This window comes from Eulemur rufifrons, chromosome 16, assembly GCF_041146395.1.
Source record: "Eulemur rufifrons isolate Redbay chromosome 16, OSU_ERuf_1, whole genome shotgun sequence".
Taxonomy (NCBI): Eukaryota; Metazoa; Chordata; class Mammalia; order Primates; family Lemuridae; genus Eulemur; species Eulemur rufifrons.
In genome coordinates, this window is record NC_090998.1 from 10,805,614 (window position 1) to 10,877,702 (window position 72,089).

The 72,089-nt window shown below is 40.1% G+C and overlaps 1 protein-coding gene and 1 pseudogene across 1 annotated transcript; both read right to left on the minus strand.

The window, feature by feature from the left end:
- Nucleotides 1-3,030: 3,030 nt before the first annotated feature.
- Nucleotides 3,031-3,920, minus strand: LOC138396845 (taste receptor type 2 member 50-like; annotated as a pseudogene).
- Nucleotides 3,921-25,856: 21,936 nt separating this feature from the next.
- On the minus strand, nucleotides 25,857-44,725 carry LOC138396846 (liprin-beta-1-like). The gene is given in 13 exon segments (XM_069490533.1): nucleotides 25,857-25,964; nucleotides 26,106-26,171; nucleotides 26,852-27,003; nucleotides 27,985-27,995; nucleotides 28,305-28,452; nucleotides 29,314-29,479; nucleotides 31,320-31,412; nucleotides 35,473-35,604; nucleotides 36,557-36,670; nucleotides 37,767-37,853; nucleotides 40,456-40,628; nucleotides 40,631-40,660; nucleotides 44,662-44,725. Coding segments are annotated over 13 exon segments (1,344 nt in total).
- Nucleotides 44,726-72,089: the final 27,364 nt, after the last annotated feature.

The following is a 72,089-nucleotide window of genomic DNA, read 5'->3' on the forward strand; positions in this document are numbered from 1 at the left end:
CAGTCAGAAATCCAAGTAAACGATCATTTGCCATTTTACCAGTTCTGTGAAGATCTTACAAGAACTCCCATAGCAATGGATCAGTGTTACCATCAAGAAATGCGTTTGGGAGATAAGCTGGTGAGAATGACTGAAGTGATGGAAGTCGATACCCTGTTCTTTCCTCAGCCAACACAGTGGTGAATCCCACAGTTAGTACTACCATGAAAACGGCCTCCTCTGACTAGGCTTCTCTTCAGATAGAAAAATCCACAATTTTATCATAATGTCTCATTTTTAATTAAGGGATTGATATAATAAGGGGTTAATAATTTTTATTGTTTCAGTACTTCTCTGTTAATATTTCTTTTAATGCCATTAAGAAATCAGTTCTACTGTAGGACAGGGCCATATTGGTCTTTATGAAATCATAACTATCATTATTCAAACGATTTAGCTAGCAATTTCCATACTAACATGTATTTTCTTTCTTATATAAGAGCCACAGGTGATAATTTTCCATATTCAAAATAGCACCCAAACAATGAAGTCTAGTGTTCTCAGATGCAAATATGGACGGTTTTTCTCTCACTGTTCTCACTGTTTGGTTCACCCTTAAATGCGACTTATGAACACACTACAGTCCTCAATTTGGAGACTAGCAGGAGATTAAAGAATGAAATTGACAGATTTCTGAATTAAGAGATGGCAATCAGCATCACCATCACTATCAGCAGCATCATTTACTAGATTTTAAATCATTTACTAGCAGGAATAAACTCAAAACCAGCACTTTGGATTCAAAATCAGACCCCTTATACCATTAATCATAAATACCTCTGTAGCCATTAAGTTTTAATTCTCACAGAGGTACTATATTCACACTCAGAAAACATACTGATAGGCTAAAAGACAAAAATAAATACCATGAATATTTATTCCACTGTTTTAGCCATTTTAATATATTCTATTTCATCTAAACAAAGCTTAAATGCATGTTCATATGAGTATGCATACACAAACACCCACAAGTATGCTATAAAAAACTTATTCCATATCAATAAATCATAAACATTAGTCATTCAAGTTGTTTTATGAGGGGGAAAAAGTTTCTATGATCAAAGAAATTTGGACAGCACATAGTATATCCTTCTCTTGGATTTTAACAAAATACCTTAGCATATTAAGTGCTCAGAGAGATTCTGCAGCACAGAACATTGTGTAATGTGCTTCATCTGGTATTTACCAAATTTATTTTGAAAATGAGAACTGTTTCTACGCAACATTTATCACATCATGTTAACAAAGGATCCTCAGGAAACCCACTGAGCAGTACTGCTTTGTAACATCTTTCTTAATAATTACATAGTGGGACATAGACCTATGTATTACTCATTTATTTAAAAAATATTCTTTTTTTAATTCTTTTAAAATATTGTTTTGGATGTTTCACAGTATTTCATATAATAAACCTGCTATCATTTGAGTTTGTCCTCACCCAAAATCATGTTGAAATTTGACCTCCAGTGTGGTGGTGGTGGGAGGTTGGCCCTATTGGGAGATGTTGGAATCATGGGAAAAAATCCCTCATGAATGGCTTGGTGCTGTTCTTGCGGCAGTGGGTGAATTGTCTTTCTGGAGAGACTGAATTAGTTCTCCTGTGAATGTTCCTGCAAGCGTTTGTTTTTATAAAGCCAGGGTTGTTCCTGAAAGTTCAGCACTTGTCCCCGAGGCCGCAGCAGAAGAACAAGGACAAATAGTTTCATGAGAAGGAAAGAGGAGTTTATAAATTTGGTGGCAAATGAGGAGGATGGAGACTCCTGTCTAAAAATGTCATCATCTTCCTAATAAGCAGAAATACAAAGTTTTTAAGGGAGAGTTCTCAGCTTCAGGCTATATTCTGATCTGTCCCATCTCCTGGGAAGAAGATCTCATGACCTCCACCCATCTGGGAGGCCCACTGGGACCTGCACACCCAGGGACAGTTCTGCCAGACATCCCCTGTAATATAAAGAACAAAGGACTCTCCCCTGTTCCTCCTGACCACTGGCCTGAGGCAGGCATACAGGTTTTTGTTCCCAAAAAGAGTGAGAATGTTTTAAAGAGACAGAAAATGTTTTTATCATTTTTTAGGTGATTTTCTCTGTTACAAGGTGCCTCTCCCGTTTTGCCTCTTTGCACTGTCTCCTTCCCCTTTGACTTTCTGCCATGTTGTGATGCAGCAGAAAAGCCCTCACCAGAGGCTGAGCGATGCCAGCACCATGCTTCTTGAAATTCCCAGCCTGCAGAACCATGAGCTAAATAAACCTCTTTATTTTATAAATTACTCAGCTTCAGGTATTCTGTTACGGCAACACAAAATAGACTAAGACAGAAACAGACTAAGGAATGGGGTGTTGCTATAAAGACAGGTGAAAACATGGAAGCAGCTTTGGAACTGGATGAAGGGCAGTGGTTGGAAGGGTTTGGGGAAGCAGGTCAGAAAAAGACTGTATTGCTGAGGGCGCAGCATTAGGGTGATTCTGGTGAGGGCTCAAAAGAAGACAAAAAGAGGAGGGAAGTTTGGAACTTCTTAGAGGTTGGTTAAGTAGCTGTGACCAAACTGCTGATAGAAATATGGAAAGTAAAGGCCGTTCAGATGAGGTTTCAGATGGAAATGAGGAGGAACTCACTGGGAACTGGAGCAAATGCACCCATGCTACACTGAAAGGAAGAACCTGGCTGCCTGGTGTCCATGCCCGAGGGCTCTGTGGAAGGCCAAACTTAGGAGTGATGACCTGGGGAGTCTGGTGGAAGAAATTTCTAACCAGCAAAGTGCTCAAGAAGTAGTTTGGTTATTTTTAATAGCTTTTTCTCAGTTACTACAGCAAAAGAATTACCTAAATCCAAATTTTTAATTAAAAGGAAAGAAGAGTGTAAAAACTTGGAAAATTCACCATCTGGCTATGTAGAATAGAAAGAAAGAACATTTTCAGGAGAGGCACCTAGAATGTAAAGAGAGACCTTTTGATAAAGAGATGAGCAGGATAAAAGGGAGCCAGGGGCTAATAGTCAGAACAAAGGGAAAAAGTCCCTGAAGGCCTTTCCAAGCTCTTCAAGGTTGCCCCTCCCAACACAGGCCCAGAGGCCTAGGAGGACAGACTGGTTTTGAGGTACAGGCCTCAGGCCACTGCCCTCCACCACCTCCAGGCGCTGCTCCCCACATTTTATCCTCTTGAAGCAGCCCTGGCTGAAGCAGCACCAGGGGCAGCTGCAGTTCCAGTTGCTGCTGCTGCTCCAGAGAGCATCAATGGAGAGCCTGGGTGGTATCCATGTGCGTGTGGCATTAATTCTGCAGGCCCACACATCACAACCATAAAGCTGCATCTTCTTGAAATGTTTGCGCAGGGAAGAGATTAATAGCAGAAACCTATCAGGGACATAGTAAAAGAGTATGAAGTTTGCTAGAGTAAATATAGTCCTATTGGAAAGGTATACAGTGCTCCTCAATTTCATCTTTCAAGTCAACGTTTCTTTCATATTCTTTTGTCTTCATACTCTTATCCATGTTTACCACTACAAGATGACAAGACAAAAAGACCAAAGTCCCCAACAGTATCACGAAAACTACACTCTTAACTCTCCTTTTTAGGTAAAGAAAAATGTGGTTGGAGAAATTGTCAATCTCGACCAAATAAAGTATACTAAGGCTAGTTGCAAGTCAGATGCCAAAATAGTTGGTTACTGCCCAGGTGATATGAGCAATAATTCTTACTTCTAGACCATATAACGCTGATTATACACAGTTGAATACCAATTTAATAACATTATTCAGAGAAAACCAAATCTGGAGACCACGAGAGCAGTGAGAATTTGATTAGCTCAGAAGATCTTTCATCTCTTGACCCAGTAATGAAGTTCACCAGTGCTATGAAGCCACTGGCAAATGTCCAAGAACACATTCTGCATTGCTACAGTGGAAATGTTGCTCAGTAGTAAACTTATTGTGTCTGGAAGCAAAAAAAAAAAGACAAACCTAGCTGGCGCGGTGGCTCACGCCTGTAATCTTAGCACTCTGGGAGGCTGAGGCAGGTGGATCGCTCAAGGTCAGGAGTTCGAGATCAGCCTGAGCAAGAGCAAGACCTCGTCTCTACTAAAAATAGAAAAAAATTATCTGGCCAACTGAAACATATATATAGAAAAAATTAGCCGGGTATGGTGGTGCATGCCTGTAGTCCCAGCTACTCGGGAGGCTGAGGCAGTAGGATCGCTTAAGCCCAGGAGTTTGAGGTTGCTGTGAGCTAGGCTGACGCCACGGCACTCACTCTAGTCCCGGCAACAAAGCGAGACTCTGTCTCAAAAAAAAAAAAAAAAAAAAAAGACAAACCTATTATTAGTGGTTGTGATCCCTTAATATATTAACCTTAAGTTCTACTGGCACCTGGTTTTGATTGTGCAGTAAAGTGTTTGTTTTCTTTTAAATTCTGTTACCAACCTCAAGCAGGAAAGCACCAGAGTATACTATTTGCTACGTTCAGTGCTGTCTTTATGGAAAACATTCTTATTCCCAAAGCAGCTCAAAATAACTACTATTCATATGCTTTGTGTCCTTACCACACAGGCTGGAATCTTTCATAGCTGATGTTGGCATGAAAGCTGAACTGTCATTTGCTAGCATGCAAATAAAGGTGTATTGTAGAGCAGGAAGGAAAACAGGAGTAACTCCATGACAGACTGGACCTCTTAGGAAAGGCCTAAGTTTTGGTTTCCCCAACGCAGGCCCTCCCCCTCCCCGGAATGCCGCTGGTAACAACTGAGGGCCCTGGCTTGGAAACTGGCCAATTAGGAGCCAAAGCCCCGGCTTGGAAACTGGCCAATCAGGAGCCAAAGCTATCGGCCACTTTTGAGGGAACAAATGAACTAAAAGGGGGGTGGGGGGGGGTGTGCCCGATACATGTAACCTATCAATAAGTATAAAAGCTTTGTTTCCACCCCAGGGCGAGGTCCGAGCTCGTGGAGAGACCACTGGCTGGTGCTCTGAGCCTTGGACCCTAGCCTGGGCTAGAAAATAAACTCCTTTGTCTGTTGCAGCCTTGGTGACTCTGCCTATCTGTTCCTGGGACTGAGGGAAACCGGTTCTTACAGTATTCGCTTTCATTGTTTTGCAGTTTTTTGCCTTGTCTAATCTCTACATAATTTGGGTTCATGAAGTTTAGATGTTAGCTATTAAAATTTTTAAACTTAATACATAGAATGTGTAGGAAATGGCTAAATTGGTAGACGGAGATTAGTAATCCAGAGATGACCTTAATGGCTCATTACCATTAAGGGTTTATTTTACAAAAACATTAGATCCATGTAGAAAGGCTTAAAGGAACTCATCTGTAGGTTTTTCAAATTTTTACTATCAAAAGCTTCCCAGTTTCCCTAGGAATCCCCAGGAAAACTAATATTCCCTCACATTGGGAGCTGATAACTACTTACTTATATTTAGCTTTATTGCTTACAAGCTCATTGACACACACCAACCACCACCCATACATTTCATGTAGTTTACAGAAAATTCTAAGGAGCCATAAGACATAAATTATTGCCCTGTAATTTCTAAAATAAAAAATGAGTCTCCGAGGGCTCATTTAGATTTAAATCCTTTTCTTTCACGCTCAGCTTTTTAGTCCAGAGCCTGGTACTTCAGAAACTGCCCATGCTACCAAGCCAAGAAATTAAAGACAATTTTTAAAAAGTGTATTTATATACCTTTTTCTTACTATGTACTACTATTATGTTTCTAACATTGTCTATTAATATATCTGCTTTTGTCTGTTTATTGATTTTTACAAAGAATCCTTTAGTGTGCCCTCATCTATATATTTTATTTTAGTTTTCTATGTCATCAATTTCTTCTCTATTGTATGCAAATTATAAAATAGTTAAAAATACAAGCTTGGAAACCAAATTGCTTGTGCTGACATTTCAATTTTCCCATTTTCTAGCTGTGTAACCTTGTGCAAGGTATTTTGTTAGATCCGGTTCCCCTTGGCCCCAGGAACAGAGAGGCAGAGTCACTGAGGCTGCAAAAAGGCAAAGGAGTTTATTGACTAGCCCCGGGCCAGGGTCCAAATTCCAGAGCACCAAGACAGTGGCCTCTCCAGGAACTAGGACCCCGCCTTGGGGTAAAGGTTAAGCTTTTATACTCTTCTGTATGCTAGTTTTCACACGACAGGTTAGTCTGCACACGACACGTTATTCTGCACACAACACGTTAGTCTGCACATGACATACTAGTCTGTACACGACACACTGGTCTGCACACGACACACTAGTCTGCACTTCATCCCCCTTCAGTTTATTTGTTCTTTTTTTAGAAGTGGCTGATCGCGTTGGCTTCAGGTTTGTTGACTGTAAGCTTTCGGCTTTTCGCACTGGCGCCAGTTGTAGTTAAGGTCATCCAGGGAAGGAGGAGGGTCTCCAACGGGGGAGAGGGGCTGTTGTTGCATACCTTCTAGTTTTGGGTTACAAGGGATACTGGGAACACACGCCCTGCACAAGCCGTTCATGCGCTGATCATGTGTTGCTCTTTTTATCTACTTAGTTGGTTGGAAGGCACCTGGACTCTCCAGCCCTTTATCAGGAAATAGCTTGCAGTTACCTCCCCGGGGCTTTGTTTTCCCTTACTTTAGTGAAGCCTGCCATATGCTAAGCACCAAGCCAGCAAACCATATATACAGAAGAACTAGGCTTCTCACATCCAGGAAGCCTAGCCTATCATGGAGTTACCTTTGTTCTTATCTCTGTTTTTCATTCTGATTAACTATATTTGTTAAACAACTAAAAGCAAGCATAGTCACAGAAGCGAATAGCATCAGTTAGAATCAAAGAGAGCACACATTTTCCTACTATCAATTTCTGTTCTTCATTCCGCCCCCCCCCTTTTTTTTTTAGCTATGAGCACTCTTGCTCATACATGGGGTCTCACACCTCCTCTATTTTTAAGCAGGTATCACGGCTCAGCTCTTGGTATTGCTGCCGCAATACCATCAATTGTATGGTATTGACCCGCTCTTTCACAAAGGCAGCTAATCTATTTAGAATATAGGGTCCGAAAGTGAGGATGAGCAGGAGCACAATTAGGGGTCCTAATATAGTGGAAAGCAAAGTAGTCAGCCAAGGGGAGCTACTGAACCATGACTTAAACCATCCTTTTTATTATTTATGCTCCCGTTTTTGTTTTGCTAGTCCTTCTCTGACTTTAGCCATGGTGTCTTTAACTATCCCAGTATGGTCAGCGTAGAAACAGCACTCTTCCCCAAGGGCCGCACATAGCCCTCTCTGTTGGAGAAATATGAGGTCCAGTCCCCTCCGGTTCTGTAGCACCACCTTAGACAGTGAGGTTAGGGACTTTTTTTAAAAGAGAGATGGATTTTTTAATTCTGGCTATGTCTTTATCTACGGCGGCCCTCAACCTATCAAACCCCCTATGTTGTGTCACCCCCTATGTTGTATCGCTAAGGATGAGATTCCTGTCCCAGTTCCTATTGCGCCTAGGCTGAAAAGGGTGGCTAAGGTTATTGCTGAAAAGGGCTCTCTCTTTTTTTTTTTTAGCCAATCCGGCTCTTTCTGTGTCCTTTGTCCACGCATCGTATATTTTATCTTTTTGATGGTAAATAACCTTAGGGAACACTAGCACCTGGATGCAGAATTCTTTAGATTCATTAAAGACAGACAGGCTGAGACACGGAGTCAGGCCTATTTTAGAACAAATCCACCACCCATCGAGTGCCGGAACGATCCATTTTGTTTTTCCAGTCCAGTTCACGACCGGGTGGACTTTGGCACAAAGCTGTGCATGGCTAGGCAGCACCTTCCCTATGCAGTCTCCACTCCTAGTGACTACCTGAAGTGTTAACCCTGGACCCTTGCGGTCCCACTTGCAGGACCCAGGGGTCTCCTCTCCTGAATAATGGAAGGGGGCAGCCAATCCCACTGCTTTATAGAAAGGGGGTCTAATATCATAGCATAACAAGTAAGCTGCCATAGCGTTGGGGTCGGAGCGGTTCAAGGCCTCATATGCTGCTGTCAGCATTTTCCATAGGGGATCTCCCAGCTCCTCTGCTCTGGGGGCCGCTTGTGTTTTTACTTTTGTTACCAGAGTTTTTGAAGGTGAGAGTGGGGCGCTAGTTGGGCTTGGGGTCGTCGGGCGTGGGGTGTTCTGTTTCTTTATTAGCACTGTATTGGGTCCCACAATACCCCGCGATGGGAAAAACCTTTAGCTTAATCTGTATTAGGGCCCTAAATTGTGAGTGCTGATAGAGAAACCGCCCCCAAGAAAGTCCCGAGGTCCACCGTCTGTCCTTTTTTTCCTTTCTCTGTAAATCTTATACGTATTAGGTTACAGTCATGGGCATATAGTTTTCGTGTGCATGGCTGGACAAAAGACATCTCGATAAAAAGGGGAGTTACCTGCCATTTGTTCTCTCCATCATTGGTGGTTACACACTCCCAGGCTGCACAGAAATGAGAAAGGACTCCCCCACACTTGTGTCTCATCTCTCCTGTTCTAAATCCAGGACATGCATAAAACCCATTTATGCTCATGGACACTCGCCTTTGGTACTGCCTCCACTTTCTCCCTTCCATGTCTTCTAGAGGGCTAATTTTTTTTTTTTTTTCAAATTAAAGTATAGGTCTGGCCACCAGGTGTCTAGTGGGGCCGTTCCTGAAGTCGTGTTAAAGACTTCATGGGTTTCTGGACTACTGATCTCCCAGGTGAGGCTATGGGGCATATGGGGATTTGGGTCAGTCAGTATTTTCTCTATAAGTGTTTTGATTATAACAGTCACCACAAGCATCTTCACTCCGGGTGTGTCTATCATTGGTCTGGCAGCAGTCTGGTTGCCACGAGAGTCAGTCTGGTCATTAGTGGATTCTCTGGGTCCAAGGAGGCCCGCCAGTGACTTTGTTGCTGCTCTTGTTTGTCCTTGTTGGCAGGTCTCACGTGAGAGTGGTGTATCCAGGTCGCCACTCTGTCAACCTTTAGGGCAGTGGGGGTGACAAGAATAATCTTAAAAGGTCCCTTCCACCTGGGCTCTAGGGTTTTGTTATTATGCCGTTTTACCCATACCCAATCTCCCGGCTGGTAGGGATGCCCGTCAACCTCTTCTCTCTCCTGCCGAGCTGCCTGATAAAAGGCTCGGAGGGCAGGCCAGATCTGGCTCTGAACTCATTGCAGGGCCTGTACAGCCTGCAGCACTTCTTTAGGGTTTTCAGGCAGAGTCCCAGAGATCATTTTTGGTATTACAGGTGGAGGAGTGCCATATACAATCTCAAAGGGGGTTAGGCCTAAATGATAGGGGGTGTTCCGAGCTCGGAACAGGGCGAAGGGAAGGAGGGTCACCCAGTCCCGCCAGTCTCCAGGACCAATTTAGTCAAAGTCTCCTTTAGGGTTCTGTTTATTCTTTCTACCTGCCCCGAGCTCTGGGGATTATATGCACAATGTAATTTCCAATCTGTCCCCAGAGCCTGGGCCAGCCCCTGACTTATTTGACTTGTGAAGGCTGGCCCATTGTCAGATCCTATGTTCTCCGGCAGCCCGTGCCTGGGAACTATTTTTTTAAATATTTTCTTTGCCACTATTAAAGCAGTTTCTCCTTTAGTAGGAAAAGTCTCTACTCACCCTGAGAAGGTGTCTACCATGACCAGTAAGTATTTGTACCCATATTTTCCTGGTCTTACCTCTATAAAATCTATTTCCCAAAATAATCTTGGTTGCCTCCCCCGTCCCCTGGTACCTGTATGGGTCCCCCTGGTCCTCCCTGGCTGCATAACCTGGCAGACACGGCAGTTTTTGACAATGTCTTCTGCTGTCTTCTCTTGTGATTTGAATCTTAGTTGTGCAATGGCCAGCAGCTGTAACATCTTTTTCTTGCCAAGATGCGTTGTCCGGTGCAAGTGTCCTAATAGCTGGTTCCCCAAGGTCTCAGGGACTGTCAGGCGATGTTCTCCGTCTTGGAACCAGCCATCCTTGTTCGGCATCACCTGCAGTTTTTTCTGTGGCCCACTTTATGTCCGTGCTGGAATAGTCTGGTTGGGGGGGCATCTTCCCCATCCCAGGAGGGGGCAAGCTCAAGTGCAGAACATCGGTTAGTACCGGTCCCTCCGCAGCCCTTCTTGCCTCAGCATCCGCGGACCGGTTGCCCATGGCCTCAAGGGAGTCCCCCTTCTGGTGTCCCAGGGTATGGACTATGGCCACTGCCTTGGGTAACAGGATGGCTTCTAGTAGTTGGAGTATCTCTGGCTTGTGCTTAATCTCTTTGCCTTCTGCTGTAATGAAGCCCCTTTCTCTATAGAGGGCTCCGTGTATGTGCACTGTCCCGTAGGCATAGCGGCTGTCAGTATACACCGTCAGCCTCTTCCCCTGGGCCCGGCGAAGGGCTTCTGTCAATGCAACTAGTTCAGCCTTCTGGGCCGAGGTCCCCTGTGGAAAGCGCGTGGCCCAGATAAGCCTGCCTTGCTCATCTACTATGGCCACCCCTGCATACCTGTGTCCGTCCCTGACGAAGCTGCTCCCATCCGTGAACCAGGTCAGGTCGCTGTTTGTGAGGGGGTGGTCTTGCAGGTCATTCCTGGCCATCTGGGTCTCAGCCAAGATCTCGAGGCAGCTATGTTCAGGCATTGCTAGCACCGGATCTGGCAGAAGCGTGGCTGGGTTCAGGATGGCAGGAGTCCAGAACTCGATGTGAGGGGCGTCTAACAGAAGCCCCTGGTAGTGAGTCAGCCTCGTGTTCATCATCTTGCCATTCAAAGGCAAATATTTCCTGGCTGCGCAGGGCTACCGCCAAACTGAAGAAAGCATCCTTTAAATCCAAAACAGTATACCAGGTTTGTGTCAAGGGAAGGGTTGGGAACCGTAGGGTGGATGTCTAGGACTCACGCGTTGACCTCCCTGAGGTCCTGCACAGGCCGATAATCTTTCCCACCCGGTTTTCTCACTGGCAACAAAGGCGTGTTCCAAGCTGACTGGCACTTTCGGAGGATTTTGGCATCTAGAAGCCTTTGAATGTGGGGCGTTATGCCCATTTTGGCCTCTTGGGGCATGGGATACTGCCTGACCCGGGCTGGTTCGGCTCCTGGTTTCAGTTCAATATAGAGAGGCAGCCGATGCTTTGTCCATCCTGCTCCCCGTGTCTCAGCCCAGGCTTCAGGAAACTTGTGAAGCCAGTACCCCATTTCCCCTTCCTGGTTGATCTTCATGGGCTGATACAGTCGGTACTCGTCTGCCTGAGTCAAGGTCAGGACTTAAGTAACCTGGGGGCTACTGATAAGGTTGCCTTTGTCATCAGTTATTATTATTCCTTTTTCTTTAAAGTAGATACGGGCCTTTAATTTTGTGAGTATGTCTCTTCCTAATAACGGGGTGGTGGGGCATTCTGGAATGACCACGAAAGCATGACTCACTTGCCCTGAGCTTAAGTCTAACTTTCGTTGAGTGGTCCATTGGTAGGGCTTAGTTCCAGTCGTCCCCTGCACCCAGCTAGTCTTATTGGATAGTTTTCCAGTAGTTTTGGTAATTACCGAGTATTCTGCCCCTGTGTCCACCAGGAAGCTAACTGGGTTCCCCTCCGCTTGCAAAGTTACCCTGGGCTCGGGGAGGGGCACCGAACCCCATCTCCCCTATTTGTCTTCATCCTGCCCCAGCACCATAACCTTTCCAGAGGGTCCAACCCCATGTCCCCCTTTCTTTTGGGGGCAGTTCCTAGCCCAATGTCCATGCTCCTTGCAGTGGACGCACTGATCCTTGCCTAGCCTCTCCCTCTGAGGTCGTTCTCAGTCGTTTGCCCCTAACTGACCCCCTCCCGTGGCTGCAACTAGGATCTTGGCCATCTCCTTATTTGCCTTACGTGCCTCGTCCGCCTGGAACTTTTTATCTTCCTGTCTCATTCTCTCTAACTTTTCTTCCGGTGTTTCCCTATTGTTATAGACTTTTTCTGCCACTTCCAGCAGGTCCCTCAGAATTTTCTCACTTAACCTCTCTATTTTCTGCACCTTATGCCTAATGTCTGGGGCTGCCTGGTTAACAAAAAGCCATCATTACTGCCGCCTTGCTCTCTTCTGCCGTAGGATCTATGGGAGTGTACTGTCTGAAAGCCTCCATAATCCTCTCTAGATATGTCGCTGGACTTTCCTCGGGCCTCTGCCGAACATCCCCTACCTTAGCCAAATTGGTCGGCCTCCGTGCCACCACCCGGAGACCGGCCATTAGAGTCTGGCGGTAGACCCGGAGACACTCCCTACCTTCAGCCTCATTGTAATCCCAGGGCGGCCGTTCAAGGGGAAAGGTCTGGTCGATGACTGGAGGGTTGATGGTGGGTCTGCCGTCCTCTCCAGGGACTAACTTTCGTGCCTCTCCCTGGATTCACTCCCTCTCCTCTGTGGTAAAAAGAACCTTAAGCAACTGTTGACAGTCGTCCCATGTGGGCTGATGAGTGAAAAGGACCGAATCTAAAAGGTTAATTAGATCTCTTGGATTTTCAGAAAAATTCGCATTTTGAGATTTTCAATTATAAAGATCACTGGTGGAGAAGGGCCAGTACTGATAAGCCTGCTCCCCGTCCACTCTGGGGGGTCCCACGGCCCTCAAGGGAAGCACCCTCATGGGTTCCAGACCTGGAGTTTGTCCAATCCGCTGTCTAGTGCCATAAGCTGGGCCCCCCCCGGCCCCCCCCCCATTGGAGGTCCCGTCCTCCCCTGGGCTGCGGGAGCTGCGGGAGCCGCCTGGGCCGCTTGGGCCACTCTAGGATTATAAGGTGGGGGTTATGCCACTCTAGGTCTATTAAAGCTGGATATAGATTAGAGTCTGGCAGCACAGGTGATCCCGTGGGCTGTGGGTCCTGAATCCACTTTTTTTTTACCTCTTTGGTAATTAGGGCTTGTGTCTTTTTTTTTCTCGATGCTGGCAGGAGGGTCTTTAGCCAAGGTGGCGGATCCTGGACCAAGTCCTGCCAGACTATAATATAGGGGGCTTGGTCCGGATGACCATGATGACCAAAGACTACTACTTTTATCTCTTCAATAAGCTCAGCATCAAATGCCCCTTCCCGTGGCCATCCCACCCCAAAGGTCAGCCACTCTGCCTCGAAAGGGGTGATTAATTTTTTTTTTTTTTCTTTTAGGGAAAGGCTGTGTGCCCTTTCCCTAACATCCTTAAAATAGCCCACAAAAATGGACAGGGGAGTCGATGGTGTCAGTCCCATACCTGCCCAGCACTCCTATAAGGAAACAGACACCGTTAGTTGGTCTGACTTGGTGCCACCAGCTGATCTGGCGTCACCGGCGAGTTCCTGCTGCCCGCCCTTGTTGCCGACTGGTTTTTCTGGTTCCTTGCACAAAATGGGCAGCAGGTCTTGGCCTTCGTCAGACCCTGTTTTATTTTTATTTTTTTTTTTTTTTGAGACAGAGTCTCACTCTGTTGCCCAGGCTAGAGTGAGTGCCGTGGCGTCAGCCTAGCTCACAGCAACCTCAAACTCCTGGGCTCAAGCGATCCTCCTGTCTCAACCTCCCGAGTAGCTGGGACTACAGGCATGCACCACCATGCCCGGCTAATTTTTTCTATATATATTTTTAGCTGTCCATATAATTCTTTCTATTTTTTAGTAGAGATGGGGTCTCGCTCTTGCTCAGGCTGGTCTCAAACTCCTGAGCTCAAACGATCCGCCCACCTCGGCCTCCCAGAGAGCTAGGATTACAGGCGTGAGCCACCGCGCCCGGCCCAGACCCTGTTTTAGACTTATTTCTTTCCGCGGTGGGGCCTCAGAAGACGCCTCGACCTCCTGAGTCCTGTGAGGAGAAAAAGGGTTATTAATAAAAAGGGGGCAATAAAGACATTCAAAAGACAAATGAAGATGTTCAAAAGACACCAAACGAATGACATAAAGCCACTAGAAAAGGGGGGGGGCAGTTCGCAGCCACACAAGGAGTCCCACCAAGAGCCAGTAGAGAAGTGTGAAGGCAGGCTTTTTTTAGAGGTTCCCAAGATTGAGGGGTCACAACGTACAAGCCAATACCAAGCAGTAGTGCCAACAGGGAAGGAAGCCCCCAAAGGACAACCTGTAACCAGGAGATTGCAAATCCAGAGATTGAGAGGGCCATAGAAAAAGGACAAGCTATTGGGCTGTTCCATTCAGCAGCACCTCGGCTCAGCAGACTCACCCACAAATCTCATTCACCATTAGTTGCACTTACAGACACTCCACACAGTAAACATTAATTCCAATCACACACCTGACCTAAGAGTCCGGACTCGTTTCTTGGTTTTTCTCCCAAACAAAATTGGCCAATATCACTCGAAAGAAATCCACAAAGGCACAAACAGACAATACTAGACCGGTCCTGTGTTAACCATCTAAAACTCAGACAAATAGAACTAGAATTTTCGCTGAGTGACCCCAGACTTACCCCTCTCGGGTGCCTCCCACTCTTTGGAAAACAAAAGAGAAAAAAAGGAACAACAGAAATCAACAGAAATTTTAGCCGGCTACTCCGCTTGGACTTCCACTTCAAATGGATCCACTTGGTTTCCCTTTCCCAAATAGAATTTCCTCTGAGTGGCCCCGGACTTACCCCTCTTGGGTGCCTCCCACTCTTCGGAAACCAAAAGAGAAACGGAAAACCTACCAGAGGGGAAGGACGTCTCCCTTCACCCCCGACCGGCGACCCACCAGCGTGTCCCCCTAGGCCTTCTGCCAGTCACTTCCGAGGGCCCATTTACCTGCACCGTACGGATTTTCAGAGCTCCAACTCCTCCTCGGATCTGGATTCTGTTCCGGGGGTTTCAGGATCCCGGATGAGCCCCCAAAATGTTAGATCCGGTTCCCCGTGGCCCCAGGAACAGAGAGGCAGAGTCACTGAGGCTGCAAAAGGCATATCTATGAATGTATTTATTAAAACCATTCTGTCCTCCTAGGCCTCTGGGCCTGTGTTGGGCGGGGCAACCTTGAAGAGCTTGGAAAGGCCTTCAGGGCCTTTTTCCCTTTGTTCTGACTATTAGCGCCTGGCTCCCTTTTATCCTGCTCATCTCTTTATCAAAAGGCCTCTCTTTGCATTCTAGGAGCCTCTCCTGAAAGTGTTCTTTCTTTCTATTCTACATAGCCAGATGGTGAATTTTCCAAGTTTTTACACTCTTCTTCTCCTTTAATTAGAAATTTGGCTTTTAGATAATTCTTTTGCTGTAGTAACTGAGAAAAAGCTATTAAAAATAACCAAACCACTTCTTGAGCACTTTGCTGATTAGAAATTTCTTCCACCAGGCACCCCAGGTCATCACTCCTAAGTGATAGTACTTACCCAGAACTCAAGTTGACAGACTTGAAATCCAAGATGAAGGATATGAGCTAAAAATAAAATCCTAAGCCCTCTGCTAACTGAATGGACCCTTCTTAGTCCTAGGAGTCCCCGAACACCTTAAAAGTGAGTTCCCAGCCATGACAGGCTGGGAGCTATAAAGCACAATTACATATGCACATGATTTCTCTTTTCATAAATACAACTCCTCCTGTAGCTTGTTAAACATGGATATTTAGCCACCCTGCTCAGTATAAAATCCTGTTCCTTTTTTCTCTCCCTTTAAGCATGTGTACCTGGCTTGTGCCTAAGAGCTGTGTTTCCAGGCTTGCCAGACTGGCTGCTGCAAGCTGTAAAAAGACCTTTTTATGGGAAATAATGCTCTCCTTTTTCCAAAGTATAACCCTCATTATATTTTTAGTTAACAGAGGGCTGCAGGGTTGGTTTCTGATGAGGCCTCTCTTGCTGGCTTATAGACAGGCCACCGTCTCATTGTGTCCTCACCTGCTCTTTCCTCTGTGCCCACGGACTCCTGGTGTCTTCCAGTACCCTTGAATTAGGGGCCCATCATCATGACCTCATTTAACCTTTGAATACCTCCTTAAAGGACTTATCTCCAGATACAGTCACACTGGAGATGAGGGCTTCAAAATGGAAAATTAAGAACATTTACTATAACCACCAAAATTATATATTCTTTTATGTGCTTTTTCCACCAAACTGAAACAAAATACATATGGATTTTGGGGGCATGTAAGTCAGCCCATGGTAGTCTTTCTGAAGTAGATCCGTTAGTAGCATTTTCTGTGAGGAGGTATTTTTAGTAAATAGCCCCAGTCTTTTTTATTTAGAAATATTATCTAATTCAATCCCACATTTTAGCCAAGAATTCAGGGTTATAGTTACATTCCTTAGCACACTGAAAATATGAATCAATTATCTTCTGGCATATAATTTTTTTGATAAGGTTTCTCTTGTTATTCAAATTAGGTTTTCCTCCTCCTTTAGAGATTATCTCATTACTTTGCAGTTACTTTCCGAATTCCAGTTTGCCTCTGACAGTGAAATTTTGTTACAATATATCTAAATGTGAATGTGTATATGGTGTTTCATTAAATCCAGAATGCATAGAGTAGAAAAATATACCTTTCTTTTAGGTGCCACTGTAAACAAGTATCATTATTTTAATTGGTCACAGATCACCTTAGTAAATAACAAAATACATTTGATGCTTTTTAGCACAGATTTTATTAGAGTGCCACATGCAGAAAAATAAGACAAGATTCTCTCTGAAAAAGATTTTAAAAAGTATGTATCTCAAAGCCAAAGTCAGTATGTTTATTGTTGAAACACTAAGAAACACTCCATCTACAAAGATATCAGTTATCATCACAATTACTTAACATTTTGAATGTTCAAGTCAGTTCATTATACAAACCAACACCAACAAATTAAATTATAAATAATTAAAAGGAAGAAGTAAAAATAATCATCATAATCAACCAGATGATGTAATTTTCTATCTGCAAAAGACAAACGGAGTGAGCTGAAAACATTAAGCACGTGTAAAGGTTTAGCAAAGAAGGTGGCTTCTAACTCAATAAACAAACAAAAACAATCACTTTTGTTTGTAGTGTTGGTGAATAAAAGAAGATTGAAAAATTGTACAAAGTTACTTGAATTGGAAACATATTAATTAGGTACCAAATATTATAGAAAAAAAATAAGAACATTTAATATAACCACCAACATTATATATTCTTTTATGTGATTTTTCCACCAAATTGAGATGTGGTTATGAGCAGCCTGTTGCTGCTGATGCGTCATCTGAATTTGGGGGAGAGCCTCACTCTGCTGGGAACTGTTCCTCTGCCCTGAGCTTGTGTCTCCATGCACTACTGGGTAACACAGAACCTCAACTTCTTCATGTGAAAAATGTTATTGCTCATATGTGAGTGTTAAAAAATTATGAAGTATACAGATTACAGATTTATTTGCCTCATACATATTATATCTTCCCTTTTTAGTGGCTACCTATGACATAGGCCCACTTTTTAATTTATAGCATATGTTTCTTATTAAAATACCTTTAAAAAACACATACAAAAGATGTTCAGCACAGATATGTTCAATGAATAAATGATAGATGAACTACATTAGGAGAACAAGAAAATCCATTCCAAACACAGAGCCTGCATGTGAAGGGATTTCTTTGTGAACATAGGCTAGGAGCAAATTCATAACTTCCAAAAATGTATAGGATTCTCTCATATGGAAGATTTAACAATATTAAACACCGGGCACATAGCCATGATTCCCTCCCTTTTATCTGACACCTTTAACTTGTTTTATGTTTTTCACCTATTAATTTTTATTTCTACCATAAAACCAACATTAATAACACATGCATAAAATCAAATTACTGCTAATTATGCATTTGTTGATCACTCATGAGTTGCTTTAAATTTCTGTCCCTATGAAAACCTGGTTGCATTCTTATTTTAAAAATCTCAAAAAGGTTAATGATTGATACAACATTGATATGTTACTCTAAAGACTTCTTCTATTTAAGTGGTCCATATTCATATCCTTCTATGTATGAGTATGTTAATATACATTCTTGTATATATTCGTCCAAGTTGTAATATGTTTCAATAGTGTTTATTTTAAGCATACTTTTATAAAACTCATGATTTATACATAATGGGAGAATATTGGGAAAGTATAAATTTATATAACATACAAGAATTTCTTATAAACTGATTTTCCTCTCTAATACTCAAGAGGATTCCCTAAATAGTGTATGGCCTGAGGGCTCCCGATCTTTGAACCTACACCTCAGCCACCATAGCACCCAAAGAGAGGCCTGTCTCAGCTTACTGTTATGCAGAATCAGGACACATGAGTGGCCTGAAGGATAAGCAATTCTAAAAGCCTGGCAAAATATCATGATCTGACTTTTCTCCAGCGAGTCAGAGCTCCAAATTGGTATTAAATAAGACAGAAAGAAAATGGCATATAGTAGGAGGAAGGCCATCAGAGCTTGCATGGCTCTTATGTGGACCGTGGTGCTGGCATCTGCAGATCCTTTGGCACCATGCTGCATCTTCTTAACATGTTTCCACAAGGAAGAGATTAGCAGGATAAAAGTTGTCAGGGACAAAGTAAAGGGTATGACAGTGAATGTAGTGTTGGTGAATAAAAGAAGAGTGGAAAATTGTACAAAGTTACTTGAAATGGAAATGGAAGTCCTGTTTCTTTCAAATCCATTAATCCAGGAATTAACATGGATGTTTATCAGTGCAATATTAAAAAACAAGAGGACCAACGTCACCAGAAGTATCACTGAAACCACCTTTTTAACTCTCCTCTTTAGGTAGAGAAAAATCGAGTTGGAAAAATTGGCTATCTTGAGAAAATAAAAGATGCTGAGGCTTGTAGCAAACCAGATGCTAAAATGATTGGCCACTGTCCAGGTGACAGTAAGTGTTCTAGAGAATTTTTCAGACATAAATAAAGCTGGATTAAACATAGATACATACCAACTTAAGAATATTAACCAGAGCAGAGCAGTTCTGGAGATTGCCAAAGCAGTGAGGATTTGATCAGCCAAAGAGACCTTTCTTCTCTTCACCCAGTCAACACAGTTCACCAGTGCTATGAATCCATTTCCCAAATTTCCAATTATGAATTCCACAATGAAAATGAATGTAAATGTGCTATTTATGACCCTATCCATTGTCTGCAAGAGAATGCTCCAATGGCTAATATCACTGCTGAAGATTTCTTAATGCATTCATCTCAAAATATTACGTTTATCTGAGTCTTGAAAATTTAATAATAAACTCCCTTTAAAAAACTTGTGTACACAATATTAAATCAGCAACCATCAAGACTAGCTAATGACTGGATTGATAGTTTTCTTCATAAAAATGTTTGTAGTTCCCCAGACAGCTCAGCTGAGCTTCATCCAGATACTGTGTGCCTTACATACAGTAGGTTGAAGTCCCTTGTAGTGGGTGATGAAGGAAATGCTGAATTCTCATTTGATAATATGCAAATAAAGAGTTATTTATTTTCATTGATTTGCTTGCTTTCTTTTTATTTATTTATTTATTTATTGCCTCATCTATATATTTGAGTCTGTCAACTTGAGTTCTGGGTAAGTACTATTACAAAATTCTAACACACATAGCAAGCAACAAGAATCTAAAGTGGTATATGTGGCTTCCTAAGCACTGAGGTTTTGTAAACACTTTAAAGTTAAGGGTAGGGAAAATGGGAAGATGGCAGTGAAAGGGTACAAAGCCTCAGAGAGGAATAAGCCTTGTTTTCTCTGAGATCTATTGCACACTACGGTTAAAATAGTTAATAATACTGTATTGGATATTTCAAAATCTCTGAGAGAGTATATTTCAAATGTTCTCACCAAAAAAAAAAAAACTTAGGTATTTGAGGTGATAAATATGTTAATTAGTTTGATTTAATTATTCCACATTATACTCATAAATCATAACATCACTTGATTCTCCATAAATATATACAAGTATATAATTTGTCAATTTACAGTAAATTTTTTTTAAGAGATTTGATTTTTTAAAAAAAGTTAGTTCTGTAAAAGAACTTATCCATAGTTATCCAAAGCTCTTCCTACAAAGTAACAGTTTTCTAATTTCATAGAAGTCATCATTCCTAGAATGCTGGGTACCAAGAATAATATTTATTTATTGTTTACCTTTTACAAGTGCACGGATACACACAGATTTATTTATTGATTTATTTGGATCTAAATCCCCTTCTCTTTCCAATAATTCAGGCTTTTTACTTCTTCAACATTTATTATGCATCTTGTTCATGCTTAGTATTGTGATAGTTAAGACATTGTTTTAAAAAGGTTTACAGGTTTATATTACATAATATTAAATGTAAATATTCAGTAAAGTTTGGTAATATCTTTTCTATGCATTTGAAAAGAGATAGAAATCTTTCTGTAGTCCCATATAGCAATCACTCGGTTTGAATGAGTTCAAACCCTCCTCGGAGACCCTCCTCTTCCGTTAAGTATAACTGGCGCTGGCGCGAAAAGCCCGAAGCTTAGAGTCAACCAATCAGGAGCCAACGTGATCAGCCACTTCTAAAAGAACAAATAAAGGGGGATGGAGTGCAGACCAGTATGTCGTGTGCAGACTAGTGTGTCGTGTACAGACTAACGTGTCGTGTGAAAACTAGCATACAGAAAAGTATAAAAGCTTAACCTTTACCCCAGGGCGGGGTCCTAGTTCATGGAGAGGCCACTGCGTTGGTGCTCTGGGACTTGGACCCTAGCTCGAGCTAGCCAATACACTCCTTTGCCTTTTTGCAGCCTCAATGACTCTGCCTCTCCATTCCTGGGGCCAAGGGGAACCGGCTCTAACAATACTTACCAGCCAACTTGGGAGAACTGCCAGCAGCTGCCCCAAACCCTCTTCCCTTCTGAAGAGAGCGAGCAGATAAGGATGGAGGCGGTCAAAACCATTCCTGGCCCGGATGGGCAACCCACGACTGACCCAGTCCAAGTAAAATTTCTCTTCCTTGCCAGGCACCCGGCCTGGGACCCAAATGAGAAACAAGATAAGGGGCCTCTCAATGGGTATCACCAGACTCTACTAGGAGGCATACAGGCTGCAAAAGGCCGACTAATTTGTTTAAGATAAACAAAACCATACAGGGACCTAAGGAGCCCCTGGCCGCGTTCTTAAAATGCCTCTTTAAAGCTTACTGCCTGTATACTCCCATAGACCCAGAGTCACCAAAAAATAAACGTGCCGTTAATATTGCCTTTGCCACTCTGTCGGCCCCAGATAGTAGAAAAAAACTATAGAAATTGAAAAGATATTTTAAAAAATGCTGTCTAAGTTAATAAAAATTGCCCAGAAGATCTACAACAACAGAGAAGACCCTGAGACTGCACAGTCTAAAGGGATGGCCAAAATTCTCATATCTACAATGATAAAACAAAAAAAATATAAAACTAAGAGACAAGGAGCCTAAAAGACCAAATCGAGATACAAAGAAAAAAAAAAAAAGACCAGCTTAGTCTGTGACCAGTGTGCCTATTACAAAAAACAGGGTCACTGGAAAAATAAATGTTCCCACAAAAAACATGAGGGAACCAAGCCCACGCCGGTCCTTATAAAAGACACAGGCTGACGGGGCCGGGGCTCCATCCCAATAAGCCCCCAAGACCCCAAGGTAACTTTAAATGTCAGAGGCAAACTTTAGAGTTTTAGGTAGACACAAGAACAACATATTCCGTTGTCTAACAAGCTAAAGGGCCCCCTTTCTAAAAAAAAAAAAAAGCCTCTAGTTTAGACTAAAACTAAAACCCAGACTTTTTAGACTCTCAAACAAGCTCTCACAAATGCTCCTACATTGGCTTTGCCTAATCTAACTAAACCTTTCCAATTACATGTTGCTGAGAACCAGGCATAGTAAAGGGAATATTAACCTAGACGCCGGGACCCTAAAAAAGACCACTGGCTTACTTATCTAAAAGACTAGACCCTGTGACTTCCGGTTGGCCAAACTGCCTGCGAGCCATTGGCACAACTGCCATCCTGGTCAAAAAAGCCTCTAAACTAAACTTGAGGCAGGACTTACATACTCTAGCCCCACACTCCCAAAAGGTGGTTTTCAAACCCCTACATAAGCCAATATCAGGTGCTGTTGCTAGACCCCCACCCCCAACACACACACACAAGATTCACTTCCTAAAAACAGCCTCCCTCAACCCTGCCATATCTCAGAGGGAGTCAGGTATACAGGGATGGCTGCTGTGACTGCTGACCAGGTTATCTGGGCACAGGCTCTTGGACATAAAACCCCAGCCCAAAAGGCTAAACTCATGCCCCTGACCCAGGCCCTCAGGCAGGAGAGGGCCTTTACAACAACACATGTACAGGGGATATTTTACCAAAAATGAGGACTGACTCCCCAGTGATGAGAGATGATGCTTTCACCGACACGACAACAAAAAAAGTCACCCAAAAACCAGTGGGGCCTCTCCTAACTCTCCCTGCTCTGCCAAAACAGCTCTTGCCAAAGTCTCCAAACTACACAGAAAAAAAAAAAGTTAAAATAAAAAACGCCCTAAAGACTAAAACTAATTCAAGAGGTCGGATATTCCTCGACTATACCACCAAGCCCAGCAAACTTCAACAAGGTACCACGTCTACACTCAAGTAAATCCAGTCAAGTACAGATACCGGTAATTACTTATATTCATTAATACTTTCTCTAGATGAACAAAAGCTTTTCCTACAAAGTCAGAGACAACACAAATAGCTATAAAAAAACTAGTTACTGAGATTGTTCCCCGATTTGGCCTCCCATTTGCACTGGGGTCTGATCATGGCCTGGCGTTCATCACCCAAACAATTCAATTATTAACTAAGACATTAAAGATTAATTAAAAATTACACTATGCTTATAAGCCTCAGAGTTCAAGACAAATAAAAAAATAAAACTTTAAAAAACATTAAACAAGTTAAAGCTAGAGACTGGCATAGACTGAGTAAGCCTCCTCCCCTTTACTCTACTAAGGGCTAAATACATTCCTTATCTTAAAAGCTTAACCCCCTATAAAATCATGTTCAGCTGACCGCCCCTACTTGTCCCCAAGCTGGGGGAGGACAAAATAACAGAGTTAAATAACCATTCCTTTCTTAAGTCATTATAGGCCTTACACTCTGATGTCCAACAGACCAGACACCTTATAAAGGCCACTCATTCTAGACCAATTAATCTTCCCCTTGAAAAAGGCTTCATTTCAGGTACAGCCCCGAAATCTCGTCTAGATAAAAAAACTCCACCCCACTACCTTGGAGGCAAGGTAGACTAGACCCCTGCCAGTAACTCTCACCACGCCAACAGCCATAAAAGTTGCCGGAAAGCACCACAAGATCCATCAAACCCAGATTAAAAAGACATCTTCAGATCAACTCCTGGAAAATAAATTATCCAACCAACTGAAGACCGGCTGAAAATAAGACTTTCCAAAGACTCCTCTAGTTCCTCCTAATTACTTACTTTAAACTTTCCAAAGGCACCCCCATCAACCTATAAACTACACTTAGGTACTTACAAAGACAATAAATGACACTGTCATAACATTAAATTCCACTCTGTACTTAAAAGATAAATCCTTAGACATAAACTAAACACCTTATTTACTTAAGACATTTGTGTGGGAGACAGAGTGATACAAATAGCCAAAAAAAAGTTAAAATAAATTATTTTTAAAAAATGTTCTAAATTATAAATTTAAAAAATATTTCAAAATCTTAATAAAATACACAATAACTCAACTCTATCTTTCCAAAATTTAAAACTTATAACAAAAAATCAATGATTTAATTCCCCCTAAAAACCAGTGGGGAATTTTAAGGAACAAAAACTTCAAGACTACTGACTGTTATAACTTTTGACCATATAATGTTAAAAGGCTAAAATTTTAACATTGTCAAAGCTATTTCTATAATGTCATAATATAATTTTCGTGCCAAAAAATCATTAACCTACTATCTCACTTCTTTAAAACTACTTACTAAAGACAGTGCCCAAAGTGTTCCACATGACCAAGCCCTAAACTGCCCAGGTCCTGTTACACCAAGACATGAAAGTAATGTAATGCTACTTTTTGCCCCTATAATCAGACTTGCTCTGCCCCAGTGATTTTTCACTCACAATAAAAACTTTCTACTTCAAAAGCTCAAAACTGCTCTCTGTGCCGCCGCCTTTGGCAGTACAGGGAGTAGTCGCTGGCCAGCTAATAAAGCCTCCTGATTTGGCTCAATTTGGTCTTTAAGTGGTCATTTCTCATGTCTCAGACCATAACAAATATCAGCAGTGCATGATATTTGTAGATAAAATACATCAAAAATTTTTCAACCTTATTATGTATCATCAATTAGTTATGTTATATTGTCCTGAATAAAGAATTTTTGGCATCTGTAACCGTCTTCTGGTATTCTCAATCGGGTTCTGTTAATAACAACAAATTGAGTTTTTCAAGTGGTGACACATAGTCATATTAAAATAAAACCCAGGCTGGGCACGGTGGCTCACGCCTGTAATCCTAGCACTCTGGGAGGCTGAGGCGGGTGGATCGCTTGAGCTCAGGAGTTGGAGACCAGCCTGAGAAAGAGCGAGACCCCCATTTCTACTAAAAATAGAAAGAAATTATCTGGCCAACTAAAAATATATATAGAAAAAAATTAGCCAGGCATGCTGGCGCAGGCCTGTAGTCCCAGCTACTCAGGAGGCTGAGACAGAAGTATAGCTTGGGCCCAGGAGTTGGAGGTTGCTGTGAGCTAGGCTGATGCCACGGCATTCACTCTAGCCCGGGTAACAGAACGAGACTGTGTTTCAAAACAATAAAATAAAACCCAACTACAGTAAGAGGCCAATACAGGTACCAAGTAATGAATGGTAGGCTACCATGAGGAATTACGTAGCACTGAATAAAAAATAGAATATTTTTTCTAATATTCCTAAAAAAATAAATACAATGGGAGATTTTTGTTGCAGCTTTCTATTTTCCTTACAAAGAATATTGGGGCCCATTGCTAGCTACAGAAAAACATGAACTCCATTTTATCGTCACCAAATAGCCATTATAAAACTCATTTTGCAGCCTCAATTTTTTGAACTCTGATTGAAACATAATATTCAGAAAAATATTCAGATTTTTAAAAAGCTCCATTCACTGATAGCCCAAGAAATGTACACTTAATATGTTTAGGCAGATTATTATTATTTTGATGTAATCATGTATTTTAAAAGACAAAAATAAGAAACTTAACACTGTAAAGATTTTTGTTTTGTTTTTGGATTATTCAGAAATTATTTCTACAAATTTTTTGGAAGAAGGAGCTTATAGATATAGTCAAGTTAATAGTATACTAATGTCCCTCGAGTTCTTCCTTATGAGATAAAAGGATTACACGATTATGGCTGAAATTCTTTAACTGCTCAACAATTTTGTGGTGTTTCATCAAAAGAGGAGTTTTTCCTATATATTAATTTAGCCCCAATGATCAACATTGTTAAAATTCAGTTGTGGTGAAAGAAAGATCATTCTGACCTCTTCAGGAACCAGCTGGTATAAGAAATTTTGATCACCGTATTTTTTTTAAAATGTGATCTTTTCACCAACTTCCTTATGTCACAAAAAAAGTGCTCTATTTTCTCCACACTGTCTATACACATATATTTAGAAAAATACATAAAAAGACAAGAAGAGGCAAGTAGAGGCGTGGCTGGCATTTAGTGGTACACTGAATGCTTTTTAAAGGAATCCCACATACCGATTTTGAAAGCACAAAATGTCATACTTACGCAGCTGCAGTGAACCCAGATGTGACAAAATCATTCACACACTGGTTCCTGCTCCCCAAATGCTCCATACTGTGGATGTGAATCAAAAAACTGTGATAAAAGCCTCATCTTAAACGCAACACTTTATTAAACAGAATATATTACAGATTTGTACATTAAATAGGGAAAAACAATTACACTCTCATTCACAAGTGTCCAGGTGCTGGGGTCAAACATCTGAGTCTGTCTGTGATGCTGGCACTGGGGGAGTGGGCAGCAAAGTCTTTAAACATGTCGTCTTCTTTTAACAGGGGCTGGAAAACAAGGACATGGGGAGTCACACACTGAAAGCCCGGAGCTCAGAACTGTGCATTCCCCAAAATGCGTGCCGTCCTTTGGGGTTATTCTGAAAGACATTTTTAAAATAATATTTTCAATTCATTTTACCAACTTACTGTCAGATTGTCGATGCCTTCAGAGAACGCATCCATTTGTCTCACTGTCCCTTCTGAATTTTCCATCTGCAAACAAACCACAACATGACATACTCATTTTCATAATTTCAAGGAATGTGCAGCAAAATGAACAAAACTCTAAGAAGAGATAATGCAAATGGTATTGAATGGGGTAGGAGCAACGGGACACTTTTCATGATCATCTCCTCTCAGCGCTATTAGAAGTGAAAAATTAGAAGCAACATTTGACTGACACATCTAGTCTAATGACTTTGGTAACAGTACCAAAAGGAGTTCTGGGTAAGAGAGCTATATGCAGTCTCGCGAGTTTAATATAAAAGGTTAGGATGACCTGTCCATTTCTGACTTGTTTTAATACATAGATTTCCCTAATACTGAGAGGGTAGAAGACAGCTAAATAACACAGGCTTTGGAGCCGGCCTGACAGGTTGGAGACCCTGGGCAAGTCATGCACACTCTCCACGCCTCAGATTTCTTATCTTTAAAATGAGGATAACAACACTCTCTATGTCTTAAGATTTCCATGAACATTACTATCCAGTAAGTGCTTAGGATAGTACCTGGAATGTAGCAAGTGATCTGAAAGTACTTACTATTACTTTATTATCTTTATTTTTAGTTATCTGAGGAGATAATCCCTGATTAGCAGGCGCAGTGTACAAAGTTTCCACTTAGTGTTTGAGTGCTGGAAGCACATTCAAAGAGATATATAGGATTATATTTACGGGCTCTAACCAGTCCAAATCACCTTTGTCACACAGGTGCATGTCCAAACCAGTTCCAGAGGCTTTCTTAGATGCACTTCCTGATGCCTGTCTCAATTCCACTGCACAAACATATTCTTTACCATCGTCTTGTTTCAGTGGCACAATCATAGCTCACTGCAGCCTCAAACTCCTGGGCTCAAGTGATCCTCCTACCTCAGTCTCCTGAGTAGCTGGGACTACAGGCAAGGACCACCACAACCTAACTTTTCCATTTTTTGTAGAGACAGAGTCTGGCTATGTTGCTCAGGCTGGTCTTGAACTCCTGGCCTCAAGTGATCCTCTCGCCTTTGCCTCCCAAAGTGCTGGGATTACAGGTATGAGCCACCATGCCCAACCATTCTTAATACATAAAACATTATGTAGTCTTGATAAATCTAAGAATTCTGGTAGAATTTATTTCTTTAAGTGCTTTCAGAGTCTCCATGAATTACTAATGCTTGTTGAGTAGTTATTGTCTGCCAGACACTTAACACATACTAAGTCATTTAATCTTCACAATCCCCTTTTCGAGTAGGTACTAATTACTATGATGAGAAAACTAAGGCACAGAGCACGGAAGTCATTGCTCAAGGTCACTCAACTGGTAGAAAGTCGTAAGGCCAGAAATCAAATCCTAGTTGTCTCATTTTAGAGCCTACTCTTAACCACCATGCCATCCCATCTTTCCAAAGCTATGCTAAAGAGTACTTATAATTATTGTCTGTGTAGAATTTAAGTCCAAGAACCGTTCTGATACAGATGTTGTTGACGCTTTAGCTCTGGCTCCTCAACTAGTTCCCATAGCCCTCACCTTCTGTATAGTTGTTCACCAACCATTGACAAATTGCACCACTCTAGAGATAATGGACCCATCCAGTAGCCCAGCATAACCAATGACTTTGTTTAACCCAATGACAGTACTACTACAGGAGCTCATGAGGCTTTGAGGAGTAGTACAGATGCAAAAGTCCATTAGTTTGGCTGTTCTTACTTGCTAGACTGTCCCAAATCTCAAGGCCAATCCAATGGGGGCCCTGCAGTTGCCCCTGTCCCTCTTCTTTTGAATTCAGACTCAGACATGCTATCTGCATTGAATGTTGTTGACAACTAACTTCTCCAACATCTGAAGAAGACACAACACACATTGCCTTATTAATACCTAGGGAGGCCTTAGACTTGCTAATCAGAACATTTTTAGCTGGCACATATATTGCAGCCTATCCTCTTTGTATGTCATTAACTTACACATACAAGTTTAAACTCTAACTGAGACCCAGTGAGTTAATGAATCCCAAATCACAACCTTCCTTCCATAATAAGAATATAAAAGTCTTACAATTCCATACCCATTTTTAGCCAGTTTTCCAATTATCGCTACATTTGAGCCACATGTAAGACAAGGCCCAGTTGACTTGCTCACTCTTTTACTTACCTTCGAAAGAGTTTCATGATACCTCTGAATTTCTTTTTGGAATCCTGAGATGGTGGAGATCCCAAAGAGGTACTGTTCCCCCGTGAACCTTTCTGCTTAGAGGATGCAGCCAGATCCAGGTGCTCTGCTGTCTCCTTTTCTGTGTCAGCTATGCCAAGAACAGAACAAAGATTTGATGAATTTTTAAATATGGTATGAACAGGATTAGGTGTTAATTTTCTTGGTGTTAGCAACTGTTAAGAATTCTTCTTCTGTTGGTCTATAAATCAGTGATTTACAAAGAGCACCCCGTAAATATTAAATATGGAACACAAATGTATGTTCTGCTCTACAGTTTATTGTGAGTAAAGTTAATAAACTTAAAATTGCAACTCCTTTGAAGATTAAAAGAGTGTGAAGGATTGCCATATTCTTTCCTCAAGTGATTTGAATTCATAATATTAATAAAATTAGTCTCAACATTGCTGTGGCATTTGGTACCGTTGAACTACTTCCTACATCCTTTAAAATCATCTCTTTTAGCATCATGTCACGATACTCTCCTTCTCCTAGATCTGTCAACTGATAGTTCCTTCTTTGCTGTAGCACTCCTGTTCTCTTCTCCTCCTCCATTCTGCTCCAAGAGTCTGTTCTAAGTTCACTCTGCAGGATCTCTTGACAAGCTCACCCAACTCTATAAGCTCATCACTAAATAATGGCTTTACTCATTTATAAGTAGGTGGCATTAAAATGACTGGGCCTCAACTTTCTCTCCAGCCTCAGTATCTGAATGTGTATATTCCCAATTCAGTGTGCCATTCTCGTGATGAGAATTTACAATTTAGTAATCTAAAAGGACCACCCAATAAAGTACGGAATTGTCCTTCTCCAGCTGCAGAAGAGGAAGGTAATGGATTCCCAGGCACAGTAAAGAGTTGTGGAGAATCCCCTGCAGGCCTGGGCCGAGCTGGTTTATGGTACTCTCTCTTTGATGCTAAAATTACACATTGACTAACATCAGTCTCTTTACAGATTTTGGAGGATTTTAACAAGAAAACAAATGTTAAACATACATTCTTACCTCTATTGAGAATTTCAATCTCTTTTCTTTTCATCTTGCAAACAAATTTTTTTTGTAGCCTTCTTATTTCAGATTCCTTTTCTTCCAGTCGTTGTTTTGAAGATGCCACTTCATCCTATAAATTATAAATTCATTTTAAAACAGTAGATTATGACTAAAAGAGAATATTCAGAAAGCATCTGAGCTCTTTAAATCAATAATTAGATTTTACAGATGAAGCAACAATCTACAAGAATTCAGACACAAACATCTGAAATCAGGGGCAATGAGAAGCAGGAAGCAAGACTATTAATAGAAGTCCAATTAATAATAGTCATGCTTTATTTATTTCAAGTTTCGTTGTGATCAAATTAAAAATAGATCTTTTACAGTGTAATTAAGACCAAGAGAGCCCTAAAGATTAAATCTCATGTTAAATACTAAAAAACAATATGTGTGTATATATATATATATATATATATAAGTTAATCAAGGAAGATAATCAAATTAGATATTCAGTGTCATGAAAGCAAAATAAATCCAAATTGGAAGAGACTTTCTTGACATTCACTCAGCGTTTCAAGATAGCACTCATGCTCCTTGGACAAGCAGAGAGCTTACGTAGTGGGTATAGTAGCAAGTCATGACCAACTTTAGCCAAATCTCAGAACTAAATAATTCATCTTCATCACTAAGATGAAAGAACAGAATCTCCTAAAATCAATGGGAAAAAATACATTTAGGAAACACACTTTTAAGTCCTCTTTTTATTTTTTAACTACGCAACTGTAAAAGATTCCAAGTCCATTGACCTACTTATTAATGTTTTAATGTCAGTTTTACTTTAGTAAAGAATTAGCTTTAGCAAATTTAACTTTTGTTGGCTGCATTTAACATGAAAAATAGAGTTATGCAATGATAATAGGTATATCTTTATATTCAATAACCCATTTCATTTTCAGAGGTTTCTAAAGATATTTATTACACATGATACTATGTGAAAACATAGCTCTCCAAAAACGTTAGGCTGACTTACAGCAAGAGTGGACGACAAGTACAAGAAATTTTCAGTAGCACTAGCAAAAATACTGCCCTTTTCTCACAGTACTGTTTCTAAGCAGTAATTTTTATTCACTGCCATGATATAGTAAAGTGCTGTATATTTATTTACCTTCAAGTAAGTTGCTAAGGAGAAAAGCTGTCTCTGCTGTTGATATGCAAGAGAATTCTTTCAGAGGTGAGCTTCTACAATTATTTTACCATGGTTGGGTCTCAGATAGTCTAAGACTGTTAGATTTAATTTCTAAATTAATACTTTTATTCACCTGCTTATTATTTTTCACTATTTCATATCTTTCTGAAAACAATATTAGGGATCACGCCATCCCTTTAATCAGCTTGAAATGTATTTTTCCTAAACAGGTGACGCACATACAAAATGAATGCACACACCACTAAAACCACCATCACAGCAAAACGACACAAGACAGAAAGCAACAGGCCGTGGATCCCATGACCCAAGTCTTCTGCCCCATCAGTGACTCCCATTTTTGTTCCATCTGTTGATTTTCTCCCATTTTTGTTCCGTCTGCTGACCCACCTTGATTTTCATGCTAGAAAGCTTGGCCATTCAAGACTGGTACAGACAGAGACAGAGGAGTGAAAGCAAACTATAGATATTAATAGAAAAAGACAAGCTAAAGAACCAAGAGAATAGCATCAGTTTAGAAAGGAGGTTGGCTGTCACTTACAGAAATGACAGGTTATGTTCTGTCACATTAGTTAAGCCCTGGTTTTTATTCAGAACACCAGTGTTTAAATTCAAGAAGCTTCCCAGCTTCGGGGAAAACTTCATTCACTTACAAAATACCTTCTTCCTCATATATTAAGCAGAAAACATATTTTACTTATATTACTGGTTATACATGAGTAGTAGAACCATTTTTTTAAATCTTTTAACCAGTGAGAAAACTTACTTTGGTTGATTTAAGCTTTTTTTCGTACTCAGTTCTTTCACTGTCCATTTCACTGACTTTTAACCTCGAATCATTGACCTCCTGAATTAGCCTCTGTCCAAAAAGAAACAAGGAAATACATTAGGAAAGTGGTAACACAGTTATCTATTCCAAAATAGCAGCTTGGTAATTTAAAGAAGTCAATGGCGCCTAGGTTAAAGTTGTATGAATTAGATGAGACAAATGGAAATGAACGTATCCCTTAAGAACCAACACATCTTTCCATTTAAAACACTGCTTTAAATCCCCAATGCCCTGCTCTAAAGTGAGGGGCTTATGAAAATAAAAGGTGACTATAATTTTGATTAAGAAAGGTAGCTTAATATCTGACTTACTATGATCTATCAGATATTTCTAGACTAAAATTGACTACACGAACTCCGTCTTTTAAAATAAGCCACATTCTTTAGTAATGCCATTTACCTTTAGGGCTTTTTCAGTGATATATGGGTATTTATAAAAATATTTTTTATAATTTTTTCATTTGTCTACAAAAATACAGATTGCTTATCAACCCAGTCTGGGAGAATGGAGTAAAATTTGAATCCTTTAAACCAGATTTTCCACTTGAAGGTGGATGAGGGCCTATAGTTTACACATATATTCAGTATTATACTACAATTTTATATTTGTAGAATGAAAGAGAAAGCAATCCTGATGTTTTCATAATACAATACAATTTGACACCTTTCCTATAGACACTTCTTACAACAGACTAATTTACTTGTAAAACTTGCCTAAATATTCTAAGGAGTAGTCTCGTATTTATGGCCAGAGCCTAGAAAGTAGGAAAAGGAAATTAGAGTGCTAAACAGTAACAACTCCTCCAAAAGAGAAGCTCAAATATTCTGTGCAGGAGGCCATTTTTTTATCATAAGCAACAACAATCCCTCTAATGGTGAATATGTTTGGCTCCTCTCTTTTTACAAGAGGCCACTAATTCATAAACTACATAATAGAATTATACAAGCGTGCAAAAAAAAAAAAAAAAAAAAAAAACCAGAACAATACTATAAAAAGTAAAACTTTGTGAACAGGGATTATTCTAAACTTCCAAGTGTAATAATTAAAGTTCACAAACACTAGGAAAGGGACGCTACAATGAAATACACTTCCCAGCAAACCCACAGGCTTTTATATTGTGATCTCTTGTAAAGTGGGGAAAAGTACTACCTACCATTATTATGTAATTACTCCTTAATAATTATATTTCAATAACAGAAAAATCTATTTTCTCCTTTTATGAATGAGGTCAAGAACTGTTTCACATGATTCAATAACATTTTATTTGTGATTCCTTATCTAACAGCTCAGGATTCAAGTTTTTAAAATAAGCCAGTTTCTCTCACTTATTTAAATGAATCATTTCTGCATGATATGACTCCTTAGTGATCTCCCTTCATCAATATGGGGTATGTGGATGTATATTTAGAAGGTGTCCCAAAGGTCTCCACACATAGGGAAAATGGGAAATCGTAGCTGTATGTTTATTTACAAAATAGCCATTACACAATTTTATAAAATTTTTCCTTTGTATGGCAACTCCACATAAATATATAGTTATACTTTACCACTTTCAGAAATAGTGACAATTTGCAAAGAAAAAACAACTGAAGAAAATGGAGTTACAAACTGGTATCCTTTTCCTATTTTAAAAAAACTACCTCATTATCTTTTGCAGCAACACTTTAAACATGAATCCAGATTTTCACGCTGAAAAAAAAAAAAAAAAATCTTCTCTTCCCGTGACAACTCAGGCTGGAAAATCTGGAAATAGCACCTTCATGTGAAACTTTTAACAATAAAATACAAATTATTTTAATTAATTTCTTATCAAAAGTTCAGTTCTTTAAAAAAGAAAATCCCTATTAAGTTTCCCTTTTCCGAGAACTCTTCAGAGCTCCCAAGGAACTCCATCTCTGACGTGTGTGTTCTCACCAGAAGGGGGCAGTGGTGAGCGATGCTAACCATCTCCCATCTATAATAACTGAGACAGGCAAGTCCTGAATTTTCCAAGGTTTAAAGACTTTTATTCCTAATCCTTTGGAAATGCCTATACTTCTTCCTCGCGGCAATATTTTCTTACAAATTAATATCAAAATAATCGAAAATTCTAAGACAAAGTTAAATATTTTGAATTCAGGAAATATCCAGGGAAATATTTTGCTTTTATGAAGGAAAGAATAACAGGAACATAATAATATTCAATTCAGTTTTAATTCTGAGCACTATTTTAATTATTTTTATATATAACATCACAAAGTTTATCAACTCTTCCATAATCTCCCACTACATGCGTACTATGTTTTACCAATAGCATTGAATTTTTATTAGAAAATGATCAGGCATTGAGTTTACTGGAAGTTTGATGACAAGATCACTTTGCATGTGATTGGGAATGCATGGGAAAGTAAGGAAGCAGTGGGGGAAAAGTTTGATACAAACGGCAGCCAAACTCAAGGGATGTAAATATTACTCTGGAGTCTTACCCCTCAAAAAAAACCCAAAAACATTTGGTTACCATCTTGTACCCAAGTTAAACTAACAACAGTCATGCAGGCTAAGACTTCCCCTAGACCTTGCGTGCACACGGAGAAAGGCCACCTCTGTGCCCATCTACCGTAATTTCTTCCCTGCAGCAGAGCTAGCCCCACTGCCCTGTTGTTTATCTGTTGACTGAGTTCTACTACTGCCTTTTATAGCAACTAAGGGATCAGGGAACGACAAAAAAGAGGAGAAAGAGGAAAACATCAGAGCAGATTTTTAAAGAAAGCACAAAAGCAAGAATTTTAAAACTGAGTAACTTTCTAAGTCTTATATTAAGAGCTCCTGTCTCGAGGATCGCTTGAGCTCAGGAGTTTGAGGTTGCTGTGAGCTAGGCTGACGCCACAGCACTCACTCTAGCCTGGGCAACAGAGTGAGACTCTGTCTCAAAAAAAAAAAAAAAAAAAAGAGCTCCTGTCTCAATCAGATGAGAAACATGCTCATATAGGTGATTGACAAAGAGCTTTAAGATTAAAACATGAACCCAGTAAGAGATTTCCTTTTGCTTGGGGAGGAAGCAAGACATATACCAAGACTTCCCATTACAGTTGGATTTTGACAGAAAATTTGATTTTGAAAATAGCAATGGAGTAAACCTCATTATCTCCAACTCTATAAAGACCTTTCATAGAGTGGATAATATAGGTAATGTGCCCGGTATCATGATGGCATACAGTCAGCATAAAATAAATGTCTGAGATAAAGATAGAGAGGAAGAATAAAGCATTTCCTCTCCTCTCTCCTTCTTGGTATCCATCTTCTAATCCAGTGTGACACCTCTCCACATTCCAACCAAAGAAAGAAAACAGAAAAAAGGAGGGAAGATGGCCCTCAGAAGGAATTGCTGCAGGTCTTTACATTTCATTTCAAATGAATAGATTTCAGAAGGATATGCTCTCTCCTCCAACCCACAAAACAAACAAACTAGAAGGCCTAGATTAACAATAAAATAGAGAAAACAAACAAAAAGCTTGTTTATCCACTAAAATGGGTACTTCAAGGTGTAGAATACACCTCAAATTAATAAAGGTATAGTAAGCCTTATTTAACTGGAATGATTTGTGTGTTGAATAGACCAAAAGTAGAAGGCCTAATTAACTGACCTCCAAAAGTTCTGTGATTTTATGATAATATAAGCATCTTCTCGATACAAATAAGCAAAATCCAATGACATAGTAAATCATCAGGGTGCCTAAATAATTACTAGTAAAACCATGCATTTAAATGCATTATTTACAAAATTAAGAAAACCAGTATGGACAAATGGATGGATGGATGGATGGATGATCCAAATATCCTAAAGTCAAAAGTATTTTTAAAGGGTAATGGAAAGATTAATATTGCATATCAAAAGTCTTAACAAAATTTTTTTTAAATAAAAATTGCCATTTGCATTTAGTGATCAGATGTCAATGTAAATAAAGTTTATTCTTAAAACGAAGCAGGGTGAGGGCATAGAGTAATTAACTACCTCCCCTGCACACACCTCCAAGGAATTTCAACTTTGCCATAGGACTGTAGGTGAGAGGTGGGGGTGGGAAAAGAGAGACAGACAGAGAGACGGGTTCACCTCTATGTCTCTAAACCTGTCTTCATAATCCACTTTGTCCTTCTCCACAGCCATCACTTTTAACTTCAAGTCACAAATTTCAGCCAACAGATGCAATCTCTCAGTTTTAAAAGAAGTTCTGCTCAGAAGTTCCTATTAGAATTTAAGAGATACATTGAAAATTGTTTTATTAGAAGCAGCCACATGTGAGTTTATTTCATTTATGTGTACAAAGCAGCACCAATCAAGTAAAGGATGCAGTAAAGTATAATTACTGAATATATACAATTAAAACATTATTAACTTTAGTTACCCTTCTTTGAGAATCAATAAACACATGTCAGTATTTTGGGGGAGTTATATAGATGTTATGTAGTTACATAGTTATACATATTATGTAGATACACACACATATATAAACCTTATATATTCTTAAGCCTGATGATAACATTGATGATGATGATGGTGACATTGTGTTTACTATGTGCCAGGTGTTGTTGTGACATATAGTCTTTTAATCCTCCTGGCAATCTTATGAGGTAGAAATTCCTATTATCTTTATTCAAAAGATGAGGAAGCTGACAAACAGAAAGGTTAAGAATTTTCCGAAAGTTATACAGCAAGGGCATGGCAGACCAGGAATTCAGACCTGAGTGTTTTGCTCCAGTGTGTACGTTATCTGCTATATTACAGAGCCTCTCATATGTGAGCACCGTGTGTGCGGGCACATGTCTATATACATTATCAGTTTGTTTCCCCAATAACAAAAGTCATATGTAGTACTTGTCTTTTTTCTTAATCATAAAATATATGCTCTTGGATGAGAGTTAGAAAACCACCTGAATGCCAAAAAAAAAAAAAGAAAGAAAAAAAATTAAAATAACCTAAAATCCTATTAATATTTTATTCCAGATGCTAATGACATAAATATTTTATATTGTGTGTGTGTTTTGAGACTCTGCTATTCTAGGTGTTTGCACAAAATGTGCTGGTCTAAGTCAATCTCCAAATTTACTGCTGCCTCACAGCAAACACAACATAGAAATGTAGCATCTCAAATAACTCAGCTGAAATAGCCCACCTTGGTGCTGGCTTCCGCACGAGCCTGCAGCAGCATTTCTTCTGTGGCATTCAACTTCTCTCTGTGCTCTTGGACACAAAGCTCCAAATCTCTAATCTTCTCCCGCTGAGCCTCCAGCTGGCCTGCTAACACACTTATCTGTATTTGGAGTAAAATACAGCAACGAGTTAGAAAGAATGTGGGTCCTACTGCATACTTTATTTCTCTAAATGGAACAAGCACTGCAATGATCCCACCACTCAGACGGTTGTAAAGAAGAATAATCTGAAAATTTACAAGGTGACAGTGGTCCTTCACATTCCTATTTATATGTAGCTTTTTGATCTAAAGAGTCCTATACAATTTCGGAGAAAGTTAGCATTGATTAGGGATGTACAGTGCTTTATAGGTTAAGACCATTTCAACCATTTATGAGAGAGTGTGTGTGCATACTAATTATCTTTCTGGGGACAGGGGACCATAGTATTAGAGGTTCAGAGAGGAAATGAAGTTAATGTTTGAAAGAGAAATTATCAAGGACTATTCCAATTAGGATACTTCAAGAAGAATAAGGAAAAGAAACCAGAAAATTCAAATTCCATGAGATCTTTCAAGATGATTCAGATCAGAACTCAACACATTCAAAGGCCTGTGAGGATCTAGCTATTGGGTGATTCCTTCAACCTCAGTGCTTATTGCAAATCTCTGAGTTTTTCCTCAATAATCACCAGCCTAGAAAATATACGTCAATTCATTTAGCTCAAAATACAAAAGACAAATAACTGCCAAACATTTTAAAACATTATAAAGAAACAAACTCAAATTTAGCCCACAAGCAAGATCCACTCACTGTTGTGTTTTGTCTGGCCCATGGTATCATTTGAAAAAATTAAAAGTCTATATCCAGATTCAGAAATATACAATAATTTTCAGATTTTTATACTACAGATATTCATATGTTTGAATTCCTGCTATATATTGAAAATCAGATCAGATGACAGATGAGATCAAAAAGTCACCTCAGATGACACTGGGCCTCTATTCAGACTGGCCCTGGAGGAGCTGAGGCTGAGTCAGGGCGGCTCCCTCCAGACTGCGTGCACACGGCCCTGTGCTGCCCCAGCCTCACCATTCCCTGCTGCACTTACTGCCATGACCAGTCTGGGGACTGTAAGCATTGGAATTTGTCATCCCAGTTTAAAATAGTCTTTATAAGTATGTTGTGAGGAAAGATCAACACTTTAAAATCACTTGCCTGATGAATGAAGGATTCTGTATTATTTTCTAAACGTGCCAGCCTTTCCTGATACACGTCTCCGTTCCCAGGAAGGTGTCCATTTGTCTGAAAAAGGAAATAATATGGGTGAGGTTGACCCTCTTTAAGATCGATGTATTGTGGGCAAATGAAAGTCACGTGTCTTTAATCCAAGGAGCCTGAACTGAATTCAGCACAGCTGTCATTGCCAAACAGAAAATAGGAGAATGGAATTTGGTTCATTTACCTCAAAATAGGTTAAGACAGGCACATGAAGCCTTTAGACATGTTTTCGCCAAACTACACAACAATTTCTTATCAAGGAGAGAATAATGACCCCAAAGGAACGGTGGCTGGTAATATTCTTCATTGACAGTAAACCCACACCCAGGAGCAGGCAAAGTTTTGTGAGTGTGCGGTGGACACCCAGAACTGTTGAAGCCCTTCTCTCTGCCCCAGAAAACTCAAACACGCAGTCCACAAATGACGTCCCTGGTAGCACTGACTAGCCATGCTTATCAGCATTTTATCACTTTCTGTCTTAAACTCATTAACTTCTTGTGAGTTTGCTTGTCTGTACAATGGCATGTTCAGCTCCTGGGCAGAGCCTGCAAATCGTCTTGTGCCCTCCCTAGCACCTGGCTCCTCTGCATATATTGATGCTCACTCTTTCGTCCCCTCCCTCCTGCCCCCGCTTTTAAATATGATTTGGGTATATTTACGCATGGTATAAATGCCACAGGAAATAGAGATTGAGAAAGAAAGTATAGAATTTTTTTCTTTTCTCTGCGGTCATATGCAAGTCATGAAAGACACATAAAAACATCATTTGGAAACATGTAGTGGTATATGTGACTTTTAATAGCTTTTAAATGGTTCATAACCATAAAATATATGATCCCATTAGATTTCCTCATTTCTTATTCAAATACAATAGGAATAAAAGCCAGTTGGAATCCAAAATAGTTAAATGGGGCCATCTAGAGTTCAATTTAAAAAGCAACCGAGGCCGGATGTGGTGGTTCACGCCTGTAATCCTAGCACTCTGGGATGTCGAGGCAGAAAGATTGCTTGAGGTTGGGAGTTCAAGACCAGCCGAAGCAAGAAAATAGAAAAAAGTAGCTGGGTGTTGTGCTTGCCTGTAGTCCCAGCTACTCAAGAAGCTGAGGCAGGAGAATTGCTCGAGCCCAGGCGCTGTGGCCAGTTTACCTGGCATGTTTCAGAATCAGTGAAGCAGCCAAAGTGCCTCGAGTGGACTGAAAAGGGGGAAGCATTGTAATGAGAGGTGAGGTCCGAGAGTCACAGGGAACCAATCCCATAAGGCCTTGCATCCCACGGTAAGCACTTTGGCTATTACTCTGAATAAGATGTGGTGCCATTGACAATTTCTGAAAAAATGTCAAAACTTTAACCACAGGTACTCTCTTAAGTTATTACCGTCACTGGCGGCCTCTGGATGTGGGTTAGGAGAATAGGTTCCTCTAACAATAGTAAATTCCTTTCTCACTACATGCTAAATATTCAGAAAAACATGCAGTAAAGAAGGGTGAGATAGGATGTAAAATGGGCTAAGGAATATGTTAGAAAACACCTAATTTCAGAGCAGGAGGCCATCCCCAAAGAAATCAGCAAACCTGGACACTTAAATCTCCGGAGGACAAACTTGCAAAGTAAATATAAAGTATAATGGCAAGCCATCCTATATTTTAAAAAAGTAAAATATCTCTGGTTGTGAAGGTGGTGTGGCTGTACCAGCATAAAAGGATGGATGGTACTATCTGCACTCAGAAGGGGACAGGTAAAATGGGTGGGAACATAAGTATTTATGCCACATCACATGAAAACAGGTTGTACTATCAAGCTTCCCTAAGCAAGTGGCTTCATTTCCACCACAGATCCAAAATCAGAATTGATTCTTTCATACCATGTTCATTAGTTTTTATATAAACACAATCAACTCACAAGCATATTAGTGCATCTTACTGAAAATTGAGTGTCCTTTAAACGCTTACGAAATACTATCATTCCTACCCTTCTCTTCGAATCTGTTTTTGTGATATTCTTTAGATTTTATGTGATCATCACATATTAAAACCGTGGTATTTACCACTGAGACCAGAGAAAGGGCAGCTCTTCCATGGCATCAATTTGGGGGAAGGATGCCTAGAAAGAGGCCTTGCTGTTCAGTGAGTCACACTCAACTCCATTTAACTCAAGAACTAGAATTGAAATGATTGCCATAAACCACTAGATGGCGCTTCCTATCAAGGACTGCCACAAACCTCTGTTGCTTTCTCAAGTGTCTATTCATTACACTTTCCATTTGGAATTGCCATCGGGTGCTTCAGAGTGAACTTCCCAATGTGACTGAGAAAACATCTGTTATGTGCAAGGTTCTTTCTCTTACAGGACTGTTTGTGGTGAGCCACTGTAGGCCATTCAGGCACAGTCTAAAAGCCCTTTTGATGGGCAAACTCAGGTGACCTGTCAGCAATCATAAAACGCAGACTAACAGCACTTTGTAAACAGTTATCTTTAGAGTCAAAATGAAATTGGAATCTCTTAAGGGACAAAATCAGAGTAAATCTCTTGTCTTACAATTTTTTTTTTCTTGTTATAGTCACCTATGCTATGTTCTGAACTTTGGAATAAGCAACAAAAGATTCACAACACAGCCTGTAACATCTACCATTGGATTCTGAAGCCATTGAACAAGCACTTCTGCTGTTGAGTGTGGGATCTGGCATCTCAGGCCTTCCTTCTCATCTGTTTCCATCCCCTCTAACAGTCCAGACAGGTCTTCCACAAGGTGCAGAGCTTGCAAGCTTCCTGTGAACAGAGAAGTGGAAGACAGGCAATCAGAAACCCATTGGAATATTCCAGAGCCTTAGAATCTAGGTTAAAGGAAAAATCACAGAGAGAGACAATGGGATTTATGTTAGATAAAATACCAGAGCTGAAGGCGATAAACCAGTCTAACCACACTGAGGAATAATCAAAACAAGGAACAAGAAAACAATAATTCAATCATGTAAATCTCTATAAGTCATAGCCATTTGGTGCAAAAATAAAAACCATATAATTGGTGGTAAATATCAATGGTCCAATACCTAACAAGGAGGCCAACTGTGTAGTATAGAAAGATAAAGAGCCTGGTGGACTTTGGTGTGAGGTGTGCTGGCCTCACGGAAACCATGGATAAGGTGGCAGATGAGGCCAAGTGGAACCATGCATATACAGACCATAAAATCTTCAAAAATCCCTGAAAAGGATTTATACTGAAGTAGAAGCTGCATAGCACAACTTCAAAGCCATGAAGGCCACCTTCCACTTAACTTACTGGAATTTAATCTCCAGATTTCACAGAATTACATGTGTGCATTTGTGTATGTATGTGCGAAGCATATGTGTCTAAACTTTTCCCCTATGATTTCATTTGCAGCCCAGCATCAAATGCTCTTGTTAATATCAGCCTTAAAAAACAGTTTTACACGCTGGGCACAGTGGCTCACACCTGTAATCCCAGCACTTTGGGAGGCTGAGGAAAGAGGATTGCTTGAGCCCAGTGGTTCAAGACCAGCCTGGGCTGTAACAGAGTGAGACCCCTGTTTCAATAAAAATATAGAAAAATTAGATGGGCATGGTGGCTCACGGCTGTAGTCCCAGTTACTTGGGAGGCTGAAGCAGGAGGAGGGCTTGAGCCCAGGAGCTGGAGGTCACAGTGAGCTATGATGATGCCATTGCACTCTAGCTTGGGTAACACAGGGAAACCCTGTCTCAAAAAAAAAAGTTTTACAGCCACTTTTGTTTGTTATTACTTATAGGAGAAAACATTCTACTACTTTTAAATTCATACAACTGACCCACAACCCATTATGAAAACAATCATATATACCTCTCTATCGCTTTGATTTTTATTTTCAGTTCCGTCAGATACACATACTACATTTATACTTACAAATCAGTCACTGTGATGGTCAGGTTATCACCTCACATGTTTGAAGGGCTGCAATTGGATGATACACACAAACCAATGCCTGCGTTCTCTCCCCAGTTGGCCATCGGGCTTGATCAATTGTGACCATGGAAACAGAAATTCTTTCAGCTAGTCCATTCCACTGACTTTCCTAATACTGGACCAAATGATTTAGACCAGTATCTGCCAAACTCTAATCATAGTCACTGTTGACACGCTAGGCACAGTGCTGACTACATCACACAACCCTCTGAATCAATCCCCTAGCAGCCCTGTAGGCTGAGAGGGGAGGGAGGAACACAAGGGCATTAAAACCCAGTCAGGCTGTGGTGTTCTCTTCGGGCAGTTTTGAGCATTAGGATCACCTGATGATATTATTAAAAATATATGTGTCCGTGACAGTCCCTTCTGTTAAATTGCCTTCACAAAACAAGGCGGGCATAGGGGAGAGATGTATATTTAGAAAGTTTCCAAACATTTATAGTCATTTCTCCTCCTCTCCCTCCCACCCCAGTTAGAGAATTACCGAACTTAATTTAAAAACATATAAACCCAGGTCCTACCTACCCACAACGCTTCTCACTGACTTAGTTTGAGGTGGGACCTGGGGAATGTTTGTCTTTCTTAATAACTGTCTGAAAGGGTCTGAGACCCTGCTGGGGGCTAAGAAATAAAGACACTAATATGATACAATATATAAAATGTAAAACCTTCAAACACTATTCTAGAAATATCATTTCTCTCAACTAGAGTTTCTCTAAGAGTGTACGGTAACGATCTCTGGTAAAAGCCTAGAATTGGTTCTAGTAATATTTTCTGAAATCATGACAGAGTAAGTCCATATCTTTTCCACATAGTATTTTCAACTAGTATTTGGAAGCATGTTGCACGCCCTGAGCGAGAAAACACTTTTCTACATTAAACTTAACCTGTTCCTTGCCAGATTTGGTTGTTAGACTTTTGGTGTTCATGTTCACCCCCCCTAGACAAGTTTTAGCTTGCCAAGAACTCTTGAAAATGATATTACAAGAACTGAATGCAGTACTCTAATTTACAAAGGAGGTTAAATTGAAGTTGGGTCTCCAGGACATAGAAGTATAAAAAACTATGGCATGCCACTTCCCTTGGGAGAAAAAGAACCTTCTGAACAGGACTTAGAACAACCAAACAGAATAAGGTTAAATTTATGACCAGAAAAAATAAGCAGGTGGGGCCAGCACAACTAGAATCCAGGAGGAGTAGAGCTCAACTGCTTCTGACCTTGACCATTGCGGGGTGACAACCCCACCTACTGGTACATATGAATCCCTCTCCTCCTTATAATGGGTTCCTAAATACATAAAAGTTCCTCTCTTCAGACAAAAACTGTAATGTGACACGAGACCTCAGGTGTCCAGCATTCCTGGAGACCTCAAGGGTTCACTTGCTAGTCAGTCCCCTCTGCCACGGTGTGAGACAAAGCTGTGCTGGTTTACAGCCTTTGCTCTGCTTCCACGATAGACACCTGCTGAAGATCCTTGACAAGGGAGTGGTAGGATGAGATCCGTGTTTTAGAAAGGAGACTCTGGTGGGGTCGGGAAGGATAGACTAGAGCGGGAAAGCAAGAGTCTCAGGGGCGTTATGTGGAAAGGTTACTTGGTCATAGAAAGATAATGGTAGGACAGACAGGACAGATTTTAGAGAGGATAAAAAGAAAAGGCAGAATCTGGGAGGAGGCAGAATTTGCAGAACTTGATTAACTAAATGGGGAACATGAGGGACAAAATGTCTAAAATGATTTAAATTTCTGGCTTGGGAAAGTGTAGACGGAGGGTTACAAAATGAACTGAGAAAAAGACTATTAGAGGAACTTCCAAGGAAAGACAGTGAATGAGCTCAATGCTTTAAGTGATAACACTGATGTACTTATAGGACATTTCAAGGAGATATCTGGTTGTCAGTTAGAAATAGGGACTGGAAGCTTAGCAAAGAATTGGGATAGTAAATAGATGTAAATTGAACAAGCCAGGCTCAGTGACGCACAACTGTAGTCCCAGCCACTCGGGAGGCTGCGGCCCAAGGATGGCTTGAGCACAGGAGTTGGAGGCTGCAGTGAGCTATGATTGCACCTACGAACAGCCATTGCACTCCAGCTTCGGCAACACAGCAAGACCCTGTCTCTAAAGAATAACAAAATAAATGTAAGAGTCATCGGTGGAAAGTGAACGTCGATTCAAGGGAAGAGATGAGAACGTTCATGGATACTGGGCAGTGCAGTGTCCCTCAAAGTGTGGTCCACAGACCACGTACACCAGAATCCCCTGAGGTGCAGATTCTTTATCCTTGATCCAAGACCTAGGATGGAAGTGGAATTACTGATATTTTAAAATTAAGTTTGAGACTAATTCTGGCAGAAAATGAATAACAGAAATAAGGAGAAAATGAAGAAATGAAACCATGGGAAGCCAAAGGCATTGTAGAGAGCCCAGAAATGAAAGTAAGAAAGTGAAAAGGTAACAAGAGACTTGTAATGAAAAAGCCAAGCAAGCAGAGTAAATGTCATGATCCCGTATTTTTTTTTTTTTGTTTTTTTGGAGACAGAGTCTTGCTCTGTTGCGTGGGCTAGAGTGCCAGGACGTCAGCCTAGCTCACAGCAACCGCAAACTACTGGGCTTAAGCAATCCTTCTGCCTCAGCCTCCCAAGAAGCTGGGACTACAGGCATGCGCCACCATGCCCGGCTAATTTTTTCTATACATGTTTAGTTGTCCAGAGAATTTCTTTATATTTTTTAGTAGAGACGGGGTCTCGCTCTTGCTCAGGCTGGTCTTGAACTCCTGACCTCAAGTGATCCTCACACCTCGGCCTCCCAGAATGCTGGGACTACAGGCAAGAGCCACTGCGACCGGCAATGATTTTGTCTTTCAGAGGATGCAGATTACCTGCTCTGATGCCATACATCTTCTCTGATGCCGAAGCCAACATGTCACTTTCATCACTCATCATCTTTTTATGTGTCAAGCGCAAATTCCAACCTAGACCTGAAAAAATAATGATGTTGTCATTGTATCCTTTAAATGACACGGGCTTGCATGTGAGTTTGCTAATTCAGCTTCCAGTTAGAACTACACTTCACAGTAAAATATGGAAAGAGAACTTCAGAAGTAGTGGAGCTGAATCAACCTAACCATTCAGTACGCTGTGGCCAATCATCTGTAGCACAAGACCACATGCCATACCTGTGTCAGGTAATAAAGAAGATTCAGTTCTTGCCCTCAAGGTCCTTAACATCCAGTAGAATGGTCTCCATGCTCTATCTACTCCAGAGCTCTAGGACTCTGTGAAGTGCACCCGAGATGGCCGTGGAAGCTTGCTGGGGACATGAGAGGTGCTGGCTCATTCCTCCCTGTACCAGCCCCACCAATCTCTGCTCTCTTGTTTGCTTTTTTCTTTCTGCATAAGGGTTTGCTTTAAGAATTTTCTAACAAAAGGATTCACTAACATACATGCTAAACACACAGACACACACAAACCCCTAGTGGTATTTTGTAGTGTAATTATACCTATCAGTTGAGTGCTCATAGTGATTCTTACACTTTTATGTAAGTTATCCATAATCCTTAATAATGACAACAAACCTATAAAATGGATACATTCATCTCCATTTTACAAGTGAGGATCAAAGATGTTTGATTTTTACATGGAGCACATCAAGTAAATATAGCAAAGACTAGTTTTAATCTAGGTTTGTCTGACTTCCGGTATAACACTGAATTTCTGTTTATCTGATTTTATCTGAAGGACAGGTCTATGCTGAAATTGTGTAACAATCTACTCATTGTTTCACCTGTCAAAAATATTTTGAGATTATGCTTGTAAAACACTTGGTCATAGACAAGAATAAGATAAGATAATGTGATTTTCGACATTAATTAACGCATTTCAGGTACCAGACTAAGCACCCTTGTAGATTCTCTGAACAGACATGAATAAGGCTCTTGTTACCTTGCAGATGCTGTAGTACAGCAAATACCTGGAAAGAAAGGGCTCACTGTTTAACAGAAACCTTTGCCCTCTGTTTCCAAGCAGCCAGATCTCACTTACCACTTTATTTTCACAAATATGTTTATAGTTCTGGTATCAGTTTCTGGACTCAATTCTCTACTCTACATTTATTTTAACAAAATACCAAAAATTTGTTGGGAAATATTACTTTGATTTTAGAATAGTTTCATCTAATGGTTTTCTAGAACTTTACTCACTTCAGAAGGTATAAAATATCATTTTATGTGGAATACTACTGTACAAAAATACTCAAGGTATGCGTTTACAGTACCCAGAAACCGAGGAATCAACAAATAGGTTATGAACCGAGGTTGTTCTAACAAATTGACTTGCACACTCAGCCAGTGTACAATCCAAAGAGGTGGAGCACACATTTAATAACCATACTTCAGGCTGGAAGACACAAAACATAAAAATTGAGAGCACAAAGGATTAAGCTGGATTTCATATGATATATGTGTATAAAGAAAACAAAGAGATACACACCATGCTCAGCTATAAATGTGGGAATACCAATAAAACAAAGTAACACCCACATTAGAAAAACACACTCACCATCTCACTAAAATAGAAAAAAAATCATCTTTGTTAGCAGTTATATTTTGTGTAGAGTACAAACACTTCTTCGAATATGACAGTAGTATTTCCTCTCTGTTCTGTTCAATGAGCTTTTCAAATGTTCAGACATGAAGGCATAGATATCCTAGAGCATGCTTTTCAAAGTAGTGAAGAACCAGTTTTTATAAAAATTTCTAATTCATTAGAGAATAATCCTTTGTTTAACATAAGGAAAACATGATGATGATTTTAAATTGCTATGAAAGTTCATAAATGCTTACTTTCAATCTCTATATTTCTCATGTTGCAGCCCACATGTACTAATAAAGACAAGACAGTAAATATAAGCAATAAATACACATATAATATGGGAAAGGTGGTAGGTGATAAGGGAAGAGAAATGGAGGAGGATAAGGGGGTCCAGTTTGGAGGGGTTTGCACATTCAATAGGTGGCCAGGAAGCAGGGACAGATTCAAAGGCCACAGATCTCTCTAATAAATTAATAGTAGTCAAATATAGGTAGTCTACTTCAGTGGTATTCCAAGTGTAGAATGCCTACAAATCAATAAAATGTAATGAGAGGAATGAAGACATGAACAGACATTTACAAGAAGAGGAATATTTTTCAACTAATAAAAATATGAGGAGATGCTTAATATCATTAATAACTGAGGAATTTAAAACCATGTGATATTGTTTTAAACCCATTCAATTAGGAAAAATATTTGACAACACTAAGTGTTGTAGAGGATATGGATTCACAGAATCTTTTGTTGTTTGCTAGTTTTTTGATGGAGTTTTACTTAGGTTGCCCAGGCTGGCCTCATACTTGGGCTCGAGCAAATCTCCTGCTTCAGCCTCCTAAGTAGCTGGGACTACAGGCATGTGACACCATGCCCAGCTTTACAGAATCTCTTATAGAATGGTGGTGGGAATGTAAGATGGTCTACCACTTTCAGTAATAATGTGGTGTTAGCATCTAAAATTAAACATTCACATTCATTTTCAATGTGCCAATATTTACTCCAAGGTACAATCAAGAGCAATACATGAACATTCATAGAAGCACTCTTTACAAGAACAAAAATATAAAACCAATCCAAATGTCCATCAACATGAGAGGGGATGAATAAACTGTGGGATAGTCACACAATGGAATGACATACAGATGTCAAAACAAACTAAAGAAATATATGTGTAGTATGGATAAATGCATACAATATAATGGTTAAAAATTTGGTTATATATCAGCTAATCGATATGATTATAAACATATATTGATTATATATTAATATATATAAAATTTATAAATATATACAAATTCAATATAACTGTAGAAAAAGAAAAAAGAGAACGATGCAACTTACCAAGTAGCAAGGTTAGTGCCAAGTTTTTGAGTTGCGTAATGAATTCAAAAGTGCTTATAACATTACTAAAAATAACAAAATGGGAATTCCAGTTTAGTAATGTTAGAATAAATATTATTGGAAAAATTGTCCCCCACATAGGGATTCAAAACAGTGGATGAAATATGAAATACAAAAACATTGTTTGAAGAAAGTGGAGAGTGACCAAAAGCAGGTAGAAACCGGAGGGAATTTAGCTCTTAAGAAAAAGGAACCATAATGGAAAAGATTCGCATTTATACAGCTTTTACCTGTGAGCACCCCAAACCATGTGATGCAGAGTGGCCAGGACTCCCGAAGAAAACTCCAAACTTACTGGCTCAAAGGTCAGAATGGGGTAAAATTCTTGCATTCTACACAAAGATGTTTCATACTAATTCATGGCAGACTGTGATAAGAATCAATAATGTAACCCACTAAAACTGTAAAATGAAAACCTAAGCCAGGCGTGGTGGCTCACATTTGTAATCCTAGCAGTGTGGGAGGCCAAGGTGGGAGGATCACTTGAGGCCAGCAGTTCAAGACCAGCCTGAGCAAGAGTGAGACCCCATCTCTACTAAAAATAGAAAGAAATTAGCTGGGCGTGGTGGTGCACACGTGTAGTCCCAGCTACTCAGGAGGCTGAGGCAGGAGGATTGCTTGAGCCCAGGAGCTGGAGGTTGCAGTGAGCTATGATGATACCACTGCACTCTAGCCAGGGTGACAGAGTGAGACTATGTTATGGGAAAAAAAAAGGTATAAGTGATTGAATAGGAAGATGGCGGAGTGGCGGTGACTGCTTGGATCTGCGCTCCGGCGAGGAACCGTGGATCCGGACCTGCCACAATGCTAGAGGACCGCTCCCACACAGGAACAGCGGTGTGAATCCACGGAGAATCAGCGTGGGACAAACAGAGCAAGTGAGGTCTGAGGTGAACAGAAATTAAGATCGCGGAACTCTGCGGAAGGCGCGGAACAGACAGTAGCCAGCGGAGCGCAGGCGGCTGCGCCCGCCCCCAGGTGGGGCGGGGGCAGTCTTTGGGAAAAGCGGCTTGCGCTCCTCACTGACCTCCACCCCCAATTGCTTGGAGATCCCCTCGCAAGCCAGAGCAGAATCACCGAGCGAGACGTAGGGCATTGCAGACAGGAGGCTTTTTCGGGAGAATAGCTTGGAACCTGGGAAGTCTCGGCTGAGACAGTCCTTGGCGAGAAGTGACGGACCTGTGCCAGGGGGGAGGGGCACGAACGATCCCCGATCAGCGAATTGCGCTGTACTTCTGCGCTACTTTTGTCGGTGGTTCTTCAGCCGGTGGCCCCCGGCGGCTTTGCCCACCAACCCCCCCGCCCCCCGGCAGCGGCGGTCTCTGGTCTCTGCCTGCCGGGGAGCCGGTCCCCCTCCGACCCCGGAGCGCTGCGGGCGCCATCTTGAAAGCAAAGGCGGAACCGCTCGGGAGCCATAAGGTGCCGAGCGGCTCTCTCTCCCCGGCGCCCTCCGCTGGTCTCTGGGCCCGCGCCATCTCCGCCGGGCCCGTGCCATCTCCGCTGGGCCGCGCTCGGCGTGAAGGGGCGGAGCTGCGCTAAGACGTAAAATAAACATTGAGTTGCCGCTGGGGACCCAACGGAGCGGGCGTGAAGGGGCGGAGCTGCGCTAAGACGTAAAATAAACATTGAGTTGCCAATCGGGACCCAACGGAGTGGGCGTGAAGGGGCGGAGCTGCGCTAAGGCGCAAAAACACAATCATTGAGCCGCTGAACTGTATACTTCAGAATTGTGTATCCCTTCGTTTAGCGATGTGCTGTGGTGCTGTGTAGCTCTGTTTTTGTTCTTTTGTGTTTGTGTTTTCGCTGTTTCTGGGTTAGGTCTCTTTGTGTTATTTGTTAGTTTGGTTTTTGTTTTTTCTTTGTTTTGTTTTGTTTTATTTTGCCTCTTTTGTTTTTTTTTTGGTTTTGTTTTTTCTTTTCTCTTTCCTTTTTTTCCCCTCTTCTCTTCTCCTTTTCTTTTCTCTTTCTTTTTCTTCTCCTTCTGTTCTTTCTTTTCTCTTCCTTTTTTTTTCTTTTCTTTTCTTTTTTCTTTTTCTTTATCTCTTCTCTCTTTTTGCCTTCTAACTGGGAACCCACGGTGAGCTTGGGAACGGGCCAGGCCCCTGGCTCTGGTACATACCGGAACCTGAGTAGTCACTCCCAACGCCGGCGATCTGCGGGCGCGCAATCGCCATCTTGGGGCCCACAGCCAAGTCACTGCGGAGCAATAGGGTGCCAAGAGGCTCCCTGGACGGCCCCCTCCCCTGGTCCACAGACCTTATATATGGACCCCACCCATGTCTAAACATTGACTACTTCTCCAGAAGTGAGAGTGTGGAGCCTGGTCCCTGGGGACATTGGGCCAAGGCAGACTTTTGCCCGTGGGAGTTGCGGCAACTGGGGCGCTGAGCGAGCGAGGGCACCATCCACTCCCCACAGCTAGTATCTTTCCTGCAGAAAGAGACAGAAACCACCCCTATAGAGGAAGAACCAAAGGGAAACAAACAAACAAAGAGAATTTTGGTCCACTACTAGTGTGGACCTTGCCTGCCTTCTGAAAGACTACAACACAGTGTCCTAACTCGCCAAAGCAGTCTTGGATCACTCCAATCTTCTAGGATTGGACCCATCAGAAGCAGTCCCCCAACTGAAATAGAAAAATTTCTAAACAATTCACAACAGTCTTCCCCTCTTGCCAAAGGAAGCAATATACCTAGACTGCTCCACAGCCTAAAAATAGAGCACAGAGAGTGCTGTTAACCAGAATAAATCTATAATAAAAGATCCAATGATTAATCTAGATGGGAAGGGCCCAGCGAAAAAACACAGGAAGCACAAAGAATCAAACAGAAAGCTCACCCCCAAAGAGAAATACCAGCTCTCAACCATTTGACACAAACCAGACTCAAAACACCAACATGTCACAGGAAGAATTCCAATTATGGATCATAAACAAGCTGAATAATATACAAGAATCAATGGAAAAACAACACAAGGAAAATGCAAAAAAAATACAGGATTTGGAGGAAAAATTCACTAAAGAAATTGAAATATTTTATTTTATTATTTTTTTTTTTTGTTGAGACAGAGTCTCACTTTGTTGCCCAGGCTAGAGTGAGTGCCGTGGCGTCAGCTTAGCTCACAGCAACCTCAAACTCCTGGGCTTAAGCGATCCTACTGCCTCAGCCTCCCGAGTAGCTGGGACTACAGGCATGCGCCACTATGCCCGGCTAATTTTTTCTATATAGATTTTTAGGTGTCCATATAATGTCTTTCTATTTTTAGTAGAGACGGGGTCTCGCTCAGGCTGGTCTCGAACTCCTGACCTTGAGCAATCCACCCGCCTCGGCCTCCCAGAGTGCTAGGATTACAGGCGTGAGCCACCGCGCCCGGCCAGAAATTGAAATATTGAAGAAAAATCAAACTGAACTCCTAGAAATGAAGAATTCACTCAGAGAGCTACAAAACACTGTGGAAAGTCTCAAAAGCAGGGTAGATCAAACAGAGGAAAGAATCTCAGAAATTGAAGATAACTCCTTCCAACTAAATAAGTCAGTCACAGAGATAGATCAAAAAAGTAAGAGAAATGATCTGAGTCTTCAAGAAATGTGGGATTATGTGAAGAAACCTAACTTGAGAGTTATTGGCATTCCTGAGGGTGAAGAAGACAATAAGCAAGGGTTGGACAAGCTATTTGAAGACATAATCGAGGAAAATTTTCCAGGCCTTGCCAATACTCTAGACATTCAGATTCAAGAAGCTCAAAGGACCCCTGGGAGATTCATAGCAAATAGGAAAACACCACGCCATGTAGTCATCAGGCTGACCAAAATATCCACTAAAGAGTCCCTTCTCCGAGCTGTAAGGAGAAAGAAACAGGTAACTTACAAAGGAAAACCCATCAGAATTATGCCAGATTTCTCAGCTGAAACCTTACAAGCAAGAAGAGTTTGGGGCCCCATTTTCACGCTTCTGAAACAGAATAATGCCCAGCCTAGAATCTTGTACCCAGCTAAGCTAAGTTTTCTATACGAAGGAGAAATCAAGACATTCTCAGATAAACAAAGGTTGAGGGAATTCACCAAGACAAGACCAGCCCTACAAGAAGTACTCAAAACAGAGTTACACACAGATCAGCACAAGAAAGATCCACGAATGTAAAACTACTCAAGAGCTAAAGATGAAATTCCAGATACCACAATGGCTCAGGAGAGAAAACATCACAATGAAGTTCTACCCAACAAGCTGAACAAAAAACCGTCTCACTTATCAGTTTTCTCAATAAATGTGAATGGCTTGAATTCCCCGCTCAAGAGACATAGACTGTCCCAATGGATAAAAAAGCACAAGCCAAGTATCTGCTGTCTTCAAGAAACCGACCAATGAGCAAAGATGCATTTAGACTGAAAGTAAAAGGATGGAAATCGGTATTTCAAGCAAACGGTAACGAAAAGAAAGCTGGTGTGGCAATCTTAATTTCCAATAACTTAGCTTTCAAACCAACAAAAATAATAAAAACAAAGATGGCTACTACATACTGGTCAAGGGCACAATTCAACAAGAAGCCATGACTATACTCAATATATATGCACCCAACCTAGGTGCACCTAGATTCATAAAGCAAACCCTACTAGATCTGAACCAGATGATAGATAATAATACTGTAATAGCTGGAGACTTTAACACCCCACTGACAGTACAGGACAGATCCTCTAAACAGAAAATAAACAAGGACATAATGGACCTAAATAGAATGCTAGAACAAATGGGCATGGCTGACATCTATAGGACATTCCACCCAAAGTCCACAGAATATACATTTTTCTCATCAGCTCATGGGACATTCTCTAAGATTGACCATGTCCTAGGACATAAAGCATGTCTTAAAAAATTCAAAAAAATAGAAATTATACCATGCATCTTCTCAGATCACAGCGGAATAAAAGTAACAATGATCACAAACAGAAACCCTCACTCTTACTCAAAGTCATGGAAGCTAAATAACTTTCTCCTGAATAATTATTCTATAAAGGAAGAAATCAAGATGGAAATCAAAAGTTTCTTTGAATTAAATGACAATGGAGATACAACTTATCAAAATCTATGGGACACAGCTAAAGCAGTCCTGAGACGGAAATTCATATCCATAAATACCTATATCCAAAAGACAGAAAACATGCAAATAGACAACCTAACGAATAGACTCAAAGAGCTGGAGAAAGAAGAACAGAACGACCCCAAACCCAGCAGAAGGCGAGAAATTACTAAGATCAAATCAGAATTAAATGAAAAGGACAACAAAGAAACTATAAGGGAAATTAATAAAACAAAAAGTTGGTTCTTTGAAAAGATAAACAAAATAGACACACCTCTGGCTAAACTAACCAAGAGCACAAAAGTAAAATCTCTAATAACCTCCATTAGGAACATGAAAGGAGAAATCACAACCGATGCTACAGAGATACAAGATATCATCTATGAATTCTACAAAAATCTTTATGCACACAAACTGGAGAATGCGGAGGAAATGGACAAATTTTTAGAAACACATAGTCTTCCCAGGCTCAACCAGGAAGAAATAGAGTACCTGAACAGACCAATATCAAGAACTGAAATCGAAACAGCAATAAAAAACCTTCCCAAAAAGAAAAGCCCTGGTCCAGATGGGTTCACACCTGAATTTTACCATACATACAAAGAAGAACTGGTGCCCATCCTACATAAACTATTCTCCAATATTGAAAAGGATGGAATTCTCCCCAACACGTTCTACCAAGCCAATATAACATTGATACCAAAACCAGGAAAGGATGCAACAAAAATAGAGAACTACAGACCAATTTCTCTCATGAATATAGATGCAAAAATTTTCAATAAAATACTAGCAAATCGAATCCAAGTACTTATCAAAAAAATAATCCACCACGACCAAGTGGGCTTCATCCCAGAGATGCAGGGGTGGTTCAACATACGTAAATCTATAAATGTAATTCACCACATAAATAGAAGCAAAACCAAAAACCATATGATACTCTCATTAGATGCAGAAAAAGCATTTGACAAAATTCAACACTCTTTTATGATAAAAACACTTAACAAAATAGGCGTAGATGGAACCTACCTAAAAATGATACAAGCCATATATGACAGACCCACAGCCAACATCATTCTGAATGGGGAAAAATTGAAAGCACTCCCACTTAGAACTGGAACCAGACAGGGCTGCCCACTGTCCCCATTACTTTTCAACATAGTATTGGAAGTCCTTGCGAGAGCTATCAGGCAAGAGAGCAGAATCAAGGGAGTCCAAATAGGGAAGGAAGAGATCAAACTCTCACTTTTTGCTGACGATATGATGCTATATCTGGAAAACCCCCAGGATTCAACCATGAGACTCCTGGAATTGATTAACGAATATAGCAAAGTCTCTGGCTACAAAATTAATATACACAAATCAGAGGCATTTATATATGCCAACAACAGTCAATCAGAAAACCAAATTAAAGACTCAATACCCTTCAAAATAGCAACAAAGAAAATAAAATATCTAGGTATATACCTAACTAAAGAGGTAAAGGACCTCTATAAGGAAAACTATGAAACACTGAGAAAAGAAATAGCAGAACTTGCAAATAGATGGAAAAATATACCATGCTCGTGGATCGGAAGAATCAACATTGTTAAAATGTCTATACTACCCAAAGTGATCTACAGATTCAATGCAATCCCTATTAAATTACCAACATCATTCTTCACAGATGTAGAGAAAATAATTATACACTTTGTATGGAACCAGAGAAGACCCCGTATAGCAAAAGCAATTTTAAGCAATAAAAACAAAATGGGTGGTATTAATTTGCCAGACCTCAAACTATACTACAAGGCCGTGGTTCTTAAAACAGCCTGGTACTGGCACAAGTACAGGGACACAGACCAGTGGAACACAACAGAAAATCCAAATATAGAACCATCCTCATATAGTCACCTAATTTTTGACAAAGCAGGAAAGAATATACTCTGGGGACAAGAATCCCTATTCAATAAATGGTGCTGGGAGAATTGGTTAGCCACTTGTAGAAGACTGAAACAGGACCCACAGCTTTCACCTCTCACAAAAATCAAATCACGGTGGATAACAGACTTAAACCTTAGGCGTGATACAATTAGAATTCTAGAAGAAAATGTAGGAAAGACTCTTACAGACATTGGCCTAGGCAAAGAATTTATGAAGAAGACCCCCAAGGCAATCACAGCAGCAACAAAAATTAATGAATGGGACATGATTAAATTAAAAAGCTTCTGCACAGCCAAAGAAACAGTCCAGAGAATAAACAGACCACCTACAGAATGGGAAAAAATTTTTGCATACTACACATCAGATAAAGGACTGATAACAAGAATCTATTTAGAACTCAGGAAAATCAGCAAGAAAAAATCAAGTAACCCGATCAAAAAGTGGGCAAATGACATGAATAGAAACTTCTCGAAAGAAGATATAAGAATGGCTAACAAACATATGAAAAAATGCTCAACATCCCTAATCATCAGAGAAATGCAAATCAAAACCACAATGAGATATCACTTAACCCCAGTGAGAATGGCCTTTATCAAAAAAACCCAAAACAACACATGTTGGCGTGGGTGCGGAGAGACAGGAACACTCCTACACTGCTGGTGGGACTGCAAACTAGTGCAACCCCTGTGGAAAGCATTATGGAGGTATCTTAAACAGATTCAAGTAAACCTGCCATTTGACCCAGCAATCCCATTACTGGGCATATACCCAAAGGAAAAAAGGTCATTCTTTAACAAAGACACATGTACCCGAATGTTTATAGCAGCACAATTCACAATAGCAAAGATGTGGAAGCAACCCAAATGCTCATCAATACATGATTGGATTAGTAAGCTGTGGTATATGCATACCATGGAATATTACTCAGCTATAAGGAATGATGAAGATACGACATCTCTATGGTTCTCCTGGAGAGAATTGGAACCCATTATATTAAGTGAAGTATCCCAAGAATGGAAAAACAAGCATCACATGTACTCACCAGAAAATTGGTTCCCCTGATCATCACCTAAATACACATCTGGGAACAACACCAATTGGATGTCAGACTGAGGTGGGGGGCGGGGGAGGGGATGGGGGTATGCCTACACAATGAGTGCATTGTGCACCGTTTGGGGAGTGGTAACACTTGAAGGTGCTGACTCGGGAAGGGGGGGTGGGGAAGGGAGGGATATATACCTACATGATGGGTGCAATGCGCACAACCTGGGGAACAGACACGTCTGGAGCTCTGGCTTGGGGGGAAAGGCGGAACAGGAGCAACGTATGTAACCTGAAATTCTGTATCCACCATAACAAGATGAAAAAAAAAAAAAAAAAAGGTATAAGTAAAAACCCAATTGAGTTGATAAAATGGAATATTAATAAAAACTTCAATTTTCTTTAGTCCAAAAGATGCAGTAATGGAGGAACAATGGATGGTCGGGATAGAAGAAAAATAAAAAGCCAAGATAGCAAATTTAAACTAAACCATATAAATAAATAAGATAAATATAAATGGAATAAACAGTAATAAGAGCCAGAGATCATCAGAATAGTTTTACAAAAGAACTATATGCCGTTTAGACAGCTGTACTTTACCTATAAATAAATATAATAGTATAAGGATGAAAAATAAGCTATATTATGCATATAGTAAGTATAAGAAAGCAGAAGTAGGTTTTTTTCAGGAGTAAGTATATTAATATGAGGGGAAAAATCTACAAATCAATAAGTATTACTAGAAGGAAAAAAAAAGAGAGATATTTTATAATGATGAGTGAATCCATCAATAAGCCATAACAAGCATACATGTTTTTGTAACCACTAACAAAGCTTCAAAATACATGAAGCAACCAAATTAAGGGAGAATTAGGTAAATTTAGTCCACTTATATTTAACATAATAGTTGACATGGCTGGATTTTAGTCTACTTCCTGCCATTTTTTACTGTTTGTCCCATCTATCATTTGTTCTTCCTTTTAAACCTTCTTTTCAAGTAGTAGATGAGGTAGGAGGAAAAAAAAAACCAGTAATAGGCCAGGTGTGGTGGCACACACCTGTAGTCCCAGCTGTTAATACTTGGGAAGCTGAGGCAGGATTGCTTGAGCCCAGAACTTGGAGGTTGCAGTGAGCTATGATGACACCACATTTCTCTAGCCTAGGCAAGACAGTGAGACTCTGTCTCAGAAAATGAAACAAAACAAAAACCCAGTAATATAGAGGATTTGAGTAACATTGTCAACCATCTTGACCTAATTCAATTTACAGAACAAAACACCCAAATGCAGAAACATTCCTTTCAAGTCCACATGTTATATTCACCAGGATAAGGTATGTATACAAGGCCACAAGCGAAGTTAAAATAAATTTCAAATGGGTTTTAAAGAACTACACAGAAGAGTAAGAGCCAAAACCCGAAGTGGTAAAGTACTAATACTAAGAACAGAACGTCTATACTTAACTAAAATTCTGCCTTGCCCGTGGCTTGAGCTATTCTAGAGGCAGCCTAATTTAGCAGGCATCTGTGTTGATAAAGCTATGTCAATTTTCATGGCTAGGTCCAAGTATTTTTTAAAATGAAAAGGCAAAATGAAAAGCCTTCAGCTGCAGAGAGCTATGATGATGTCACTGCACTCCAGCCTAAGCGACAGAGTGAGACCCTGTCTCAATAAAAATAAAAATATAAAGCCTTCAGAAAAACCCCATGCTCTCTATAAAGACTTTCCTATATCCTCAAAAACATTTCTGAGAGGAAGTTCCCTGGGCTTCCTCACATCATTAATTAATATAATGAAATATTATTCTAATACAATGGAATAATATCCTACAGTAAAAAGATTGAACAATTAATACACACAGCGATAGGTTGAGCAAAAGAAGCCACACACAAAGGACTATGTACTGTATGATTCCTTTTATAAGAAAGTCAAGAACAGGCAACCTATGATAGAAAGTAGAACAATAATTACTTGTAAGAAAGGGTGAGTGAATGAAGGAGACACTAGGGAAATTTCTGTTCAATATCTTGATTGGGATATTGCTTACACAAGTCTATGCATTTGTTCCAACTCATCAAACTAAGCAATGGTCTTTAAAACTTGTCAGGCATTAAGAATCCCAATGTCAATCCCATCTAAATTCTTTATTTTAACTGGGAAAGAAACATTAGTTGCTGGCTAAATGTTGAAAGCATAAAATTCACTCAGTCTATTTAATCAGGAATTCCCTTAAAACATATGTATTAATAGCATTGTTCAGTTTCTGGGGCAGATGTTATTGGTGCCCCATGCATATTTTCATGCACACCAGCCCGACTTTTAAGTAGGATATCAGGGAGCCCTCTGCTGTTGCACATGGTGGTCTGGAAATGCCAGGGAGTTAACATCCCCTGGGAGCAGTCATCAACTTTAAACACCACAGCACATTTTCTCCTGATTCATGTAATCTGCCCTAGTTCCCAGGTTCCCAGATTTACCCAGAGGATTACGCTCCTCTCAGACTGGTAACTTGCTTGATAATGCATCATTTATCAGTTTTTCTTCCTTTTACTTCCCATTTCTCTCACAGTCTTTCCTATAGTTACTTTTCAAAGACACTTTTTGTACTCAAAAACTCAGGAATGAAGGTGATTGTTACAAATCAGAAATAAAATCACATTCAAAAAATGAACTAAATAAATAGATGGATGAATATAGGTAGGACACACATGGACCTATAATGATGATATGTCACAAATCAAGGATGAGGAATAATCCAAACATATGTACCTGAGGTCCAAAATAACAGAATATTCAGGTCTCTTTATCCTCATTCTATACCTACCTAGAAACCTGCTATTTATAATTTGGTCTTTTGGGCAGACAAAACCATTTGGAAAATTAAAACTTCACCATCCAATAATTCTTACAAGGGAGAAGATTTACTTGTGGATTCTAAATGGGTAATGTATACATACCTCTTGGAATACTTGCTGAAGACAAAGCTACAAAGAAAATAACTACCAAAACAAAAGAGTGGAGCTTGGGTTCAAAGTCACAGTTCAAACTGACGAAGCCCCTTGTTTCCTTATTTGTTGGGTGATGTAAACAGTGAAATGAAGCTCTGGGAGATGGGAAGCCATTGGAGGGTTTGGAGATGAGGAACAACATGGTCTGACTTCTGCTTTAAAAAATATGAGTCCTAAGAACACACTGAAGGGGAAGCAAAGGTAGAAGCAGGAAGAGTCAGAAAACCATTGCAATAATTCACATGAGAGGTGTCCTGTTGGTGGCTCAGGGCAGAGTGGGAGCGGTGGAGGTGGTGACTGGACCCTGGCTATGCATGTGTGACTGTACATATAGTAAAAAATATATATACATATAATGTATATTATTATATATTAACTAAATATAAAATGTATCTTACTATATATAGAGTAAGGTATATGTGTATGAATTACGTTATAATGCAGAGAGAGAAATGCATAGATATTTACTGTACAGTTTGATGAGTTCTGACAAATGCGTACATCTTAGTAACACACTCCTAACAAGACATCCACATTTTTATCACCCTGTGTTTATTCTGATGGAAATGCTCACCAAAATTGATATAGTGTTTGGGGGAAGGGACAGACTCAAGACTGTGGCCTACACCATAGAGGGATGGAGTGGCCATTTACTGAGGTGACTAACTGCCACTAACTGCCCACTTCCAACTCCGAGCATCACAAGCATGTCCTTTATCCACCAAAGGAAAGGAGCAAGAGGAACTGTAAAAGTACCATCCAGGGTGAGTCATCACCCCACTGTCCTTTATACTAAAAACTGACAACACACCTGAACCTTACGCATAAAAACTACATGTCATGGCAGAATACCAAAGGAAACTTCATGACCACATCAAGTACTCCCAAAGCATTCTCTCTCTCTCTCTTTCAACCCCTTTTACCAAGTACCATAAGGAACCATTAGTTATCGCTACTAAATATTATTCTTGGCTAGGGAAAAGGTCTGTCTCTGGCAAGCAGGCTCACTTTACTTGGTCTGTGGAAGGCTGTCACTACTAGACTAAGCTTTTTAAGGACTAAGGTCCCACTCCTAATATTGTCTATACCAGGTTTACCACGGTGATCACAAAAGATTTGATGAATAGACAAATAACTGTTTCTATGCATCAACATAAAATTACTCTTTACTCAACAAAACCACATATGCTTTGGAGTATGCTTTGGAATAGGAAAGAATGGTACATTAATGGACTTGCTTGGCTCTTTTACATCTTAGAGCATCAACTAGACTTTGTTTTCATTTCAATAATATTCTGGCAACCCATACTTTCTAGGAAAGAAGGAAGGGGGCAGTGGAGAAGACAAGAAGAGGAGAGTAAATATGTTGAATTGTCTTGAAAGCTGGCTTTTACCATAGCTATATGTTGAGTGACTTGGGCAGGACTACCAAATGACCAGTACAATCAGAATTTTCCATATTTTACTATATCTGGTAGGACTAGTGCTCCAAAGTGACATGGATAAGTTCATACATTTACTCATACACATATACATATATACAGTCAGCCCTTCACAACCATGGTTTTCCTATCTGTGGGTTCAACCAACCGTAAATTGGAAATATGCCCCAAAACAACTAATTAAAAATAAAAATACAACAATAAAAATGATACAAATTAAAAACAATAAAGCAGAACAGCTAATTTATGTAGCCCTTACATTGTATTAGGTATTATAAGTAATGTACAGATGATTTAAAACATACAGGAGGATGTGCATGGGTTATATGCAAATGCTATGCCAATTTTTGTAAGGAACGTGAGCACCCACAGATTTTGGTATCTGCAGAGAAGTCCTGGGGTCAATCCCCACAGATACCGAGGGACAACTGTACTTAAGTCAAACAATAGTCCTCATTTACCTACCATGTACCAGAAACCATGGGCCAGAAACTAATCTAGGCACTGAGGAGCTTTCATTCCACCTACCATCTCCAGTTCTGTATATGCTTCCAATCAAGTCCACCTCTTGAACCCCATTAAGGGAGCCCATCTGCCAGAGAAATATGTTTTTTTCCTAGTTAAGTACAACATCTGCCTTATTTTCAAGTGACAAACCTAAATTTGAATATTCTAAGTGATTGGGGTATACATTCCACTTAATGGGATACTTGAGCTTAAAAACAAGGCTCGGGAATAACAATATACTTCTTAGTTTTTAAATTTTTGCTGTTTAGGGCATCTGTACTGAATGTCTTTAATTAACTTCATCTCAGGATGCTTCAGTGCCTAACCTCTGTTAAACAATAATAGAGTGTTAAAATTTTATTTTCCCCTATGAAACTCCTTGCTGTGTCTTAGCTGTACCAAGCATGGCTAGAGAAAGCCAAGTTGGCTCCACTTCAAATGCCTGCTAGCTAATCTTCACTGGGCACTTAATGTTACTCAAGAATCCTTTTATTTATCATTAGTTCCCTCCCTGTCACAGTTCTCATAATGACTGTCTCTAAAAATTCCTGTAAAACTCTCCCCTAACCTGTTCCTTCTTAAGCACCTACCCTTAATCTCAGCACAATACTGACATCCCACCATACAGAGAATACCAGAGCCAATCCTGGGGATATGTCCCTTATCGAAAGTTCCCATGTGTACTCATTTGCCTGTTCTTGGCCTATAGCCTTCTGTCACGGGAAGACTCTCTGGCCGTAACATTCTTGATCTCATCCCAAGCTTTCAAACAATTACTCACTTACACTTCTATACCTTCAGTCTTTTCCATTCCTCTCTTTCCTTCTGCTCAACCAATACAATTTTGAGAGTCTTCTAGACCTAAAAATCCCATCCAAAAGCAAAGACACAAAACACACTCTCAACCACTTACCTTCACCCGTCCTAGGTTACAGATCTGCTCTGATGCCTCACAATTACTCCCTCAAAATGGAGGGTGCCGCATTCTGCTCCCCCTCCCCCACCAACTGCCACTCCACTGCCCACCCCAACATGGCTGCCACCTCAGCACCACCGAAAAAATGCCATCAAAGATCATCAGTACTTGAAGAGGTCACATGGCTACGAAGTGGCAGAGGAGGGATTCAAACAAACCAAAAAAACCTATAGGCAACCTAGGTGTTCATCAATGGGGTTCTCAGTATGCACTGGTGAAGCTGAGTCCCGAAAACTAGGGAAGAAGGTCCAGAAGAAAACCAGGTATTAAAAAACATTCCTTCCTTATCCTATATATTAGGCTTAAAAACAATAGAGATAGGGTATAAAAAGGAAAGGAGGAGGAAAAGGAGGGAAGAAGATGGGGAGGGAAAAGGAGTGAGAATGAAAAAAAAGAGAATAGGAATAACTTATTTAGGTCATTAAATATGAAATGTCCGATTGCAAATCAAAAGTTTAGTTTATTATATCTCAAACAGGAAGCTGTACAGTTAATCACAGTATGGCCTAAATTATCGACACAGTTTTGCCTTCTTAATTGTAGCTTGTTTATGCTAGCAGCAAAGAAGTCTGGAGAGCAAGTGACGATGAAGTCGCAAAAGGTGTTTTCCATAGCTTGTTGAGAATTGAAGATTTTTCCTTGCAAGAAGTGGTCCAAAGGCTGGAAAAAGTATTCAGTTGGTTCATCATCTGGTGAACATGGTGGATGACAGAGAGAGTTTCAAATCCAGCCTCTGTAGTTTTGTACAAGCAGCCCTGTTTGTACAATGTGGAGTCAAGCGTTGTCTTGCAAGAAGATTGGCCTGTCTCTATTGACCAATCTCAGCTGCTTAATCTCAAGCGTCCTCATCATTTCATCCAATTGGTTGCAGTAGAGTCCACTGTAATCCATTGACCAGGTTTCATGAAGCTATAATGGATAACACCGGTGCTAGACCACTAAACAGACACCATTAGCTTTTTTGATGAATATTCTGTTTGGGACTGAATTTTGGCACTTCATCTTTATCCAACCATTGTGCCCAACGCTTGTGATTGACAAAAAGAATCCATTTTTCATCACACGTAACAATATGGTGTAGAACTGGTTTGCCTTTATGTCATGACAGCAGAGAAAGGCAAACTTCAAGATGATTTCTCTTCTTACGCTTGTTTAATTCATACAAACCCATCTATCTAGCTTCTTTACCTTGCCAATTTGTTTCCAATGGTCCAATATTGTTGGATTAGTAACGTCAAACCTCGGTGCTAATTCACGCGTGGGTTGAGATGCATTCACTTCCACTACAGCTTTCAGCTCATCAGTATCCACCTTGGTCTCAAGTTGCCTACAGGGCTCATTTTACAGATTAAAATCACCAGAACAGAACTTCTCAAATCACTGAAGTACTGTGTGTTCATTAGCCATATCCTTCCCAAACACTCTGTTGATATTTTGAGCTGTCTGTGCTGCACTGGTTCCACCACGGAACTCATATTTGAAAACAACACGAATTTTTACTTATCCATGGTTTCACAAAAATTGCTCTAACAAAATTGAAAGATAATCACAAGCTAGACCATCCGTTTGAAAGACTGAGGATGTACCCTCACAACAGTAAAAGAAGTGTCAAAGTGAAGTGTCAGAGATATCACCTGTCAGACTTAGTACCTAGGGAAATCGGATATTTCATGCTCAGTAACCTAAATAATATTCCTGATGGCTTCTATGACATTCTTGAGGTAAGACCAAATGGGTGGATTTCTTGCCCTTTTCTTCCCTGTGTATCACGTATTTAACTTGACCATGTTATTTATAAGTGTCCAGTAAATCTATCCCATAATTTAGATTGGTGTAATTGTAGGTAAGAGTTTTCATGGGTGGGCAAAGGCATAAAGCAGAGGAAAATGCAGGTAGATCTCTGAGTTTTAGAGTATTTGAAGTTAGAAAGTTCTGGTTTGATTACTTCTGTGATTCTCAAAGGCTTTGGGCATTATTGACTATATAGGTAAATATCAGGCTCTTTCTTTAAATAATCCTAATGTAACTCTGAACCTGGTGTCCACTTTAAATCCAGCCAATTTGTTGCCTACAGACTCTCACTTCCCATTCAATGATTACATTCAGATAATTGACCAAGTGTATTCTAGTCTCCAGGATTTGACTGATCAGCCCCTATGTGACCCAGATTAGGAGCTCTTTATGGATGGAGGCAGCATTATGAAACAGGGGCAATGCAAAGCTGGGTATGCTGTGGTTACTGACCAAAAGGTAGCACAAATCCTACTCCCTGGGACATCTCAAAACCTATATCCTGTATGTCTTGCTTATCCTTTGGGGATTTTTATTTGCTTGACAAGGGAACTCTTTAGTTAAGATCTTACAATCTCTTGCCTCTTCTGCTAACCTATCTCACTGCTGGATCAGCTACCCAAAATTGTTTTCATAAATGACTAGGGGAATTTTAGGATGGAGATTCCATCTGGGAACCCTGGGCCAATATTTCCTGAGAGGGATTCCAGATGGGGATGGTTACTTCTTTTGATATACCTACTACCTTGGTGGGGAGAGGGTGGCAACTCAGCAACATCTACTAGAAACTTTCAGGTACAGGCCCAACATGTACGTTCCTTCTCATAACCAAACTATGTCACATTTCAGCAGGAAGCAGACAGATATATCAACGTTCTGATTCCCCAAGATTGAGGAATGAACTAAAAAGAATGGGGGAGTTGTAACCGATCACCCCAGTGTACAAATTTCAGTGACCTTTAATTTTTCCTTAAACTGTCTACTTAACCTTTTGATTTGTTTCCCAGAAATGGTGGATTTTCTGCAAGACAAAGGAGCTGAGTCTGAAGGCTCCTGGGCAGACTTCCTGATGAGACTCACTATCCCCTACAACTTGTTTCCAGTGCCTGGAGCCCCTTGTTAGTTATACCATGAACTTCCCCAAGGCACATGGCCCCTCCTTTAAAAGCTCATGATCTCTGTTAGTCAGAGAGATGGGTTTGAAGCAGCATCTCCCATTCTCCCAACTAGATGTTTATCATATTAAAAATTCCTTTCTTCCTTGGCAATCAACATTGTCTCAATAATCAGATCTTTGGACCTAGTCTGAAACTCCCGTGTGGATTCAAAAACATAAGTCTGTGGTTTCAGGAGGGAAGCAGGAGAGTTTGTGAAACTTAAGAGAGAATGTGAGTGCCCTTGATGTAGTCTTAAAGTCTTTAGAAAAGAAGGGTGTGATCAATGGTGTCAAATTACTGAGAGGTCAAAGGAGAGGCAGGACTGAGAACTGGCTCCTGAATTGGGTGGAATGGCATGATAGATGACTTTGACAGAAGTGGAGTGCTGAGTAAAATAGCCTCTATGTGTGTGTGGAAGAGAAAATTGGAGGTGAAGAGGTGAGGGCAATAAAGATAAACAGCTTTTCAAGAATATTTGCAATAAAGATGGCAGACAAATAGTGTTGGAGATGGAGAAGTGTTAGGGTATAGGGGAATCTTGGTAAAAATGGGAGATAATACCACAGGTTTTCACTTCTTATTTTGGTCCCATAAAGAAGCACAAATTGAATGAACAGGGGAGAAAAGGGACATAATTGCAGTAGCAAAATCCTTGATTAGGTGATATTGTATGCATTTTGAGGGTTGCACATCACTCAGTCTGTACACTAACCTAAATAAAAACAATGAAATCCACACCAAGATACGTCATAGTCAAATATCCAACAATAAAGAGAAAGAAAAGTCTCTAAAGTTAGAGAAAATAGATTCTCTGTAGAAAGGAAAACACTACAAATGAAAGCAGAAAAGATTATCAGAAATATGTAAAAGCCATAAATAAGTGGCATAAAGTTTTTAAAGTGTTGAAATAAAGCACTGTCATTCCTGATTTCTATATCTGGTGAATTTATCTTTCAGGAATAATAAGGATATAAATGTATTGGATGAAGGAACCTATGAGAATTTTCCACCAGTAGACCTACCTTGAAAGAATTGCTAACATAAGCTCTCTAAATAGAAAGAAATAATAAATAAAGAAACATGAAACTTCAAGAAGAACGAAAGAATAATGGAAAAGGAAATGATGGGCAAATGCCATACATCGTACTTTTCTTTTCTTTTTTTTTTTTTTTTTTTTTTTTGAGACAGAGTCTCACTCTGTTGCCCAGGCTAGAGTGAGTGCCATGGTATCAGCCTAGCTCACAGCAACCTCAAACTCCTGAGCTCAAGGGATCCTCCTGTCTCAGCCTCCCGAGTAGCTAGGACTACAGGCATGCACCACCATGCCCGGCTAATTTTTTCTATATATATTTTTAGCTGTCCATATAATTTCTTTCTATTTTTAGTAGAGATGGGGTCTCGCTCTTGCTCAGGCTGGTCTCGAACTCCTGAGCTCAAACGATCCGCCCACCTTGGCCTCCCAGAGTGCTAGGATTACAGGCGTGAGCCACCACGCCCGGCCGTATACATCCTACTTTTCATCTTGAGTTTCTCAGTATGTCTGACAGTTGAGGAAAAATTACAACACTACCTGTTATAGTTCGAAGTGCAAGTAAGAAAATACTTAAAACAATTGCATTATATTCAGAGGAGGTCAAAGGGACATACAGAAGATAAGGTTTCTACACTTACATTATCAAACTGTTGACTCCATTAGACTACGATTACTTACACACTTTCAGTGTAACTCCTGCTACATCCAATTAAAGATTCTGTACAAAGAGATACACTCAATAATAGGACAGATAAGCCAAAATGGACATATAAATAATACTTAAGTAACACACAGAAAGGCAAGACATAAAAACTGAGGAAAAAAGACAATAAGCAGTAATCATAGAGTCAAATGACAGACATAAGACCCAACGTGTGAAAAATTATTAATACATTAAACCTAAATAATGTAAAGTAAATCACATAGTGAAAAATTGGGGACTTTCTGGATTACATAAACATAATAGCCTACACCATTATCACACTTTACCCAATATTTATATTTTATATAACATAATTTTATGTTAATTATTTTATTAATATTTTATACAATAAAATTTTGATGTGCATTTAGTTTTTTCAACTTATAATATTATTTAAAACATGTACACGATATCAGAATCCATGTACACCTCTCAGCTCAGCCCATGCCTGGCACAAGGAGGCCTTCACTGGCAGCTATGCTTGTGAGCACAGTCATGGGTGTCGTCCCCATCATTTTTGCTTGCTCTCTGTGTCACATTCCCCAGGTCTGTCTCAGGGGCCTCACTCCTCCTGATATCCACCCTATACCTGAGATACATCTCTTACAACAGGGCTTCAACTGCCACTCACACCAGGGACAGCTAGTTGCATGGCACAGGTGCTATAACTCCTCTGGTTAGGCACACAGTTTTTTTTTTTAATTTTTGTTTGCTTGTTTTTATTAATATTTTAAAATATTATGGGGGTGCAAATGTTTTGGTTACATGGATCACTTTTGTAATGCTTGAGTCAGGGTTACATGTGTGCCCATCACACAGATAGTTTTCATTGTACCCGTTAAGTAGGTTTTCATCCATCTTCCCCCCTCCTCCTGCCTGCGTCACACTGAGTTTTACTTCTCTCTGTGCACACGTGTACACATCAGTTAGTGAGCAATTTAACAGTGAGTATATGTGGTGTTTGTTTTTCCATTTTTTAGATACTTCAGTTAGGATATTGGTTTCTAGTTCCATTCAAATTGTTGCAAAAGTCATTAATTCATTCTTCTTCATGACTGAGTAGTATTCCATGGTATACCTATACCACATTTTGTTAATCCACACATGAATTGATAGGCACTGGGGTTGATTCCATATCTTTGCAATTGTAAATTGTACTGCCATCAACATTTGAAGGCACACACACTCTTAATCTTAATTGATCAGTGTAAGTTTAAAATGGAACTTTTATCCATTCTGGATGGATAGTAGTGAGTGACTAATTAGAGTCTACTGACTGTTTTCCTGGACAAATTTTGTAAATCATCCTAATGTCTTATCATAATAGCCAATCTAAAATCTGTTTGAAATTAAAAAAGAAAATAGGAAAAGAAACTGAGAAATGGTGACTGGCAGAACAAAACTGTCTTGTCTTAAAGAAGATGGATGCCTTGGAATTTCTTTTCTATTTAGTGGAAAGGCCCTGAGATAAGGGGCTTGATGGAGACAGTGGAAAAATATCCCAAAAGCTGATGGGCTCTGGTATAAGCTCACATAAGAGTGAGGGATTTACTGCATATTATAGAAAACCCATGGGTAAGCATGGAATATTTCTCTCTGAGCTAAGCTTAAGATTTAATACGGTAAGTTCATGATTGAAAAACATTGTTGTATTATTTGTTGAAAATATATTAAAGAACAACAAAGAAACTTTCAAATTAACGTAATGCAACTTTATTAGTTTATTCGAGGAAGCTAGGATTTGCAAGTGATCATCTCACTGTTAATAGTGGTGCTAAAATGAGAATCCATATCTTTGGTCCCAAGTGTACACACCACTCCACAGAAGGGATTTCCTCAACTTACATATGCAGGACAACCTCCAAGTAAATCTGTACCATTTTTGCCTTGCCATTTATACTATAGCATGAACATACTACATAGTACAGGCATTTGCAATACTAAATTTATATGACCTCATACAGGTCCTCTCGCCAAAATCTAGTTTACAATTTACCAAAGTATGGATAACAGTCTTGAATCCCCACTGAATAAGTGCAGTTGTGAGGACTAAGAGTTCCTATCCTGTCTGTGGTAGGAAGACCAGTGGCCTCCCAAAGATGTCCATGGACCAATACTCAGAATATATGAATATGTTATGTTGAAAAGGGGCATTATGGTTGCTAATCATTTAAAATAGATTATTCTGAAATACCCAGGTGAGGCCAATGTAATCACAAGGGTCCTTAGAAGTGGCAGAAAGAGACAGAGGCATCAGTGATGACAGGTAATGACATGAAAAAGATCAGCCACTGCTGTCTTTGAAGATGGGAGGGGCCACAAGCCAAACAGTGTGGGTGACTTCTAGACACTGGAAAGGGTGTTCCTTGCAGCCTCCACAGAGGAACATCCTTGAAGACAGATAGCTTTTGGTCGAGTGAGGCCCATTTTGACTTCTGAACTACAGAACTGCATAATAATAATTTGTGTTGTTTTAAGCCACTAATTTTGTGTGAATTCATCACAGCAGTAATAGAAAAATACACTGTGCATATGTTCAATTAATGCTTTCTTTCCCCTGGAACTTATCAAGCATTGTCAGGTATTTATAAGAAGGCTACCAGAGGGGAATAAAATTATTATTGAAGCTAATCCAAGGCAACTAAGAAATATATTCTCTGGTGAAACAAAAACCAAGCTTGAATTTCAGTCCGAAGAAACATTTATTGAGCCCATACTAAACTGGATGTTGTTAAACAATGTCCCTTCTACACTGTGAGCAATCACCCTGTTGTTTCTCCTGAGCTGGGAATGCCATTCTTGGATCATTGATTTGCTGCACTTAGACAAGTCTCTATAGCGTAATGGTACACTGGTTCTGATCTTAGAAACTTCTCAGAAAGTGGTGGGTGACACAGCTAATGACATACTAACTTCATTATTAAAAGAAAAAAGAGAAAGGAAGAAAGAAAAAAGGAAGGAAGGAAAGAAAAAGAAGGAAGGGAGGAACAAACAAAGGAAGGAAGGAAGGGAGGGAGGGAAGGAATGAGGAAGAAGGGAACTGGGGCTCAAAAAGTAAGCCCTGTATTTTCTCATGTACCACTGTGACTGTGGGCATGGGACTTACTTTCTGTAGGTGTAATTCACTCTCTTCCCTCTCTCTCCTCCTGCCTTATGTAAGATCTATACCCACTGTCCGGGTATCCTTTTTACTGCATGAACAACCACTTTGAGGACTTCCATATAAGCCAGGAGTGAGGTGAAGTGTTAAAACCAGACCTCCTCATTTAGAGCTCTTAGGATTTGGAGTTTCTAACTGAATTAAATGTTTTGCACATCAGAAAACCAGATGGTTTTTCTTGAGGCTGTCCCTAGCTGAGACTCCATGGACTTGACTGGAATTCACATCCTAGAGAGACAGGAAGGAGAGAATCTCCCAAAACTCAAGGCACATTTCTGTTTAAGCTATGCTATTTGGTAACTACAAATACAGACAATTAGACACGGAGGAGGTCAGGAAATAATGGGATCATCTCTAACCTCCTATTTGGATTTTACACGTGAATGTGGCACTGGCAAGTGTTTAAGTTTGGAATCCTTTTCCAGTGTATGAAAACCATCACTGAAAATGCTATTAATTCTTTTGCAAGATATCACGGTCAAGAGAGAAGAAAATCATAAACATGCACTGACATGGACTCTTTGCTTCCTGTGAAGGTGCTCTTCTGGTCTGCAGTTAAGTAAAGAAATGATGTTCACTCACTTCCAGTAAGTGTCACTCGCCACGTGTTTAGCATTCTGTTAACAACCCCCAATACTGTTAGTAAATACAGGATTGCAATGAGTCTTTCCCACCAAAATATTCCAGATACTAACTGACCAGGCACTCTGCCAGGGCTAAAATCCTATCAGTGGATAAGATACGCATTTATACTCCATGAAAAGGATGTGGTTAAACATTTGGTCTTCACTCACACTTAGAAGTTCCTTAGATTAACTAGTGAACTGACCATATAGTTACTTATGTGCTAGAACAATACTCTAATCTCTCACCAGGAGTGGTTTTCTGCTATGCAAATACGGTACCTGGTAGGGAAGCACACAATGGGGACAAAATTCCAGAGTTCCACTTCTTGAGTCTGTACTGGAATTCCTCTGAAGAAAAATCACTAAGTGGTCAAGGATAAAGACAAAATACAAAGATTTGGGGGTAAACTAGTTTTTCAGTAATGGGGCCATCAGATAAAAGTACAGCAACATCTGCTAGAAATAAGAAAGTAAATAATTTAAGAGAGAAAACCTCCTAGAAAATTACTCTCCCTATTAAAACCAAGGAAATACAGTTTGTTGGTAATTGCCACCGTCAGAAATCATCTCCTATTATGCAGGCATGGAAACAGACAGGGTCCAGTACTGTAGTAGAAATGACCAGATGGATCTGGGCCATGAGGCTGCTTCTTGCTCTTATAGACAAACAAGAGAATTTTCTTGACACCCCCACACCCCACCCAGGGTTGAAAAGTAAGGAAGACACAGCTAACATGAACCTAACACAGCTAACATTGCATACTAAGTAGATTGGTCAGTATAAATACTGAGGAGAGCACCATTTTCCAGAGGAAGTATATTCTGCAAAGGAGACAAGTGGAAGAGCAAGAATTTATAGTCACCCAACCAACCTTTTCTAACAGGCCCTTCAGAGTCCACTAAAATTCAATGTCTAGATCCCTGCACCTATTATGCAATCCTTCGTTACATTTAGAGCAGTGCTGGAATATAATTTGCTAACATTGAAATAACATTTAGCTTACTTAGAAATTTGGTTTTATAGCTAGGACCCAATGCTTCTTTTTAACAAATGTCTCACAGATCCCTCAGCCTATTGGTGTTTGAAGAGAGAATGCATAGAAATCTTAACAATTCAAGGGTAAATGGTGGGCATAAAAATACAAAAGACAGAAAATTTAAAAAAAGGTGGAGTCTTGGCAGAGGGAGTGTAGACTGGGTTTATCTAGAAAACAAAGAAAGTGAAAATTTAAAATAAATACAAACTCTATATAGATTTTGTCATTCATTTTAGTTTCTTTCTGTGACTATAAACCAAAGGGATAAAAGATTTTTTTATCATATTGGTTGTGAGGTTTACATTAGACGTTCATTAAACAACTCACTGGTAGACTTGAAATTATGGGCATTTGTTATAGAAAACTATATCTGTTATACTATTGGAAGAGAAAATAGGTTTCATTCATTTAAAATTGTTTTTAGGGTTGCAAAAATAGGTTCAGTTTTCTCAAAAATTTTGTTGAAAATAGCCTAGTGATTTTGAACTCATGAGAATGTTATATTTTATGCAGCCAGTAAAATAACACTATGAACTTCCAGTCATCCCCAAGGACAAGCTACATGAAGCGTCTTTGTCATGGAGTACCACTTCTTGCCATTTGAGCACCAACCACATGCCTGAAATTGTACCAAGTTCTGCAGACATAGCAGCAAGGAAGTGAGACGTGGTTACCACTGAAGAAATAATTATGCAGATTCTAGACCTTGTTAGTTTCCCCAAGCACATGTGTGCACCATCAGGGGGCCTTACAATAGGCCAAGATCGATGGCCACCATCATCCAAGAATGAAGTATGATGAAGGCTTCAGGATTACTCCACCCCACCCATTAGAGCCAAAGTCCG